Consider the following 72,089-nt stretch of genomic DNA (forward strand, 5'->3'; position numbering starts at 1 on the left):
CTGGCTTAGAGCTTCCTCCTGTGCCAGTGTCCTGCCTCCCGACTGCGCGGACCTGTGGGGCTCCTTCCCACAGGCAGTAACAACTCGCGCCTCAGGCCAAGGGTCCACCAACCCACAGATCATAACAGTCATTGTTACAACAGCACCTTCCTCTTCCTCCCATTCTCTGTGGTATGAAGGAAATTTGACAGTCACCACTGTGTTTCTTATGAAAATCAGTACTACATGTCTATCATTGTAAAGTGTCAATATCAGGAAGAGCTCATCCTTCCACTTTTGACATGTTCACCCTGCTGTACAAGCTTCAACAATTCACAAATATTTTCTTCTATGTATCTCAAAACAATCTGATTAAATCCAGGTTTGTGAAGTCCCAAATGACGCAGGTGATGCGTGATTTGCTTTTAGTATTGCATATAATATTATTGATTGAGTCTCCTGGAAGAGGGTAAGCTTCCATGCATTTTATCCCTTACAAACACATTGTGAATGAGAAAGAAAAGAACTATTATGATAACAGCTAAGCTAGCAGTTTTATTACTAGTGTATTTACCATTGCTTTAGGTAAGGGTGCAGACAAAGTCCAAAATTTAGATTTAACTTTCAGGAAACTTGATTGCCTTTCCTAACTTCCTACTCTGCGATACCAACAATGCAGATATGTCATAGCAGCTTTCAGTGTTCACTAGATATATTAAGGGAAGCTCGTAATGAAATGGACTACTCCCGGATTCACTGAATGCAACCTTTGCTAAGCAGCAGCTTCCTGTATATAAATAGTTTGGAAATTATTCAGGAAATTGCTTGAAAATGACAGTCGAAGAGGATGATTTTAATGTCAAATGACTCTAACAATTATCTCAGAGATAGCTACCAGAATCCGGAGGTCAGTGCCACATTGAGTTGCAGCAGAGCCTCAGGGATTGAGCTTTTACATAAAATTAGGACATGTTAATGAAAGAAAAAATTATGTAGCAACATAGGACTTGGAGAGAATGAGTTGAGATTAGTTACATAGCGCTCTTTAAACCTCTGTCTTATCCTGCTAAGCCATTCCATGAGTGTTTTGTTTAGCTAGCAAGCTTCAAAGTGTCCACAGTGGAGGAGGCAACAGCCTTGGGCTGGACAGCAGGTAATCTCTGAATTTCGGCTCATGGCTGTTCTATTTGTTGCTTATAATCCCTTTTTTGATGCACAGTGTTTGATTTGCTCAGAATCATTTTGATCTCTGGAAGCTAAATAACATGCATTTTTAGGGGGATTTTTCTGAATAGTAACCATCATAAAAGAAGATATTCACAAGATATTTGGATCAGCCTGAAAAAAAAATATTCACTGCATGCAAGTTCACTGCATGCAAGATGAGAAACCACCATAGAAATTGAGATGAAGGCAGCAGTCCAGCAGCAAGAGGGGGGCTTCCCAGTCTTTTGCATCGAGTGTCACATGTATGATTTTTTACCCACCGGTGAGAAGTTGTACATGTGCATGCGATGCAAAGAGCTCCTGGCTCTCAGAGAACGAGTCCGATCTCTGAAGGCTAGAGTGGCAGACCTGGAGAAGCTGAGGCAGAAGGAGAGGTATAGAGATGAGACCTTCAGGGACATAGTAGTCAAGTCCCAACTTCAGACTGGCAGCCCTGGTGCTGCCTTGGAGGAAGAAGGTCTCATGATGGGAGAGCATCAACCAGGTGCAGCAGGAAAGGATCCTGTAGCAAGGACCTGCTCTCCAGGTCATGCATTGTCCTTTCGCACTGAGGATATCTCCCCAAGGCCTACTGCCCAGGAGGGAAGGGTTAGGTCGGCCGTCATAGTTGGTGATTCGATTATTAGGAATATAGATAGCTGGGTGGCTGGTGGGCGTGAGCATCGCCTGGTAACATGCCTACCTGGTACGAAGGTGGCAGACCTCACGCGTCACCTAGATAGGATTTTAGATAGTGCTGGGGAGGAGCCAGCTGTCGTGGTACATGTGGGCACCAACAACATAGGAAAATGTGGGAGGGAGGTTCTGGAAGCCAAATTTAGGCTCTTAGGTAGAAAGCTTAAATCCAGAACCTCCAGGGTAGCATTCTCTGAAATGCTCCCTGTTCCACGCGCAGGTCACCAGAGGCAGGCAGAGCTCCGGAGTCTCAATGCGTGGATGAGACGATGGTGCAAGGAAGAGGGATTCAGTTTTGTTAGGAACTGGGGAACCTTTTGGGGAAGGGGGAGTCTCTTCCGAAGGGATGGGCTCCACCTTAAGCAGGGTGGAACAAGACTGCTGGCTCTAACCTTTAAAAAAGAGATAGAGCAGCTTTTAAACTAGAACAAAGGGGAAAGCCGACAGTCGCTCAGCAGCGCATGGTTCGGAGAGAGGTATCTTCAAAGGATACTAATGATGCATTAGAATTAGGGCATCCTGACAGTGAGGTTCCAATAATTAGAAAAATAGTCCAAGGGCCTGTAACTAAAAATCACCTGAGCTAAAAAATTCTAACTTATCCCTATCGATTAAAAAGCAGAATGAAAATACAAACAAAAAACAAACTTTGAAATGTTTGTATGCTAATGCCAGAAGTCTAAGAAGTAAGATGGGAGAATTAGAATGTATAGCAGTGAATGATGACATAGACTTAATTAGCATCTCAGAGACATGGTGGAAAGAGGATAACCAATGGGACAGTGCTATATCGGGGTACAAATTATATCCCAATGACAGAGAGGAGCACCCGGGAGGAGGTGTGGCGCTTTATGTCCATGATGGCATAGAGTCCAACAGGATAAACATCCTGCATGAGACTAAATACAAAATTGAATCTTTATGGGTAGAAATCCCTTGTATGTCGGGGAAGACTATAGTGATAGGAGTATACTACCGTCCACCTGGTCAAGATGGTGAGACGGACAGTGAAATGCTAAGAGAAATTAGGGAAGCTAACCAAATTGGTAGTGCAGTAATAATGGGAGACTTCAATTACCAATATGATAAAGAAGCTAACCTTGCACATAAGCAGGTACATAAGAACACTGGTGCAAGTAGAACAATACAGTTCCATTCAATTAGTTGATAAACAGTATTTTATTTGTGAATCTTCATGTAAGTCTTCATAATACATTCATTGTGGCAACTCCATTTGTGTAACAGAAGAATTTATTTCAGTCCCCCGACACGGTCCCGTGTTTCGCGGTGGCTGCATCGGGAGGGACAAGATGGTATTCAAATCTAAAATATAATATGAGTAATCAAGAAACGGAACATAAGGCTGCAATATATATCTTCAAAACATACTTCACATACCTGTATACAGGAACATCAGGAGCGCAATCGCCCGCTGATTTCAACCTGAATTTAAAGAACATAAAATGGCGCGAGAAAGAATTCTCGCGAGAGGCTGAAACTGACAGAGGAACACCTGTGATCGAACCAATACCTGAGGCGGAATAACTAATAAAATTGGTACCACTCTATATCTTTATTCAGACCATGAGGGGAGACTGAATTGAGGGTGAAAATCCAACGCTGCTCCCTCCGACCAAGCATGCTGGCGAAATCACCTCCCCGTGGGGAGGGAGAGACCACCTCCAATACCTGGAAGGAGAGATCAGCGATGGAATGTCCGGCATGTGTCCAATGGGCTACTAAGGGCTCGTCAATCCTAGATGATCTAATATTCGAACAATGTTCTATGATCCGTGTCTTAATCATCCGTGAGGTTTTCCCCACATAGACCAGCGGGCAGGGGCATTGAATAACGTAAATAACCCCTTTTGTGCAGCAATCTGACAAAGAATAAAGGCTGAACACACGTCCTGACACAGGATGTTTAAAAACTGTCACGGACTCCGTATGGCTGCACATTATGCAACGACCACAGGGATTGTGCTGGCCACTAGAGCGAGGTAAGTTTAATGGGGGCACTAGTGAGGTATGCACAAGGAGGTCTCTCAAATTAGTGGCTCTCTTAAATGTGAAGCGTGGGGGACCATGCATTACGTCAGTTAGTGACAAGGCCAACCAGTGGCGTTTCATCATGTTAGCAATGGACCTACCTACGGTGGAGAATGGGAGGATGCAGGTAAAGCAAACGTCATCACTCTGTGTGGGGGTGCTAAAAAGCCAATCACGATGCGTGTACAACGCCCGTTTAAAACGCTTTTTTCACAATTCGTGTTGGGTAACCCCTTTCAAGGAATCTGGTAAACATACATTGTGATTGCGCTAAAAATTCCTCTCGTGTTGAACAAAGGCGGCGAAGTCGTAAAAATTGCCCCGTAGGTATATTGTCACGTAGTGCCCGGGGGTGACAGCTGTTGTAGGCCAATAAGGTGTTACGGTCGGTTTTTTTACGGAAGAGGGTGGTCTCAAAACTGTCCCCCTTCCAAGTGATCCACATGTCCAGAAAAGATATACTAGAAGGGTTAATGCTAAAGTCGAATTTTATGTGAGGGCTAAGTGAGTTAACCCAATCAAAAAACAGAAAAAACTGTATGTCAGAGCCTGTCCAGATGATAAAAATGTCATCAATATAGCGTAGCCATACATGGATGAATGAAGACCACGCTGATGGGTAAATGTTTACTGTTTCATATTCATCCATGTATAGGCACGCTAGGCTGGGGGCCATAGTGGCCCCCATAGCAGTTCCTTTAACCTGTTGATACGTAATATCCTGAAATTGAAAAAAAATTTTTGTCAAAGCTATTTCGGCAAGTTGGATCAGGAAACCTGTAGAGACTCTGTGTGGTAATGGACGTGTGTTCAAAGCTTTTTCGATGACAGTGAGCGCCTCACTTTGAGGAATATTAGAATAGAGTGATACCACATCTAGCGTAATAAGAAAAATTGTAGATTGGGGAACCTCAATTTGTGACAAAAGTGTCATAAAATGGGAAGAATCCCGCACATAAGATTTAATCTGGGGTACCAGTGGTTTTAGAAAAACATCTACAAACTGGGACAAGGGTTCGAGTAAAGATCCAATGCCGGACACTATAGGGCGGCCCGGAGGGTGCACTAACGTTTTGTGAATCTTTGGGAGAGTGTAAAACAAGGGCATGACAGGATGGACCGAAATCAAAAACTTGGCTTCTTTATTGGTAATAATATGAGCATCTAGGGCGGACTGGACCACAGATTTAATATCCTGGAGTAGAGGTCCAGTGGGGTCAGAGGGCAGGGGAAGGTAAAAAGACAAATCTCCAAGTTGTCTCAGGGCCTCGGCTTCATAATCAGATCTGTCTTGAATAACAATCCCTCCCCCTTTGTCCGCCGGCTTGATTACGATGGTTAAATCATTGGAAAGATTTTTAATAGCAGTGGCCTCATCCCTTGATACATTGTATCTGATATATTGATGTTGAGAACAAATGAGTGCGGCATCTTTACATACTAAACGCTCGAAAGCTCCCAGGGAGACGTCCCCCACCCCCGGTGGGGTCCATTTAGATCTAGTATGAACGACCGATGGATCACTGGATGGCGGAAAATCCTCAAAAAACAATTTAAGCTTAAGAGTCCTGAAGAAGCGATGTAGATGCACCTGCAGATCAAATAAGTCCCCTCTTTTAGTGGGAACAAATGAAAGTCCCCGATGTAATACACTTCGCTCCGCAGGTGATAAAATGCGTGAGGATAAATTAAAGACCGTCTCATATTTCACTGCCAGAGGTCTGCCTGAGTCCGATTCGACCGGGGCGGGCGGTTCTGAAGAGACATGGCTCCTCGTTGTCGAGTCTGACGAGGGTCCTGCTGCGGTAGTGGTCGGGGCTGGCCCGAGTCTAAAAAAGCGGCAGCAATTGAAGAGTAACGTGATGCAGAGTAGGCTGCTGATGTGGCAGAGGAGTCGCCCTGAGCCGGAGCGGGTACTTCCAAAGTGCGCGTAGAGTGTCCTAGGTTTGTCGGCCCAGCGGTTCCGCGAGCCCGGCGTGTCTGACCACGAGTCCGTGGTGGACGAGTCTCCTCTCCTGCTGAGTCTCCTGAAGAGGAGCTGTCTGCAAACGTGACTTTCCTGGATGGTTTCTGGGCCATCCATTTGTACACGTACCCGGTCTGATAGTCCGCTGTATCTCTTTGAAATTTACTGAACTTAACCGCTTTAAGATCAGATTTAAATTTTTGCAAATTGTCCCGAAATTCCTCAAGCTGCTGATCAAATGAGTCAGCCGGACAGGATTGTTTGATAAGGTCCAATTTCTGTGTCACCTCGTCCTGGAGTAGACCATGAAGTTCCTTATTAGTCTCGATGATCAGGACCATAAGGTCCAGGGAACACTTATTTAGTATTTGATTCCACCGGCCCAGGAACGAGGCGTTATCAGCATGTAATCTCGGCGCTTTTTGTATCCGTAGTCCCCTTGGTATGCGTCGAACCCGGCAGTACTCGATCAGTGTGGCAGAGTGTAGCTCCGCCCGAGTGAGACGCTTCTGGGTGTTAATGAGCTCCGACCATGATACCGGAGGTACAGAGTCTGAAGGGCTATCCGCAAAAAACAAGGTATCAGTGAGAACTGCATTAACAGCATCCTCTGTATAACTGAAAGTATAATCCTCAGAAGCAGCCATTTAAAGCTTCAGTCGTGCGGAAAATCCAATATGATAAAGAAGCTAACCTTGCACATAAGCAGGTACATAAGAACACTGGTGCAAGTAGAACAATACAGTTCCATTCAATTAGTTGATAAACAGTATTTTATTTGTGAATCTTCATGTAAGTCTTCATAATACATTCATTGTGGCAACTCCATTTGTGTAACAGAAGAATTTATTTCAGTCCCCCGACACGGTCCCGTGTTTCGCGGTGGCTGCATCGGGAGGGACAAGATGGTATTCAAATCTAAAATATAATATGAGTAATCAAGAAACGGAACATAAGGCTGCAATATATATCTTCAAAACATACTTCACATACCTGTATACAGGAACATCAGGAGCGCAATCGCCCGCTGATTTCAACCTGAATTTAAAGAACATAAAATGGCGCGAGAAAGAATTCTCGCGAGAGGCTGAAACTGACAGAGGAACACCTGTGATCGAACCAATACCTGAGGCGGAATAACTAATAAAATTGGTACCACTCTATATCTTTATTCAGACCATGAGGGGAGACTGAATTGAGGGTGAAAATCCAACGCTGCTCCCTCCGACCAAGCATGCTGGCGAAATCACCTCCCCGTGGGGAGGGAGAGACCACCTCCAATACCTGGAAGGAGAGATCAGCGATGGAATGTCCGGCATGTGTCCAATGGGCTACTAAGGGCTCGTCAATCCTAGATGATCTAATATTCGAACAATGTTCTATGATCCTTGTCTTAATCATCCGTGAGGTTTTCCCCACATAGACCAGCGGGCAGGGGCATTGAATAACGTAAATAACCCCTTTTGTGCAGCAATCTGACAAAGAATAAAGGCTGAACACACGTCCTGACACAGGATGTTTAAAAACTGTCACGGACTCCGTATGGCTGCACATTATGCAACGACCACAGGGATTGTGCTGGCCACTAGAGCGAGGTAAGTTTAATGGGGGCACTAGTGAGGTATGCACAAGGAGGTCTCTCAAATTAGTGGCTCTCTTAAATGTGAAGCGTGGGGGACCATGCATTACGTCAGTTAGTGACAAGGCCAACCAGTGGCGTTTCATCATGTTAGCAATGGACCTACCTACGGTGGAGAATGGGAGGATGCAGGTAAAGCAAACGTCATCACTCTGTGTGGGGGTGCTAAAAAGCCAATCACGATGCGTGTACAACGCCCGTTTAAACGCTTTTTTCACAATTCGTGTTGGGTAACCCCTTTCAAGGAATCTGGTAAACATACATTGTGATTGCGCTAAAAATTCCTCTCGTGTTGAACAAAGGCGGCGAAGTCGTAAAAATTGCCCCGTAGGTATATTGTCACGTAGTGCCCGGGGGTGACAGCTGTTGTAGGCCAATAAGGTGTTACGGTCGGTTTTTTTACGGAAGAGGGTGGTCTCAAAACTGTCCCCCTTCCAAGTGATCCACATGTCCAGAAAAGATATACTAGAAGGGTTAATGCTAAAGTCGAATTTTATGTGAGGGCTAAGTGAGTTAACCCAATCAAAAAACAGAAAAAACTGTATGTCAGAGCCTGTCCAGATGATAAAAATGTCATCAATATAGCGTAGCCATACATGGATGAATGAAGACCACGCTGATGGGTAAATGTTTACTGTTTCATATTCATCCATGTATAGGCACGCTAGGCTGGGGGCCATAGTGGCCCCCATAGCAGTTCCTTTAACCTGTTGATACGTAATATCCTGAAATTGAAAAAAAATTTTTGTCAAAGCTATTTCGGCAAGTTGGATCAGGAAACCTGTAGAGACTCTGTGTGGTAATGGACGTGTGTTCAAAGCTTTTTCGATGACAGTGAGCGCCTCACTTTGAGGAATATTAGAATAGAGTGATACCACATCTAGCGTAATAAGAAAAATTGTAGATTGGGGAACCTCAATTTGTGACAAAAGTGTCATAAAATGGGAAGAATCCCGCACATAAGATTTAATCTGGGGTACCAGTGGTTTTAGAAAAACATCTACAAACTGGGACAAGGGTTCGAGTAAAGATCCAATGCCGGACACTATAGGGCGGCCCGGAGGGTGCACTAACGTTTTGTGAATCTTTGGGAGAGTGTAAAACAAGGGCATGACAGGATGGACCCAATATTGACTGGGTAAATGTATCATCAGGACACGCTAGAGAGATAACGTTCCTGGATGGAATAAATGATAGCTTTATGGAGCAATTGGTTCAGGAACCAATGAGAGCGGGAGCAATTTTAGATCTAATTCTCAGTGGAGCACAGGACTTGGTGAGAGAGGTAACGGTGGTGGGGCCGCTTGGCAATAGTGATCATAATATGATCAAATTTGATTTAATGACTGGAAGAGGAACAGTGTGCAAATCCACGGCTCTCATGCTAAACTTTCAAAAGGGAAACTTTGATAAAATGAGAAAAATTGTTAGAAAAAAACTGAAAGGAGCAGCTACAAAAGTAAAAAATGTCCAAGAGGCGTGGTCATTGTTAAAAAATACCATTCTAGAAGCACAGTCTAGATGTATTCCACACATTAAGAAAGGTGGAAAGAAGGCAAAGCGATTACCGGCATGGTTAAAAGGGGAGGTGAAAGAAGCTATTTTAGCCAAAAGATCTTCATTCAAAAATTGGAAGAAGGATCCAACAGAAGAAAATAGGATAAAGCATAAACATTGGCAAGTTAAATGTAAGACATTGATAAGACAGACTAAGAGAGAATTTGAAAATAAGTTGGCTGTAGAGGCAAAAACTCACAGTAAAAACTTTTTTAACTATATTCGAAGCAGAAGCCTGGACCGTTAGATGATCGAGGGGTTAAAGGGGCACTTAGAGAAGATAAGGCCATCGCGGAAAGATTAAATGATTTCTTTGCTTTGGTGTTTACTGAAGAGGATGTTGGGGAGGTACCCGTAATGGAGAAGGTTTTCATGGGTAATGATTCAGATGGACTGAACCTAGAAGATGTGGTGGCCATCCAGTGCTCCCTCCATGTGACAGGGGCCGGCCAATGGCACGGATACCCTGTCACATGGTAAGGGCAAAGGCCATTGGCGCCATTTTGATTAGTGGCAGCTGAAGGCCCGAGAGCGGGAGATCGCTCCCGGGACCCCCACTGGACCACCAGGTACCTGTAAAATGTTTTTGGGGGGGTCGGGAGGGTGGAGGAAGCAAAGGGATTCATTTTAAAGGGTCGGGGTGGGTTTTTTGTTTATCGGCTCAGGCGCAGCCAATAAACAAAACCGCGATCAGGCGCGATGAAAAAAACCCCACATGTGAATTGGAACCGGAATCCGAATCGATTCCGGTTCCGATTCACATCTCTATTAGGTGCTACAACCCAAGAAAGAGATCTAGGCATCATAGTGGATAACACATTGAAATTGTCGGTTGAGTGTGCTGCGGCTGTCAAAAAAGCAAACAGAATGTTGGGAATTATTAGAAAGGGAATGGTGAATAAAACGGAAAATATCATAATGTCTCTGTATCGCTCCATGGTGAGACCGCACTTTGAATACTGTGTACAATTCTGGTTGCCGCATCTCAAAAAAGATATAATTGCGATAGAGAAGGTACAGAGAAGGGCTACCAAAATGATAAGGGGAATGGAACAGCTCCCCTATGAGGAAAGACTAAAGAGGTTAGGACATTTCAGCTTGGAGAAGAGACGGCTGAGGGGAGATATGATAGAGATGTTTAAAATCATGAGAGGTCTAGAATGAGTAGATGTGAATCGGTTATTTACTCTTTCGGATAATAGAAAGACTAGGGGGCACTCCATGAAGTTAGCATGGGGTATATTTAAAAGTAATTGGAGAAAGTTCTTTTTTACTCAACGCACAATTAAACTCTGGAATTTGTTGCCAGAGGATGTGGTTAGTGCAGTTAGTATAGCTGTGTTTAAAAAAGGATTGGATAAATTCTTGGAGGAGAAGTCCATTACCTGCTATTAAGTTCACTTAGAGAATAGCCACTGCCATTAGCGATGGTAACATGGAATAGACTTAGTTTTTGGGTACTTGCCAGGTTCTTATGGCCTGGATTGGCCACTGTTGGAAACAGGATGCTGGGCTTGACGGACCCTTGGTCTGACCCAGTATGGCATTTTCTTATGTTCTTATGAAATTTCTTTAATACCTTCCATTTTACCCACATAAAGGCCCACAAATATGATTTCTCCAACTAAATAGACAGGTAGAGAGGTAACGGTGGTGGGGCCGCTTGGCAATAGTGATCATAATGTGATCAAATTTGATTTAATGACTGGAAGAGGAACAGTGTGCAAATCCACGGCTCTCGTGCTAAACTTTCAAAAGGCAAACTTTGATAAAATGAGAAAAATTGTTAGAAAAAAACTGAAAGGAGCAGCTACAAAAGTAAACAATGTCCAAGAGGCGTGGTCATTGTTAAAAAATACCATTCTAGAAGCACAGTCCAGATGTATTCCACACATTAAGAAAGGTGGAAAGAAGGCAAAACGATTACCGGCATGGTTAAAAGGGGAGGTGAAAGAAGCTATTTTAGCCAAAAGATCTTCATTCAAAAATTTGAAGAAGGATCCAACAGAAGAAAATAGGATAAAGCATAAACGTTGGCAAGTTAAATGTACGACATTGATAAGACAGGCTAAGAGAGAATTTGAAAATATGTTGGCTGTAGAGGCAAAAACTCACAGTAAACACTTTTTTAACTATATCCGAAGCAGAAAGCCTGTGAGGGAGTCAGTTGGACCTTTAGATGATCGAGGGGTTAAAGGGGCACTTAGAGAACATAAGGCCATCGCGAAAAGATTAAATGATTTCTTTGCTTCAGTGTTTACTGAAGAGGATGTTGGGGAGGTACCCGTAACGGAGAAGGTTTTCATGGGTAATGATTCAGATGGACTGAATCAAATCACGGTGAATCTAGAAGATGTGGTAGGCCTGACTGACAAACTGAAGAGTAGTCAATCACCCGGAGCAGATGGTATACACCCCAGAGTTCTGAAGGAACTAAAAAATGAAATTTCAGACCTATTAGTAAAAATTTGTAACTTATCATTAAAATCATCCATTGTACCTGAAGACTGGAGGATAGCAAATGTAACCCCAATATTTAAAAAGGGCTCCAGGGGCGATCTGGGAAACTACAGACCGGTTATCCTGACTTCAGTGCCAGGAAAAATAGTGGAAAGTGTTCTAAACATCAAAATCACAGAACATATAGAAAGACATGGTTTAATGGAACAAAGTCAGCATGGCTTTACCCAGGGCAAGTCTTGCCTCACAAATCTGTTTCACTTTTTTGAAGGAGTTAATAAACATGTGGATAAAGGTGAACCGGTAGATATAGTATACTTGGATTTTCAGAAGGCGTTTGACAAAGTTCCTCATGAGAGGCTTCTAGGAAAAGTAAAAAGTCATGGGATTGGTGGCGATGTCCTTTCATGGATTGCAAACTGGCTAAAAGACAGGAAACAGAGAGTAGGATTAAATGGACAATTTTCTCAGTGGAAGGGAGTGGACAGTGGAGTGCCTCAGGGATCTGTATTGGGACCCTTACTTTTCAATATATTTATAAACGATCTGGAAAGAAATACGACAAGTGAGATAATCAAATTTGCAGATGACACAAAATTGTTCAGAGTAGTTAAATCACAAGCAGATTGTGATAAATTGCAGGAAGACCTTGTGAGACTGGAAAATTGGGCATCCAAATGGCAGATGAAATTTAATGTGGATAAGTGCAAGGTGATGCATATAGGGAAAAATAACCCATGCTATAATTACACAATGTTGGGTTCCATATTAGGTGCTACAACCCAAGAAAGAGATCTAGGTGTCATAGTGGATAACACATTGAAATCATCGGTTCAGTGTGCTGCGGCAGTCAAAAAAGCAAACAGAATGTTGGGAATTATTAGAAAGGGAATGGTGAATAAAACGGAAAATGTCATAATGCTTCTGTATCGCTCCATAGTGAGACCACACCTTGAATACTGTGTACAATTCTGGTCGCCGCATCTCAAAAAAGATATAATTGCAATGGAGAAGGTACAGAGAAGTAGAGGTATGCAGGCAAAAAGTTTTCATTGCGTACGCGATCCGTATTCGTGGGGGGTCAATTCCGTTTCATGTGGAAGTATGGAGAATTCAATAAGTTGTTGATCTGTAAATACATTACTACTAAATTAACTACAACCCCCCACCCTCCTGACACCCCCAAGACTTACCAAAACTCCCTGGTGGTCCAGCGGTGGGGTCCGGGAACTCACTCACACCCTCGGTGCTAGTTTCATCATGGCGCCGATAGCCTTTGTCACAGGGGCTACCGGTGCCATTGGTCAGCTCCTGTCACATGGCCATCGGCGCCATCTTGTGCTCCTACCATGTGACAGGGGCTGACCAATGGCACCGGTAGCCCCTGTGACAGAGTATGGGCAAAGGCTATTGGCGCCATTTTGAGTCCTGGCCTGGCGTCGGACGGCAGGTCACTCCGGGACCCCCGTTGGACCCACAGGGACTTTTGGCCAGCTTGGGGAGGCCTCCTGACCCCCACAAGACTTGCCAAAAGTCCAGCGGGGGTCCGGGAGCGACCACCTTTCACGCCGGCCGCCCGATCCCAATACTCAAAATGGCGCTGATCGCCACCATTTTGTGACTCAAAATCGCCGTCCCGCCAATACTCAAAATGGCGTCGATCGCCGTCATAGTGAGGGCAAAGGCGATCGGCGCCATTTTGAGACTCAAAATCTCCGTCCCATCATACTCAAAATGGCGCCGATCGCCTTTGCCCTCACTATGACGGCGATCGGCGCCATTTTGAGTATTGATGGGACGGAGATTTTGAGTATTGGCCAATTAAAAAAAAAAATCCAGAAATGAACGTCCCTAAATATAAATAAAAAAAATATCTCTGAAAATGTGTTATGTAATTTAAGATTTGTTCAGTAATTGTTTATAATATGTTGTACATCGCTTAGAAAGATTTTTATGAGTTAGGCGCTTAATAAATAAATAATAAATAATAAATAAATAAAGGTTACCCGCGATGTTTCCACCAGTTTTCAAAGCAAGAGTAAGTTTGTACTTTGCCTTTGAAAATTATTCCCCCAAAACTACCCACATACGTTTACACCTGGTAATGAGTGTGTATAGTTATTTTCATAGCCACTTTACCTGAGGATGCGAGTTTATGCCAGTATGTTGACGATTTATTGCTCACTGCACCTACGGAGGATTTTTGTATTCAGCTGTCCATTGATCTCCTGACCACATTGTATCACCTTGGCTACAAGGTTAACCGTAAGAAATTTCTGTTAGCACAAACTTCTGTTTCCTTTCTGGGCATTTATTTGTGAAACAGTGTTCGTTCCATCAACGATGATTTAGTATGATCCTTGAGAGCCCTCCCTGTTCCACCCTCTACAGTGACCCAGACCCGCACGGTTTTGGGTTTGCTCAACTTCTGCTGTCTATGGATCCCGGCTTTCAGTGAGAAGGCCCTCTTCTTGTATGCTCATACTCAAGGCCCGGTCAAAGGCTCTCACCCCGTTTCTTTCACGGATCTTGAGACATCCCGTTTGAAAGCTCTCATTGCGGAAGCCCTGCAGGCCAACACCTTGCTTTCTTACCAGCATACACAGCCCTTTCATCTGTGGGTGGTTGCGGGCACCCACACCTGGTCAGCTGTCGGCACACAGGATCAGTTGGAGGTTGTCATTTTCCTTTCTGGCAAATTTTCCCCAGTCGAGCTGGGTATGACTACTTGTGAAAGGGGAGTTGTCGCTTGCGCTACTGCACGCGAGAAAGGAAACCATTACATCCCCTTTGCTACGGTGGTTCTTCACACCCGTCACGACGTCCATTTTCTCCTTTCCCCTTCCCAAATGTCTTTAACGGCTTCTCATATTGGTAAATACCAAGCCATTCTCACATCCTCAGCCACTTCGTTGCAACCATGGGGCAAATCTGTACCCGCCCCTACTGTTTCCTTGGACAACATTCTGTCCGCCATCGGGCCCACAGACGCCTTGTCACATAATTGCACTCACCAGCTTCCCGAAACTGATGACCTACCTTTGTCTGCTATTCCCCTGGATGAGGGTGAATTTTGGTTCACTGACGTCGGTGGTACTCTTCTTACCTCCACTGGCTTTGCTGCCCTTTGGCTACTACCATTTACAAACACTGTTGTCGAAAAATACGTGTTCTCTCTGCCCCCTGACACAGGTGTACAGGAAGGTGAACTCATTGCCGTCACATGGGTTCTAGACTTCGTGCTAGAACACCACTATCCCCTTGTTCCTTTGACCATTTATACTGATTCCCATTACATGTTCTCATCGGTACATCAACATCGTCATAAATGGAAAAAGAGAGGGATGACTACAAGTACAGGAGCCACTCTCAACAGTATACACATTTGGCAGAAATTGTTTACGTCCCTCGAAGAATTTGGTGACAGAGGTGAACAAGTCGCCATCACTTGGGTGAAAGGCCATCAGAATCCCACATCATCTTGGGAAGCCTATGGCAACCACCTGATTGACAACGAACTTCAGGATCTCAAACCACAATGATGTAACGAGTTGCCCGGCTCAGATCGCATAATGGTGACGACTCGCTCCAAGACTAAGGCACAAAACACCCTGCGGGAGGAGGAAGAAACTCCTCTATGGCACCAGGAGAAAGATGTCCCATCACCCATTCAGACTGCCTATAGGCTCCAACAAGACGCCACAAGAGCCAAAATACAGGAATGGTTGTGTGTGCTGGTGCCACACCCATTAGTCACCCCGGCGAGGATTGCTTTTTGAATACCCACCCCTTGGGGAAACCCTGATTGCCCTTAACCGCTGCCAGACATATGGCCACCAGCTTACATCTACGTGCTCACAGGCCAGCCACCCAGCTTATTGAGGAACTTCTATCTGCATGGTGGAACCCCAAAATTTGGACCATATACCACGAAACTGTCCAGATGTGCCACATTTGTACTGGCAACATCCCCCGCAGAGCCCCCTGGTTACCCCTGGTCATATCCCGAGACCCCAAGGTCTCGGTATTGAGTGGCATTGCGACTTTACTGATATGGGAACCAGAGAGCAATGCCTGAGATATCTTTTGGTCTGTGTGACAGATACTCCCATTGGATTGAGGCCTTCCCCTGCAAAAGTGAGTCCAGTGACGTAATGGCATGTGCGTTGTGTCAAAAACTCATACCTAGACATAGATTTCCTCACTGCATCATCACCGATAATGATACCCACTTCATCAATCGATTGGTAGACACTATTATGCAAATGCTAGGATGCCATCACCGTCATGTAGCTGTCTATAGGTCCCAGAGCAACGGTCTCGTCGAACGTTACAATGGTCTGTCCCCCTCCCTCTCCCTCATTCCACCCTTTTTCACTCCTTCCTCTCTTTCCACCTCCCTTGTCCCATCCCTCCCCCTCCTCCCTCCCTTACCCCTCTCCTACCCTACCTTCTACTCAAGATGTAAAGTAGAAAATGTTACCAATTCAAAACGATATAGTACCATTATATTTATATTTATATTTATGTTATAGAACTATTATATTTATATTTATATGCTACCAATGTTCAAACCACTCATTATAGTTTACCGCATCACAATGTTCCCAATGCTCAAGATGCCTGTTATAGTTTACTGCAGTGGTTCTCAACCTTTTTTCTGTCGGGACACACCTGACAGATGGTTCTCACATGCATGACACACTGACCCATGATCATCATGGAGCTAGATGTAAAAGTACAGTTTGCACCCATGGGAAACCCCCCCCCCCCCAGACCCACAATAATGGATGTAAAGCAGAATTATGACATTCCCCATACAACTCACTCTACAAAAAAGATATTCTGGTTCTGGAGTCATCTCAGTAACAGCAACTCAAACTCCTTCTACTTCCATGCTCAATAGCCCTAATTATGAAAAGACAGCAGTTTACCACCAATGCATGTCCTCTTGAGAAAACACAACAAATAAGACTGATACAAACGCTTACATGCTAGTAAAATATCTCATCTCGGTAACAGACACAGAACCGACCTAACATACTCCCAGGATCTGCAGTTATGTACATAAACTAATCCGCACACTGTTACACCTGTATTATGGAATACACTCAAACAGGAGCAACCCTATCTATGAAAAGGCAACACTACAAATATTAAATCAGGTCCTAAAAACCAATACACCTCTTATTAGGAAAACAGAACTAGCAAGCAGCTATAGATCCCCACACAGAAATAATTGTAAAACTATACTAATAAGCAGAATAAATGTTTCAAAACAGCTATGAACAGAATAACATCCAACAGTTAAAAATTCTCCAAACACCAATAAAATATTTCAAAAAAGCAGACACATCACATAATATTAAATAATTAAAATTGCAGTCAGTCGAGAAAGATAAACTTAAAAAGCCACCTTTACTTACCCCCTCCAGCAGCTCTCCTACTCCTGTCCTCTTCCATGCAGGCCGTAGCACACCCCAGAAGCAGCAATAGTGACTAAGCTCTATACTCATGGTCCTCTTCCTTAGGGCCCATGACCAGTCTCTCTGTCTCTCTCACACACACATACCATTTACATCCCCATGACCAGTTTCTGCCTTTCATACACCAATCATCTCCCAACCAGTCTTTGACACACACACACCAGTCACCTTCCTGAACAGTTCCTCTCATGCCATACACACACACAGGCTTCCCACTCCCGTGTTCTGTCTTACATATACGGGTTTCTCACTCCCATACTGTGTCTCACACATACCCACACACCCAGGTTTCTCACTCCCATGCTCACTCTCTCCACAGGCACAGGCTTCTCATTCCCATAATCACTTTCTCTCTCTTACACACACACGCACCAGTCTCTCATTCCCATGCTCGCTCTCTCCACATGCACAGGCTTCTCATTCCCTTAATCACTTTATTTCACATACACACACCCCAGTCTCTCTCTCTCACACACCGTCACCTTACCAACCAGTTTCTCTCTCATGCATGCACACACACACAGGATTCTCACTCCCATGCTCTCTCTCACATATACAGCTTCTCAGTCCCATGCTTTCTTTCACACACACCCCCACAACACCAGGCTTCTTACTCCCATGCTTTCTCACATACCCAGATTTCTCACTTCCATGCTTTCTCTCTCTCTCTCTCTCTCTCTCTCACACACACACACACACACACACACCAGTCATCTCCCTGACCAGTCACCTTTATTGTCTCTCACATATACACACACATCACCTCTCTGCCAGTTTCTCTCAATCGCACACATGCTCTCTCTCACACACTTACATACATGCTCTTAATCACACACATGCTCTCAATCACACACATGCTCTCAATCAAATACATGCTCTCAATCACACACACATTCCCTCATTTACAGGCTGGCTGTCTTCTCTCTCTCTCTCTCACTTCCTCCCCCGCCTCCAGAGACAAATGGAAGCTGCAGCAGCCTCCTCCAGCCCCTGCAGGCCAAGAAAGAAGAATCCCATTGGCGAGAGAGGCTTATACTGCTGACTCCTTTGCCGATTGCCGGCTGCTTCAATTGCTCCAGGTCATGCTACTGCTCGGGGGCCGATACTGCTGCCGCCGCTACTTTTCCACGCGGCAAGGCTCTTTCTCCTTCCCGAGCACTGCATTGCATATCACTTCCTGTTCCGGGGCAGGCGCGGGAAGAAGAAAAGGCCAGTCGCAGGTGCCACAGCTTTCTCTAACAACGCTGCCGTTCCCATTGGGCTTGAACGTGCTGTTAGCCCGGCGGCAATGGCAGCAGGGAAGGAAGAGCAGCTACACACCTGCCGGTGCTTGGCGACACACTGGTGTGTCGCAACACACCAGTTGAGAAGCGCTGGTTTACTGTATTACCTTTCCAATACTCAATATGCCTGTTATTGTTTACTGTATTACGTTGTTATAACTGTAAACTGGAGTGAAGGACTGCTCCAAACTTCGGTATATAAAAGCACACAAATATACATTAAATCGAGATTGCAACCCAGCATACTCGGCTTATGAATGAGGTTCATTCCTGCCATGGTATGTGCAAAACAAAGGTACTTGGAGATGCTACCCCCTGAAAGAATTAAGAAATAAATCAGTAAAGGAAGGAAGACTCCAAGAGGCTACAAATGATGGCATTTTATCACCAATTGGGGTATGGCCCTGCTTATGCTGGAGGCTTAAAGGAGCAAGAGGAAGTTGCCAAGGGCAAGAAAAAGAAGTTACGTCATAATTTGTATTAATTTAACAGAACAAAAAAACCAAACAAACAGAATAGAAAGGGTACACATTATCCAAAAGTATCTGCCACTTAAATATAGGAAATCAATTCTTGTCCTAGTGTGAAAGGTCTCCTGAAAATGGGGATAAAAATAGTGCACAAAGACTACAATTTTAGACCCTTGGAGGTGATCCATTTAAAGCCAAGGTGAGAGCTCCAGCTGAAGAAGAGGATAAGTATCAAAATGAGGTTTGTGGTAGAGAAGGCTTAACCCTCTGTAGCTGGGCTTTCTTTATTACTAAACTTCAAGGAGACAACTAAAGAGAGAGGAAGAGTAGAGAAGAGAATGAAAGAGATGCTTTCGGTCTGCGCATGGCACGTCTGAATGGGGTTGAATGTCCCCATCCATATTTGCCCATCTGGAACATAAAAACAGGAGAAAGAAATACAATTAACTGGAGTTAAGATATAATTTCTTTGGTAATGGTTTTCTGGGGGGGATCCAATTATTGTGTATTAGGTGGACGGCCTGGATTGTACTATTTTAGGTTGTGAGGGAAACCATCACTGGATGGAAGGGACTTCAGTTTACAATAAAGCAAGTGAGTGCGCGATCCGGACCGCCATAGAATTTAATTTCAGATCTCCTGTGCACAAAGACTGTGCATCCAAGACAGTTTGCTCAAATGTAATTGCTTGCAAAGACGCTTTGTTCGTTTTAGAGCAGAACTGTTTGCAGCTGCCTCCCAAGCTCTCCCATTGTGCCATTTCACAATAAACTGAATAAAAGGTGGAATTTATACAATTCAAGGTAAATTTAGTGCAGAAGCTAAAAGCATTAGCTGTCTCGGTGAAATATTTCTGGTAAGAAAGACTAGATACTTCATACAAAAAAAGATTTCTAGAATGCTGCAAGTGGCTTTCTGTTTTATAAAGAAATATATGATCAATTTTCAGGGCAAACTGTGGAACCTAGTTACAGTTAAAGTACATTATTGCAAAATGTAACCTACCAACATTTTTTATATTTTGTTTTTATTAAACACAGTATGGCCCATACTCTTATAGACTACGTGACTGATTGATCAAGGGGATTTTTCCGCATTAGATACCTATAGGAAAAAAAAATCTTTCTTAAATTGGGTCTACGTGCCTATTTTCTTCTTACTTAGAAAATAAATGCAGCATTTTTCTGAAATCTACAACTTTATCTACCATATCATTGCATGTACTACATATTCAACCCCGGGGTGTGCTGGAGCTTTTTAAATGTCATTCTTAATCCTCCTGGCAATCAAAAACAATTCCAACTATTTCCATCTATTCCAGTCTTGAGCGCACATGGAAGCGAATATAAACAGGAGGGGGTCCCTTATCATAAATACAGGGATCTCCCCTCACCAGCAGCACCACCACCACCACAATAGCCCACTAAGATATCACTTTAGAACACAGTAATGGCAGAAAAAGACCAAAATGGTTCATCCAGTAGCTATTCGATATCTTATGCTGCTTGAGATCCATTATATGAAAAGAAACAATCTAATTTATACCTAACCCAATAGTTTACTATTTAATAAAATTAAACTCCATTGATTAAAATATAATTTTAAAGTAGCAATCACTAATGCAGCATCTGATACAATTTTGTTTCACTGTAGACATCGATTGTATAACTGTTACAGCAGACATCAAGCATTTACAGAATAATAAATTGAACTATGTTGTAAGTTGCTGTTAACATTTAATATCACTGCGGTTAAAGAAAATCTAACGTGCATGCATGTGCATTAATCTGTGGAACTCCCTTTCCTTAGAAGTAGGGATGTGAATCGTTTTTTGATGATTTAAAATATCGTCCGATATATTTTAAATCGTCAAAAATCGTTAGGGCAACGATACAATACCAATTCCCCCGATTTATCGTCAAAAAATCGTAAATCGGGGGAAGGGGAGGGCAGGAAAACCGGCACACTAAAACCCCCTAAAACCCACCCCCGACCCTTTAAATTAAATCCCCCACCCTCCCGAACCCCCCCCCCAAATGCCTTAAATTGCCTGGGGGTCCAGCGGCACACTAAAACACCCTAAAACCCACCGCCGGCACACTAAAACCCCCTAAAACCCACCCCGACCCTTTAAATTAAATCCCCCACCCCAAATGCCTTAAATTACCTGGGGGTCCGTAGCGGCGGTCCGTAGCTTAAATTACCCCCGGGTCCGTAGCTAAATCGGGGGAAGGGGGAGAGCAGGAAATCCGGCACACTAAAACCCCCTAAAACCCACCCCCGACCCTTTAAATTAAATCCCCCACCCTCCCGAACCCCCCCCAAATGCCTTAAATTACCTGGGGGTCCAGCGGCGGTCCGGAACGGCAGCGGTCCGGAACGGCCTCCTGCAATTGAATCGTGGTGTCTTCAGCCGGCGCCATTTTGCAAAATGGCGGCCGCAAAATGGCGGCGGCCATAGACCAATACGATTCGACGCAGGAGGTCGTTCTGGACCCCCGCTGGACTTTTGGCAAGTCTTGTGGGGGTCAGGAGGCCCCCCCAAGCTGGCCAAAAGTTCCTGGGGGTCCAGCGGGGGCCCTGGAGTGATCTCCTGCCGCGAATCGTTTCCATACGGAAAATGGCACCGGCAGGAGATCGACTGCAGGAGGTCGTTCAGCAGCGGTCCGGAACCCCCGCTGAACGACCTCCTGCAGTCGATCTCCTGCCGGCGCCATTTTCCGTACGGAAAATGATTCGCGGCAGGAGATCGTTTTCCAGACCCCCACTGGACCCCCAGGGACTTTTGGCCAGCTTGGGGGGGCCTCCTGACCCCCACAAGACTTGCCAAAAGTCCAGCGGGGGTCCGGAATGACCTCCTGCAGTCGAATCATGTTGGTCTATGGCCGCCGCCATTTTGCGCCGCCATTTTGAAAAATGGCGCCGGCTGAAGACAACACGATTCAATTGCAGGAGGCCGTTCCGGACCGCTGCCGTTCCGGACCGCCGCTGGACCCCCAGGTAATTTAAGGCATTTGGGGGGGGTTCGGGAGGGTGGGGGATTTAATTTAAAGGGTCGGGGGTGGGTTTTAGGGGGTTTTAGTGTGCCGGTTTTCCTGCCCTCCCCCTTCCCCCGATTTACGATTTTTTGACGATAAATCGGGGGAATTGGTATTATATCGTGGCCCTAACGATTTTTGACGATTTAAAATATATCGGACGATATTTTAAATCGTCAAAAAACGATTCACATCCCTACTGGGTATGAGTGGAGGAGTATGTTTGCATGTCTAGAAGGTAGGTATGGATACTCTACTCTGGGCTTCTGATCTCAAGTGGGAAACCTAGCTTGGGTTTTGCCAGTCTCCTCAGAAGTGCCTTGAGAAACCAGGGCTATTAAATACCATCCACAAATTTTGGGTTGTGATGCCTGTTGTACCTCTTCCCACCCACATGATGACTGAGCTGGAGGAATTGGAGGAGAACAGTGGCAGCATGTCAGGCCGTGTTGTCTCTTCTGCCACCTGGGCCCGTTTGTAGTTTTTAAACAATGCTGAAGAGGCAGCCGTGTGATTCAAAACTGCAGCTAGATCTGGGCAACAGAAGAGGGGGATGTGGCCCAATGGGCTGCCGCTGCTCTTCTTTTCCTCCCACCGATCAATAGGGGGAGAGGGCGGGAAGTGAGGAGTGCTTGGGAAGGGGACTGGGGGATTGGATTATAAAGGTTGTGGAAGTGGGTTGAACAGAGGTGAGTGAAGGGATGGGTAGTGGGGACAAGAATTAATGAGTGAGGGGATCAGGGGGGGTTGTGGGGGAGGCTGGAGAGTGAATGAAGGATGGGGCTGGAGTTGAAACCATTCTTTTCATGGCACAAAATGCAAGCATGCAAACTAGCAACACTTGAGACGCAACAATTGTAATTCCAGCTACCCTGCAGCTCCTCACATTTTTTAAAATTAAGATCTATGAATACCTTCCTTCTCACTCTCCAGATCTACTATCCACAATTGAATGACAGTTTGAAAATATTTCATCCCATGCAAGAAATTGAAGGCAAACTGCAAGGAAGTTGTCCAGACAAGATAGGGCCCCGCTGGCATAGATGAACCATAAATTGTCTTTAGCAGCAAACACCGGGTTTATAATAAACTCACTTTTCTGGTGATTTACAGGTACTTGCATGGGATGCAGAACACATTTGTATTAGGAAGGCAAAAAGTAAGTGTTATCAAGTCTGCACTGCAAATGTAGGAAACGGAGAAAGAGGGAGTGGGTGCATATATGAGCTAAGGTTAAAAGGGATTGAGAGGCAGGGAACGTGAATGGCCCAGGGACTGAAAAGGATCTGCTCCCATCCCAACCACAAATTCCTGAACCTCTGTTTGAATCCTTAGCTGTTGAAGTTGGTCAGCCAGAAGCTTTGTAACTTTAACTTCGAGGGCAGATGTAAATCCATAAGGAAAGAGGAGGCAAAGAACAAGCTCCAGCAGCTGCCCGGTATAAACATCTGAAACCTTGCGAATAGCAGAGCTCCGCTGATATGGATCGCATGCAAATTCTCAGCTGATGCTCTGAAGGATTTTATTCTGATTCCGGATTTCGGGTGAATTGAACTCTGAGACAATGGAATATTCATTCTCTAATGTGTTCTGCTAAATATCTGAAACCCCTCTGATCTTTATATTCCTGAACCGACACAAAAGGATTTTTAGCTAGTAAACCGAGGCGATAGGAGCTGAAGCAGCGCAGTTAATCTGAAGCTTTCGGTAAGGTTTCATGTAATAAAAGAAAACGTCCATTCACAACACTGACCTCTGAGGGCAATTTTCAAACAGCACACGTAGCTGCAAACCACATGTGAGTGATTTTAAGTAGCAGACGTTTAGCATGGGCAACCAGTACTTTGCACCTATTTGGGCGGGTAACAGGAAAGGAGGAAAATTTGGCTGTGTGCTCTTGGTAATTGAATATATGCGTGCTTCTTTCTTCTCCTCCCCCAATGTAAACGCCCCCTCCCTAAAGCCACCCGTGCACCTGGTATGGAACCTGCACATATGTTAAGCCGCATTTGAGGAGCGGGGTTCTCAGTCGGGCCATTTTAACTCGTTAACTGCCTTTTTCCTCGGGTAAAATGCCTTTCAAATATCCCTCAGCCATGTAGTTTTATTTTCTAAAACTGTTTCATCGCCTTACCAGTTCAGAGTCCACTGCAAGTCAAAGCTGATGTTCCCATGACTGACTGTGAATGGCAGGAATCTGCCCTCATTGAATTTAAAATTGGCCTTTATTAATCCAGAATAGCACATATAGGGCCTGATTTTCAAAAGCATTTCCACCTGTAAAACTGGGTTTTACAGCTATAAATGCACTTTACTCACGTAAGTGGGCTTTTAAAAATTGCTGCAGTATATGACATGGACTTGTCCAAAGGATTTTTACCTGTGTAAGTGCAATTTATTATGCATGAAAATGACTTTTGAAAATTCACCTGATACTATATGTGCATAAAAAGAGCAGTGGGACATATATGAAAGAATCAAACTTATTTCAAAATAGGTAGAAATCATTTCAACAACTCTAAATTCCATTTGCAATTACATCTTTTTTTTTATTTTATCGATTCATGTAAAATCCCAAGGCAGTAATAAATCTCTAACCCAGAGCGATGACTTTATGGTTAGCTCTGTGAATACGGATTATTAAAATATCACAAATAATGGCAGGCAAAAAATAAAGTATTAAAAGCATATTGCAAAATGACTGTACTTGATAAGTAATTAAAATCTTTAAGGATTTTAATTAAAAACACATGCAAAATGGGAGCTTTCTACATTCTGTTCCCGCTGTTTTACAGCTTTTTAAAATGACGCTGATCCCTTCACTCTGTGGATTCCAATCAGTCCAACTATAGGACAGGGTAATACTGATCCAAGGCTTCATTCCTGCTTCCTATTTTTCATATCCTTAATTTGCTATGTATAATTCTATAAACTGTTAATTAGCCAATTGTATAATCCTATTACCATACCAAGACTAAAGAGTTTCATCTCTCCAGTTCAGCCAGGGAGATGAGAGGGCAGTTAAATGTGTCTCATGCTTAGGCAGCTTCAGAATCACAATTTACCCATAACATTACAAGTAATTCATATACTGGCCAGAAGCAAAACGGAAGCATTCTGGCTATATTTGCCTGTACAGCTTTATTTTGGAGCCTTTTTTCTCGATTCAATAAAATGTATTATAAGCTGCAAACATTTCGTGGCAGATGATGGCACGAAAGGCTAATTGGCCCCTGCCAGTCTGACCCATTATTCCTGTTCACATCTGGAAGAATATATCCCTGTTGCCAGGCACAGGCCATGACAAATTATAAAATATAATTTCTCACCAGGACACTTTTTTGCTGTGTTCCTCCATTTGTAGTTCACCTGAGTAGCGGAGCATGCAATATATCCTTTTTAGTTCATACCTAGCACCCCTCCAGCCACAAGGTCTCATGATAACCCAAACAAACAGCAGCACAAGTGCGGCTTTTGCCTGAATATTCATCTTCTTATATCCCCGTGGCACCCGCTATCACCAACTCACTACACTGACCCAGTCAATATGTGTAGCCTGCCACACCAATCCGGCTATGCGAGCACCTTGGTTTCCATCGTAGTTTGCCAGATCTAGCTATGGACGCCCTGAATGTCTGCTATAATTTATTATTTTCCTATTACTGTACTTGCAGGCTGCCAGACAGACAAGACACTGGTTAATTCTTTTCCTATCTTTGGATCCTCTGTGCTTATCTATTGTATTCTCTTGTCATTTTAGCCTCCACCATCTGCTCTCTGGAAGGCTATTCCCCATCCTTTCTCTGGAAAAAAATGCCCTGACATTTTTCCTGAGCTGATCTATTCAGAAACTCGTGACCCTTTAACTCTAGAGCTTTCTTTCCAATGAGAAGGTTTTGCTTCTTGTTCACTTTTAATACCGTTCAGATATTTGAAACTCTCTATCATATCCTCCCTGTGTCACTTCTTGTCTAGTTTTTCATCTCATTTGTTTTCGTAGCTCTTCTCTGGATTACTTCAATCCTGTCTATACTCTTCAGGACGTTTGGACTCCAGAGCTGGATATCAATAACTTGTAGCATGGTATAATGACAGAGGCATCTCTAGACAGAAGTATTATTTGGGGGGAGGGATGACACTCAGGTGAGCAAACTAGTTATATAAAGAGGCAAACCAAAGCGACATTACCACATGACTCCCACTCTCCTGGCGTGACACTGCAAGAAAAAAATATCCCAAGTGCCTTTTATACAATATTCAATAGCATCATTCAACCAATTCTATATGGGAATAAAGTCTATACAGTATAGGTCAGAAGACCAATATAAAACTTGAAAAAAATAAGAACTCCCCCAACAGTGGGTACAGAGCAGAATTAGGAATTTTCCCTTTAACTCACCATGCAAAAATTATCTACATTCTGGTGCCATTTTCTTAACAGCAACACAAACCGTCTCCATACAAAGGACATTTCAGTGCAACACAACACCAGGGCTGGGACTGGAGGGGGAGGCTTCCTCTTGTATCAAGCCCAAGGGGACATCAGCAGCTTTACCTGTGAGCTTAAGCCCAAAAGGCTCTGTGCCCATGGCTGCATTGCTTATGGCTAGTGCCCTGAATCTGAGGCACTCGGCTTCCTGCTCCGGCCCCCTCCCCTGCAAGATCAGGAAGAGGGTGTGGGGGGGGGGGGGTGAGCCTGGAGCAGACAGACGGAGCATAGTGAAAAGCAATGGAGCCCTCTGCTTCTTAATCTAGCCCCCCTCTCCTCATGTTCTCCCCCCCCCCCCCCCCCCCCCCATCTGCAGGGAACGGGAAGGTAGGAGGCCATTGAAACTGGAGTGGATAGTTAAACAAAGAAGAATTCAGTTTTTATCTGCATAGTTCTATTTCTAATTTGTGATCCCTTGTTTTGTATTCGGCCAGGGTCTGTATTCTGTATGTGTGAATAAGGTAAGGCATTCTGCTTGCATGTATGTTCTCTGTAAGGATCTGTAGTAGTCCAGCTTATTCTGTTTTCCCATTAGAAGGCGTATTGGTGTTTTAGGGTCAGGTGGGATATTTGCAGTGTTATATTTCCTTGCAGGGTTGTTGCCGTTTGAGTTCTGGTAATTAATGCTGTTTTTGGGTATGGCTAGTTTGCTATATAGGTTGCAAATGATTTTTTTCTGGATTTTATGTTACTGCACAAACTGCCTGGTAATGGAGGGGAATTAGTGTTATCTTACACAACATAATTTGAATGTTTTTCCTATGGTGAGTACTAGTAAGGGGAAACATTCTAGTTTAGCCTAGCCAGCTATTTCAAAAATCACTTCAACCAATGTAGTATGAAATTGTTTTAATTGGCAAATATAGGCATGTGTAAGCCGGTCGGATAATCACAAACATTTTTAAAACTCACAGAGCACAATATGAACACATCGACCCTATGTTTGAATATACTTGGCAGTGATAGCTATGATTGTCTTGGACACCGGTGTCCCCCTCCTCTCAACTCAGTTTCTTCGTCTTCGGCCAACAGGATTTGCTCCATCGGTCATCATATCTCAGTCTCCTCTTTGGCTCCTCTGAGTCCATACAGCTCACACTATTGATCCCCCTGGTAACAGAAAGCATGTGCAGAAAGTGGGGATGAAGTAGCAATTGGGTTTGTAAATGCTCAGGCTGCGAAGCCCCACCTTGCTCAGTTTACTGTGATCTTGGGCTCGGTAAATAACATATTCAATACCTGGTCCTAGGAGGTGTTAAGCAGTATCCAGTTAGCATACTCTTGCTGAATTGCATAGACAGTTGCTGTACCATGGTATTTAGTATGAGCTTATTAACCCCTTATTTGCATTGCATGTTACTTCATTTGCATGCACATTTTTGCATGCTTGTACAATTCTCTTTTCAGGTCTCTTTTTAACCATGGGATTGATGTTTGAGGAAAAAAATCCTTGACACAATATGTTGACAGAAATGATATTATTCAGGAACAAATATAGTTTTACAAGAACTCGAATTTTATTTGATTAATGTATTCTTTTATCAATTGTATTATTTAAAAAAAAGTGTTCCTTGTTCACTTAATTGAAATTTGTAACAAATAGGAGGAATTAAAGGTTCAAAGGAAAAGTTATTGAAAATTATTTCTTGATCTGAGAGAATAAAAAGAACATAACATAAGGCTTGCCATACTGGGCCAGACCAAGGGTCCATCAAGCCCAGTGTCCTGTTTCCCACAGTGGCCAAGCCAGGTCATAAGTACCTGGCAGGATCCCAAGGATAGATACATTTCAAGCTGCTTATCCCAAGAATAAGCAGTGGATTTCTGCATCTCTGCCTTAATAATGGTTAATGGACTTTTCCTCCTGAAATTTGTCCAAACCCTTTTGAACGCAGGTATACTAATAGCTTTCACCACATCCTCTGGCAAAGAATTCCAGACCTTAATTATGCATTAAGTAAAACAATATTTTCTCTTATTAGTTTTAAATGTATTACCTAGTAACTTCATTGTGTGTCCCCTGGTCTTTGTACTTTTCAAAAGAGTAAACAACTGATTAACATTTACTCGTTCCATTCCACTTATTATTTATATACCTCTATCATATCTCCCCTCAGCCATCTTTTATCCAAGTTGAAGAGTACTATCCTCTTTAGCCTTTCTTCATAGGGGAAGTGTTCCATTTCCTTTATCATCTTGGTTGCCCTTCTCTGTACCTTTTCTAATTCTGCTGTATCTTTCTTGAGATGTGGTGACAAGAACTGAACACAATACTCTAGATCAGTGATGGCGAACTCCAGTCCTCAAGTGCCATAAACAGGTCAGGTTTTCAGGAAATCTACAATGAATATGCATGAGAAAGATTTGCATGCACTGCCTCCATTGTATGCAAATCTTTCTCATGCATATTCATTGTGGATATCCTGAAAACCTGGCCTGTTTGTGGCACTCGAGGACTGGAGTTCGCCATCACTGCTCTAGATGATGTAGCACCATGGAGTGATACAGAGGCATTATGATATTCTCTTGTTTTATTCTCCATTCCTTTCCTGATAGCATTCTATTTGCTTTCTTGGCTGCTGCTGTACACTGAGCAGAAGATTTCAACGTATTTTCAATGATGATACCTAGATCCTTTTCTTGAGTGGTGACTCCTAATGTGGAACCTTGCATTTTGCCATGTGCATGCCCAGTCTCCCAGTTTTGCAATGTCATCTTGCAATTTCTCACAATCCTCTTGTGATTTGACAACGTTGAATAACTTTGTGTCACTGGAAAATCTGATCATCTCACTTGTTCCCATTTCCAGGTCATTTATAAATAAATTAAAAAGCAACGGTCCCAGAACAGATCCCTGGGGCACTCCATTCACCCTTTTCCAGTAGGAAAATTTACCATTTAGTCCTACACTCTGTTTTCTATCTTTTAACCAGATGGCAATCCACAATAGGACACTGCCACCTATCTCAATGCTTTCTAATTTCCTAAGAAGTCTCTCAGGAGCGACTTTGTGAAATGCTTTCTGGAAATCCAGAAACAATATATCAACTGGCTCACCTTTATCCACATGTTTATTTCACCCTCAAAAAAATGTAGCAAATTTGTGAGGCAAGACTTCCCTTGGCTAAACCATGTTGGCTTTGTCCCATTAAACTTTGCTTATCTATATGTTCTACAATTTTGTTCTTTATGATAGTTTCTCCACTTTGCCTGGCACAGATGTTAGACTCACTGATCTGTAATTTCCTGGATCACCCCTTGATCCTTTTTTAAAAATTGGCATTACATTGGGAACCCTCCAGTCTTCAGGTACCATAGATGATGTTATTCATAGTTTACAAATTTCCAATAGCAAATCTGCAATTTCATCTTTCGGCTCTTTCAGCACTCTGGGATATATATCCCATCTGGGATTACTACTCTATAGTTGTCAATTTGCTCTAGCACATCTTCTAGGTTCACTGAGATTTCAGTTCCTCTGAATTATCACCTTTGAATATCATTTTATTTATTTATTTATTTCTGACATGGGTATGTGTCTTACATATTCATCAGTGAACACTGAAGCAAAAAATTCACTCTCTGCTATGGCTTTTTCATCCCTAAATGTTCCTTTTACTCCATGATCATCTAATGGTCCAACTGACTCCCTTGCAGGATTTTTACCTCAAAGGTACCACAGTAAGCGTCTTTTCAAATTCTTTCTTTGCCTTCCGTATCAATGCTTTGCATCTGACTTGCCAATGCTTATGCTGTTTCCTGTTTTCTTCATTTGGATCCCTTTTCCATTTCTTGAAAAATGTTCTATTACATATTATAGCCTCTCTCCGCCTCATCTTTCAACCATTTAGCCTTCTTTCCACCTTCTCTAATGATGGAATACATCTGTTCTGGGTTTCCAAGATGGTATTTTTAAATAACATCCATGTCTAAGCTAAACTCTTAACCTTTGATGTTTCTCCTTTCAGTTTTTTCTGAACCATTTTCCTCATTTTACCATAGTCACCATTTTGAAAGTTAAATGCTGTCATAATAGTGTTGCGAGCGCGGGGGTGCAGTCACTTGTTCTAGAGGGATGTGAGCCCTTGGACCATGGCATGGCTCAGGGAGGAGCCCCCAAGACAACATCATGGGAGGTGAGAGTGTCCAAGCACAGGCAGGGGCTGGAACAAGGCTGGACAAGGATCGAGATGGAACATCGAGGAACTGGAACAAGGCAGGCTCAGACTTCTACTGGACCTACACACACAGATGAGACCCAGCAATGCAATGCTGGTCTCAAAAGTAGCCCTCCAGCCATTCAGTAGCCCTTCCAGACCCACCACTTGGGAAGGACGAGTGCGTGAGGCCAGATGGAGGCTGAGGGCAGGAACATGATGAGAAATGGAACTGAGGAACTTGGAAGACTCAGATGAAAACTCTAGGAACTTGGAAGACTCAGACGAGGACTCAAGGAACTTGGGAGACTCAGATGATGATTCAGGATTCAGGCACTAGTACAGGGTGAGTACTTCACTGTAGCGTGCCCTACACAGCCGCCCATGGCTGTTTGCGGACCATGCCGAAAGTGAGGCAGACTCCAGGTGAGAAGATGAAGACTTGGAACTGGAAACATGATGAAGATTCAGGAGAGGCCTGCATCGAGGTGTACCCTACACAGCCGCCTGTGGCTGGTCACGGACCACACTGAAGCAGAGCAGGCTCTGGCTTGAGTCTAGGGCATGGACGGAAGCAGGAACAAGGAACTCTGACTGGGAACAGGATTCACAGATTCAAGGCTCAGGTTCAAGACTTGGATTCAGGAACAGACCGCGGGATTAAAAGCAAGGGCTTTCCAGAGACTTGCACTGCAGACATGAAGACAGGCCATGAAGCGCCCTACACAGCCCTCATGGGCTGGTCATGGACCATGACGGTGGCATGCCAGGAAAGGTGGACAATCAGGAAACCTGGAAGCAGAAGGAAGAGCAGGAGATGGGGACACCAAGACTAGGACTGGAACATCGGGAACATGGAACATCAGGAACATGGAACATCAGGACATCGAAGAGATGAAGAAGGAGCTCCAATGAAGACAGGAACATCAATGAAGACCAGGAACATGGAACATGGAACCATCTAGACAAAGGCAGACCATGGAAACCTTGACTGGACAGAGGAAGCATGGACGACCAAGAAGATCCGATGCGAAGGCCCTGAGGAAGTGGAAGAGAGCCCTTTTATAGGGCTATGGGGCGATGAGGTGGTGACATCATCAGTTGGGGCCGCAGGGCATTTCCCACCACTGGCCCTTTAAATATTATACTGAGGCACATGTGTGTGCCTAAAGGAGCCGGATACAGGACTGAGGCAGCGGCATTGGCGGTGACCCTGCCACGTGAAGAAGTCAGTAGTGGCACTGCTGCCATGTGAAAAGGTGTCCTAGCAGCGGCTTCTGTTCCACGAAGAAACAGCGGTGGCCCCTCCTTCTGTATACAGTGGTGTTGGGCCACGAGGAGCAGCAGCGGCAGTCCAGGGCGGCCTAGGCAGCAAGAAGAAAGAGACCTGTGGTGGCATCAGGCCGGGAAGGTGAAGAAGGCGGTCGGGCACCTGCCCAACCAGCACGAAGGTGAGAGGCTGCTCGCGGGTTGGGCTCTGCGAGCAGCATCATAACAAGTAGATTTTGTTTTTCCACTCCCTCCAGTTATTAAGTCAACTTTGATAATTTTGTGATCATTAACGCTATTAATCAAGTTTACTTAGGGAATAGCCACTGCTATTAATTGCATTAGTAGCATGGGATCTTCTTATTGTTTGGGTAATTGCCAGGCTCTTGTGGCCTGGTTTGGACTCTGTTGGAAACAGGATGCTGGGCTTGATTGACCCTTGGTCTGACCCAGCATGGCAATTTATTTTGTTCTTATGTTCTCTTAGCAGCTAAGAAAGATCTTAGATTCACTCATCACCCAATCAAATCTGACTCGAAATTAGAAACAGGTCTCTTCAAATCAGACTCACTACAAATCCTAATATATGCCCCTCCAGGACTTCTAGAAACGGACCCATCACCCTTCCTAGAAATCCTAGCATCTTATCTAAAACCAGACTTCCCAACGATAATCCTAGGAGATTTCAACTTGCACGTTGATAACCCCACACTCTCAACCAGCTGCGAAACCATTCTTACAGCCATGTCTGCAATGGGATTCAAACAAATAATCAATGAACCTACCCACAAGGCAGGTCACACACTGGACCTTATCTTTGTGAACTCAGGTATAACACATTCAGTACATCCCACTTACAAAAAAGTTCCCTGGTCAGACCACTCTTTAATCTCCACCACCCTCTCAATGACCCAAATGAACAATAATCACGCCCCACAACACTCATTTCTCTACAGAAAAGTATGCGCCTCTGATGAACTCAGCAATCAATCTAATCACGGAACTTTCACACATGGACTTCACATCACCCAATGCAGCCGTTAACTCCTGGTCCTCCATAACAGAAACCGTGGCAAACAAACTATGTCCGTGGATAACAAAAAAAGTCAAACAAGGTGCGTCAAAAAGGCAGCCATGGTTTACAAATGAACTTAAAAACCTCAAACTCGACCTGCGTCAAAAAGAAAGTAAATGGCGTAAAGCCCCTTCCCCCTCCACACTCTCTACATACAAACTCGCCCTCCAATCATACAAGAGCTCCACTTTAAAAACAAAAAGGGACTTCTATGCACACAAGATTCATAACATTATATTCGATTCCAAAGCGCTATACACATTTGTCTCCAATCTAACTCAGGCAAACCCTCCTGACATACCACCTAACCAAGCTCAAACAAAAGCTGATGAGCTGGCACTCTTCTTCAGTAATAAAATCACCAACCTACTAACACAAATAAAGCATAATACCGGCACACCAACCAGCAATTACATTCTGCATAATAAAGACATCTCCCTCCAATCTCTTGAACTCACCTCCTCCTCAGAGATCCAAACACTTCTTAAGAAAATGAAACCCTCATCGCATCCACTAGACCAGATTCCGTCTAAATTACTACTGCTAATCCCGGACACCATAACCAAAACCCTAGCAGACATTATAAACTGCTCATTCATCCAGGGTTTCTACCCAGACGACCTCAAAATAGCATCCATCAAAACCGCTACTTAAGAAGCCTAACTTGGACCCCAAAGATCCTAACAACTTCCGTCCAATCTCAAATCTGCCTTTCATTGCCAAGGTGATGGAGAAACTAGTTAACACACAACTAGCAGATTACATAGAAGAACACAAAATTCTCTTCCCCACTCAATTCGGTTTTAGAAAAGCCTCAAGCACCGAATCCCTTCTCATCTCACTGACTGACTACATTATTTTGGGCCTCGATAAAGGACAGGCCTTCCTACTGATCTTATTGGATCTATCGGCAGCGTTCGATACTGTGAACCATGCCATATTACTAAATCAACTAGCGAACATCGGTATTGCAGGATCAGCACTAACATGGTTCAAAACATTCCTAGAAAACAGAGGTTTCAAAGTTAAAATTCACAACAAAGAATCCTCCAGATACCCATCATCACAAGGAGTTCCTCAGGGTTCCTCTCTCTCACCAACACTTTTCAACTTATACCTTCTCCCGCTTTGCCAACTGCTAAACAAATTGAACCTAAAACACTTCATATTTGCCGACGACGTCCAGATTGTGATCCCTATCAAAGAATCCATCACTAAAGCGCTAGAACTTTGGGAAAATTGCTTTCAAGAAATTAACGAGCTCTTATCCAGCTTAAATCTAATCCTAAACCAATCAAAAAGTGAATTCATTCTAATCTCTCCAGATAACTGCAAAATCACTACAAATCCACCAGCCAACTTGCAAACCTCAAAAGTAAGAGATTTAGGAGTCTCCATAGACAACAGGCTAAATTTGAAATCGTTTATCAACCAAACAACCAAAGACTGCTTCCACAAACTGCACGTATTAAAAAGAATAAAACCCCTATTTCACTTCCATGATTATAGAACAGTGCTCCAAGCAATAATATTTGCGAAAATTGATTACTGCAACTCCATCCTACTAGGCATCCCATCATCTCATACTAAACCGCTCCAAATGATACAGAACACCGCAGCAAGAATTCTAACAAACAAAAAAAGAAGAGATCACATTACACCAGTCCTTAAAGACCTACACTGGTTACCAATCCACTACAGAATAATTCATAAATCCCTCACCACAATCTACAAGAATATTCATGGACTGGCTCCACTCCATCTACAAATAGCTCTTAAAAAACACTCCTCCAACAGACCCATCAGAGAAGCATATAGAGAATATCTACAGGTACCACACAACAATACCACCCAACATATAACATTGAGAGATCGGGCCTTCTCCACAGCAGGTCCCCCACTGTGGAACTCCATCCCCCTAGAACTAAGACAGGAACCATGTCTTCAAACCTTCAGGAAAAGACTGAAAACATGGCTGTTCATGAAAGCATTTCCGGACCCTTAAAGATTCACTACCATCAAATGCAGCATTACTGATCATTTCCTATTAAACTGAAACAGTCTCTATCTACCAATCATTACAATGTTTTACTTCTCGTTAAACTGTTTATCTTTCCTCTAACTCTAATCCCAGTTAGAATGACCCCGTTTTATTGTAACTTTTTTCTTCCATGCACTTGTTTTACTTTTTAATGTATACTCTTATGTTATTAGTTATTTACGTTATAATGTATTTCTCACCCCTTGTTTTATGTAAACCGACATGATACGAACTCCGTGAATGCCGGTATAGAAAAATACAAATAAATAAATAAATAAAATAAATACTATTGCCAAGTAGGTCCAACACTGTTATCTCTTGCACCAAATCCTGTGTTCCACTAAGGACTAGGTCTAAAATAGTTTCCCCTCTTGTTGGTTCTTGTACCAGCTGCTCCATAAAGCACTCATTTATTTCATCTAGGAACTTTACTTCCCTAGAATATACTGATGTAACATTCACCCAGTCAGTACTGGGGTAATTGAATTCACCCGTTATTACTATGCTGCTGATTTAGTTAGCTTTCCTAATTTCTTTTAGCATTTCATTGTCTGTTAGTGCATTCTGGCCAGATGGATAGTAATACAGTCCCATTATTATTTTATTTTATTCCCTTTTTTGCATGGAATTTATGTCCATAAATATTCAACGGGCTGATACTGGATGGCAGCATAATACAGTAAATAGTACAGAACAAGCTCACGTGCATGAAAACCTGCACACATTATTTATTTTTATATATCGACATTCAATCTGAGATATCACATCTGTTTACATTCAGATACTGTAGGTATTTCCCTATCCCCAGAGGGCTTACAATAAATTTTGTACCTGAGGCAATAAAGAGTAAAGTGACTTGCCCAAGGTCACAAGGAGTGAGAGGGGACTCAAACCCAGGTCTCCTGCTTTGTAGCCCGCTGCTCTAACCACTAGGCTATTCCTCCCAGTATGTTATAAGTGGCTCAAAGTGGCTCAAAAATGCAATGACAATAAAAAAAAAGATCTGTCTAGGTAGCAGAGGTTATAAGCCATGAGATACAACAGGCCAACATTGACTGTCGGCCTAATATAGTAAATATTATAGTACAAGCTAATGTACATGTAAACCTGCATGCGGTACTTGACAAGTTGCTCAAAATGACTCAAAAAACACAACAAACAAAAAAACTGATCTGCATATGTAGCAGAGACTCTAAGGCATGAGATACCACAAGCTGACACTGAAAGTCAGCCTAATATAGGAAATATGTACAGAACATATACATGTGCATGAAACGTGCACTTGATTGTTCTAGGAAATCCAAAGGGGGGGGGGGGGGTGTCAAATGATCAGAAATTGAACATCAGTATAAATGTTTAAAAGTCATGAAGTTTTAACCTGCTGCAATATTTTTACTAATTGTGCAAGAATTTAATGTTCGCTAATGCATGAAAATGTGCACTTGGTGGTTCTAGTGGGGATCTTTCTCCTTCATGGACATGCAGTCTTGGAAGTAAGATAAACAATATGATGAATTGATTGATATGGAAAATAGTGACAACCTCTGGTAGAAAATTTGAGTGAGTGGGAAAGACTACCCAATCATGGAAATATTGTGGGGGTAGATATTCAAAGCTGGCCGCGTAAGTAACTTGCAGGATCATTCATCTAAATGTGTTATGGCATTAACACATGTGATAACGTGTTAATGCGTGTGTTAATGCCATAATGCATGCGATTATAATGCTATTTCATGGTGTGAATGCAAATTTCGATAAGGGGAGGGATGAGGGAGGAGTTTGGGTGGGAATTATTAAAATGAGGGATACTATCACTCGGTTTCAATGCCAGAAATAACTACACCATTTTTCCTAGCATTAAGCTGTGCAATATGCCCGAAATGACCATAATACAATTCGCAATAAATTTTTAGAAGTACATTTCAGCCATTTCTGGGCTTGGGAGGAGAAGAGCAGTGTGTGTGTGTGTGTGTGTGGGGGGGGGGGGGGGAGAGAGAGAAAGAGAGAGAGAGAGAGAGAGTGCCTTTGGGGAGGCCTTCACAGTATGCAAGTATTTATATGCCTATAAGAGGGTCATTTAATAGGTCAAGGTGAGGTGCTGTTGGTGGTTTAGGGTTTAGGGGCCAGTTTATCATCATGTAGAGTGAGACATACGAACAGCACAGTACACCTCATTGAAGATTAGACTTCATTTGGAGTGAGGAAAGTCTCACAAAGATGAAATTTTGTACCATGTGATCTCGCCCTAGCTTGATGGTACCCTGTTATAGAATCCATCAAGCTAGGGTGAATATATGCATGTATATACACACTTAGCCAGATAAATCTACCAAATATCATAGTTAGCTATATAACTTACATGGCTCACTCATTCCACCCCAATCTGCCCAGTATATATCTACTTTCCTGAACATAGTAGGACACCAAGGCATTGAGATGTTCTTTCACTAGCGACGTGGCAAGGCCTGAGTCAGAAAGGAGGAGCAAGCAAGTTAGCAAATGCTTGGGCTCACAAGAAAATGGATCCATGGTTTTTTCGGTACCATCTGGAATATCCAATCCATTTAAAGGCATAGCACTCTCTAATGGATGGCGTGCTAGCTGGATTCAAAACATTCTTGATCACTTTAGACAAAGAGAGATAAAGAAGCACTGAGTGTGCAACATCCAAACCATTGGATTTAGGTATGGAAAGCCTGGATGATGAAGTTTCCTTTGTCCTGTTTTAACAATGTAGGATCAATCCCAAGATATATGGGGGCACTGCTTGAAAGTTGTACTAGATATGCAAACTATGTCTGTACAGGCCACGCTGGAACTATAAGAAGGAAGCAACCATGGTCTTGCAGCAGCTTTTACATTGCCCTGACAGTCAGTGGTGGAACAGTGTCCATGAGGCTTGACCCCCAATCAAGGAGAAAAGTGCCCTGAGCCAGTGTGAGTACACTGGATAGAAATGAGGCAGAAGAGATCTAATTTTTCGTTCTGTTCCACACAAGCAGGTGAATTGACAGCAAACCCCCTAAAATGAATAGTAGGTAGGTTGTTGATTGTTGCAAAGACTACTTGTGTGGTCAGAATAGTCTGCTGATGTGATCCATCATAATGTTGAAGGCTCCTGGAAAATATGTAGCTTGTAGGACAGGCCAGAGTCTGGTTGTGCACTCCCCAATCTTTAACGCTTCCTTGCAGAGAGGCCATGATTCTGCATCTTTCTATTTGCTGATATAAAAACAAAGCAACCTGGTAGGCTCTTTGAATTATGATATTCATTCCTCAAAGAAGATGCATGAACTTTGATAGAGTGTATTTGATTACCCTTAATTTGAGCAGATTGTTCTGATAATGGTTCTGCTCACAAAGGAGGCGCACCAAGATGGTGCATCTGTGCGTTCTGTATACTATACAGGGAGACGATGTTAATAAGTTTGTAAAATAATAAATAAAATAAATAATAATGAAGTAGCTCCTTATGTACTCTTTATAGGAAAGAAGGAAATGTGGTTATATATATATATAAACATTCACATATCTAGCAGGCTTCAATCAAGTATCAAACTGTAGCGTTTTCTGTTGAAAGAAAAATTGAAGCACAAGGATTCATCATACGAAGTGAAAAAGGGGGAAGTTAAAAATTTAATGTAGAGAAATATTTTTTTACTGAGAGTGTGGCGGGCCCCTGGAATAAGCTTTCACCAAAGGTTATAGAAGCCAAACTAGTGGCAGAATTAAAACACGCATAAGACAGGCACAAAGGGACTTAGTGGCTGAGGAAAGGAGAATACTGCAAATCAGGTAAGACCCGTAACAATAAAGCAGGCAGAATATGCAAACCTGGGAACTCTCCGGATTTGGTCCAGAGGCTCTGGAATTCTGGACAAATTGCCAGGTCTCCCGGCCAACCCTGCTGCAGAAGGCCAGAAGAGAAAGGGCCTGGAGCAGCATGGGCTCGAAGGAGGAGGGGTTTCAGCACCCGTGACCCCGGAAGACAATGTGAAGCCCGGTGCTGTGTGCGGAAAGAATGAAACGAGCAGGAGCGTCGCCCTCCCCTGGCGGGAAACAAGAAACTGAATACGCAGGAGGAGGAGCAGCGGTGTCGGTCCGCGCACCGAAAATAAAACAAGGGCAGCGTGGACCTGACGCTGCAGGAGGAGGAGGAGGAAGTGGAGTGCATGTCCCGCGGGCCTGGAGAAAGAGGAGGCTCCTGTGCCTAATGAGAATCAAGGTGAGACGAGAGAATGAGAGGGAGAGGGAGAGACGTGAACGAGTGTATATGTGTGTATGCATGTATTAGTGTGTTTGTGGGAAAGGGAGAGGACTGAGTGTGCATGTATGTATGTGGAAAGGGATTGTGTGTGTAAAAAAAAGGAGAGGAGTGCATGTGTGTCTGGGTGCATGTATGTGTGTGGAAGGAGAAAAGTGAGTGTGCATGTATGTGTGTGGACAAGGGAGAGAAGTGAGTGAGTGTGTGAGAATGAGCATGTATGTGTGTGAGTGAACGTGTGAGAATGAGCATGCATGTGTGTGAGGGAACATGTGAGTGTGCTATTGTGTGCGAGAGAGAATGCTTCTACAGCCCTCCCCTCCCCACCCCCCGCAACAATCTCACAGTAACGGGAAATCAAACGTTCCCAGATATGAGAATATGTGAAAGCAAATGTCTCATTTCAGGTATCATTTTATAGAATTTTATATTGTCCACCTTGGAATTATTGACAAGGACCCTGAAAATATATTTAGAAAGAAAAGATGAATGGAACCCAGGGGGTCACTAATAAAGTGAGTGCAAATCCTGCCAGTAGTTACAAATGAATGCGCTTAGTCCAATAGAAAATATTGTCTTAACTTGATTGCTGACCTTCAGTTCTTACAATATTGAGAAACACTGTAAAATATCACAATGTCCTGTAGGAAAATGAATAATTATTTACATTCTTTACAGCATCTACACATTATTAGGTGCTATAAAATTAAGTACAACACCGAACATCAATAATTTCGAAAGGAAATTTTGCAACACTTTTTAACTGTAACAGGGCTTAATTTGTAGCAAATAGGAAGTGAAACTATGGAGGGGGGGGGTGAGATGGGTGAGGACAAAGCAAGGTGCAGAGGGGCAAGATCAGGGCCAAGCATGAACTCTCTTTCTCTCTCTCACCTACCCACTCACCCACCCAAACACATTCTTCACACACTTAATACGATTGATGAGCACTAGTAGGCAAAGGATGGCTGAGGGTTGGGAATGCAGGATCACTGGGGTAAGGGGGAGAACGGGACTCTCGCTCTCTAATGCCCCCTCCTCCTTTCTGCCTTGGTGATCCTGATCCTATAAATTCTCCAGTGGTCCTAAAGCCTCTAAATCCAACCCCCTATCCTTGATGATCCTCGAGCCCTTCCTCTCCTCAGAAAATTACCCTCTCCAGCAAGGCTCCTCCTCTCCCTCCTCGGCCAGTAAATTACAGGCCTCTTCTTCAATCCAGAATCAGCTGCCTCACCTCTGTCTTGGGGAGGGGTTGGGGGCAGCAGATTCCTGTGCACCGTGTGCTGTCCTCAGTCTCCTTGGATAATGGTATGGGGGCCGGGAATTCACAGCCATGGCCTTCTCTTTGCCTTCTTGGGGGTGGAAAAAAAAAGAGCAATGCCATATGCTCTCCTCACTCACTCTCTTCCCTCTTCCTCCCCCCCCCACCAGATGCAACCCTATCTCCTCCTCTCTTTCTCCATCGTCTCCGATCGCTCACAGACTGTTCCCCCACTCTGATCATCTTCTCACATCCCATAGTCCCTCCGATCCCCTCACTTACATCCCTCAGCACCTTTGATCCCCTGGCTCCACTTTCCCCCCTCTCCTACACAAAACCCACAACCTCTGCCAACCCTCCATTCACTCTTTTGTCCTCCCACATCTCATCATCCAATGTCCTTTCCCCCCGTCCGATCACTTCACTCACTCCCCTCCACCCCTCCCTGACATCAGGGCCGGCACGTCCATTAGGGAAAACTAGGAAGTCATCTATGGCGCTGACTCTTAGGGGGATGCCGAAGAGCAGCCATGTGATGCCACGAGTGGGATACCTCTCGCAGCAAAGAGGAGTCGAGCCCTGAGAAGCAAGCAAACGAGGTAGAAGTCGGGGGCAAGGCGGAGGGGTCACAAGACTGAAGTTGCCTAGGGTGCCTACTACCCTTGCACCGGGCCTGCCTGACCGTCTCATTCACTCTCATGGCCTCTTCACCCTCGGCAGAGTGGTCACCGGCAGCAGAGCCTGGGGTTATGGTGTGAGAAGCAGGAAACCAACACATCCAGGAGTGGCAGAAGCAATGGGGCTGACAGGTGTTTACAAGGGGGCGGATTCTGGGGTAAAGATCGACCCGGCCCAGAAGATACCCCGTGGCCTGCCGAGCGCGGCTCTGTCGCGGCCGCGCTCAGCATACCACGTGACCAGAGCGACCGGCCCACCGGGGGGATGCCCGATGCCCCGATAGGCCAATCCGCCCCGGGTGTTTACCTCATGTCTTTTTTTTTAACCTTGGTTGTTGTCCCTCACAGCCTCTTAAATTGTGCTGGGAAACTGCAGGAAAATCAAAGCTATGTAGCTGCCCTTGTCTCAGGGTAATCAGCTCCAATACTCTGTTCTTCTCTGCTTCCTCCATGGGCTGGTGGAGAGGGCATAAATAATCCATGCAACTGCTGGCTTTGTTTCGTCTCCTCGGGGGAACCAGAACTGATAAGCACTGCCGGCTCTGCTCTGCTTTCTCAGGTCCCAGAAAAAAAAGGCGCCGGAACGCCATGCTGGCGTTGTTCTGCCAGAAAATTAAGCCCTCGGTAATGGACACAAAAATCGGGCTGAAGTAGAACAAGTTTGAAAGTCGTGAGCAGTAAGGCCAGGCTCACGAGCTTCAGACTTGTGCTACTTCAGATTCTTTTTGCTGTCTGTTCTTTGCTCTGCGGTGTTTGCTTCAGTACAGGAGGAGAGGCTGGGGGAGGGGGGAGCTGAGTGGCTTTCCTGTGTGTGTGCTACCCCCCTCTTCTTCTCTTCCCTGCAGGCTTCCTGGAGGGGAGACGGCTGGATCAGAATACACCCCTGCTGTTTTGCTTCTGAAGCCTGAAAAGACGTGCTGCAACTGCATTCCTGGCTGTTCCCTCACAAACAGTTGTGGTTGGACGTGGGTTTCGGATGCCCGTAGACAACCTCTTATTCTATAAGGGGATTAGCGTGTCCAAAATACGCGTCCACCCCCCCCCCCCCCCGTGAAGCTAATAGCGCTCATCAGATGCAAATGCATCTATTAGCTATTCTCCCCTGATTGAAAAAAAAAATTGTGCACTCCACCCACATATTTTTATGCTCGGAAATTAACGCCTGCCCAGAGCAGCGCAAAATGTATACAGAAAAGCAGAAAATGCTACTTTTCTGTACTTCCTCCAACTTAATATCATGGCGATGTTAAGTGGGAGGAAGCACAAGGAGAAGAATGGTTTTAAATAAATAAATAAGTGTGTGTGCCGGTGGTCGGGTTAGGAAAAGGGAGGCTCAATTAACGAGCGTCCATGTTCCTAACCCGCCGACAGCCACCTCTCCTGGGCGCCCGCTGCCTGGGAGGTGCGAGAGGGCACACATTGGTCCCTGACGCCTCCTTTTCAGTGCGACCCCTCATTTAGATATTCAATTGCACGCCCAGGAGAGGCGGCCGGGCGTGCCGTAGGAAAGCGGACGCTCAACACCGAGCGGCCGTGTTCCACACAACCTTATTGCATCGGCCCCTGTGCCTTGAACTGTGACGGTGACGAACATTTTCTGCTCCGGATGAGGTGTAAATCTGCATGAATCTCTGCTTAGGCCTAAATCGACTGGAGTCTAGATGACCTCGAGAGACTGGGCAGATTGGTAAAACTGGGAAAAGCCTTACCACGAGCATGTTTTAAAATCTGCTTACCAACGTGTGTTAAAGCCGACAAAGTCCTAAGGAAGCGATGCAAAATAGCTCGAGCAACCGTTTAAACTTAAGAGCACACATGCATGAGGTAGGCGTATTTTAAATCATGCGCATGTAATTGCATGCATGATTTAAAATTCCTGCATATCCTTTTAAAGCTACCCTCCCTGGGTATTTTTAGGATGTTAGTTGTTTATAAGGTTTTAAAAGCATATCTTTATAAATATGTGTGTGTGAGAGTCTGAGCAGGCTTCAAATCCTAATTTATTTTTAACGCCAGAGATTTTTTTCCTTAGGAATTGAAAGAACTAGGAAATTATGAGGGGGGGTTGAATAATCTTTCTTTTACCATAAGCCTCTGCATTCTCCTGTCTCCTTTTATGAACTAAACCAAGGTGAACCGCTGTTTCCTTTTTCTTGTCCTACTCGCTTTGACAGAGTTGTGGATTTGAAGATGCAATTGCAGTGCTGATGAGAAATTATTTAGTCACGCAAAATGTGACTGAAAATGTGAACACATTTTATAATGAGTAAAATTAAATTTAAAAATGTGTCAGAACTGGAGAACTATGGCAATTTATGACTTTCAAGTGGGTGGACATCCTCTAAATCTAGGGAGACTATATTTTTAGTTTTGTGGAAATATTCACTAAAATTAAATCTTGCTTTTTGCACCTTCTAGTACTATTTTTTGCAGCCTCTGTCATGTTTTATTTGGTATCTGAGAGCAGATTTTCCTGTTTCATATACTGTTGGCAGAGGCCAGATCTAGGCAGCCTCAGCATTTTATTTAAATGGATAAAAAAATAATAGCACCTGCAACATTTAGTTTACCTGCTTGATACATGATCTGTCTTTTTATGATGTAAATCAAAATGAATTTGTTTAAATGGATAAACTACTGAAAACACATTTCCACTGTGGAAAATAAAACCATGAACCTCTCTTGTTCGATATCTACATGTGGTAGCTGTCAGTTTTCATATCTGAATAGGATTGTACTCGTTCACTGATACTATGTAATAATTCATAATCTCAAAGAATGGCAGCGAGTGCAAACCCCAGGGTTTTTTTTAGTAAAGGCCAAGAGTGCAGGATCAGAGTCTGAGGCCCTTCTTCAAATAAAGGGCATTCTGCTTGTGGACAAAAGCAATAGTGATTGGGTACAAAATATTAGTTTAAACCCTGAGTATCTGTAGGTTTCAGTCTGGTCTCATATGTTCAAGTGCATCATTAATAATTGAAGGGAAGGAATAATAGCGGGAGACATCTGTGGTGGCTGGCAAAAATACAATTTAATGTAAACAGTTTAATGAAAATGGAAAAATATTACTGAGCCCATATAAACTGACCTAGATAGATGTAGAAATTGTCACAGATTTTTCTTAAGATGGCAAACTATTCATTGTTATGTAATCTCTTTTGTTGAGGGTTAAAAAAATAACTTGCACACACACACACACACACATATATATATATATGTATGTATACATGGCTATTTAAGAAAATCACCAAAATAAAGTACAGAAAATTCCAGTGATATATTTTTTTTGATTGACTTTCCTGGTCCAACACAAATGGGTTGATCGCCATTTAAAAACTATATTTATCTTTAGGCATTTGATATTCCATTGTTACCCAAGTTAGTCACAAGGCAGATTACTCTGAAAAATATGGAGTAGATTTTCAAAGGCTACGCACATAAGATATGCGCGTAACCCGAGAAAATCCGCCCCTGCGAGCGCCGAGCCTATTTTGCATAGGCTCGGCGGCGCACGCAAGCCCTGGGACGCGCGTATGACCTGGGGCTTCGAAAAAAGGGGTGAGAAGGGGGCGGGTCTGGTGGCGTGGCGGTGTCCCGGGGCGGGTCCAGGGGTCAGGGGGCGGGCCGGGGGCATGGTGGCAGTCCGGGGGCGATCCCGAGTCCTCCAGCACAGCAGCCTGTGCCAGGGGATGGTGCGCCGGCGCGCTCAAGTTGCACAATTGTGCGCCCCCTTGCACGCGCCGACCCTGGATTTTATAACGCGCGCGCGTTATAAAATCAGGCATAGATTTGTTTGCGCTGGGCTGCCCAAACAAATCTGCACCTGCGCGCAGGTTTTATAATCTGCCCCTATATGAACATTGAGCACGTAGATAATGCATAGACACAGATATGACCTAATGATACGAGGTAGACTGAAGTAAGTATCTGGGGTGACATCATCTGAATAGAAAAGAAGGGGATATGTTTGGTGCGCTGGATAGCAAGAAAAGAAATTACAATGCATAACAGCAAATAAATGGGCACTAAGAGTGCAAACTGCATAAGTAGGTTAAGCACTGGTGCAGAGCCAGACCCAATTAAGCAGAATTAGCCCACGGTGGAAGGATGATGTGGGCTCAAGGGACAAGAAGGAGTTCTGGTAGTTAAGTAGAAGGAGGGGCTTCTGCTGTGGGACCTAGGGGAAGGCTTCATGGAATAGCTTTGTTTTGATCTTTCTTTGGAAGATAAGGTGTATCTCCACATGACACAGAGGGCGTTATCGCCCTAGAGGAGTAGAGAGAGTGAGAGAGAGAGAGAGAGAGGCAGCAAATGTGCTGGCCCGCTCTGCAGGGAGGTTTCACCAACTTCACCCTTTTTTGGTGGTAAGGCCGGCTTGTCTTTTCGCAGAGCCAGTGGTGAGCCGGCTTCCCAATAAATTTCCCTGTGTTTTGAGGGAGCAGGAGGGTTTCCCCTTTTTTTTTTTGTTTAACCAAAGGAGGAAAGATCAACCCTCTGCAAAGTTTTATGCATCCAAGGAATCCCTAGTGAGGTGCTAGAAATCCACAGCGGTCAGCAGCTTTATAGTTTTGTGCAAGAGAAGTTGGTGAGAACTCTGTGGATGCAACGTTTGGAGGGTGTTCAGCTCAATCAGAAGAGAGAGGAAGGACTGCAGCTCTTACAGCTCGCCCAGGTTATCTGGCACTGGTACAGCAGAGCCTGCATTTATTCTGGGAGGCAAAGGAGGCCAGAAGGCACCCCTGGGATTTATTCTAATGCTCTTTATTTTTATCTTTTTTTTTTTGTTTATTTTTGACTGTGATCTGTAACTTTTGGGAGAGTCTAAAAGTCTGAGCTGGATTTATTTATTGATATATTATTTATTCCACCTTTCAGCATGTCAAAGCAGTTTACATTCAGGTACTATAAATTATTTTTTTTTTCTGCCAGTTTAATGTTCTTCAGTATTTTGTTTTGGAATGACGCATTTTTGTGAAAAGTCTCCTTGTTATTAACTTCTTGGGCCTTAAAGAAGTGAAGGCCCACTGGAAGAATTGTGATCTGGGTCTGCACTCAGTTTTGCCCTACTCTGCAGTACTTAGAGATGGTCTCTTGTCTTCTACAGGGAGTGTCCTGAGATAAGGGGTTACGAAGATATCATGTCTTCCTCTGTGTGTGTGTGTATATATCTATATCTATATCTATATCTCTAGCCACCTATCTGGTTTAGGGGCCAGGAGGGCAGGGGCACACAGATAGAGTCCAGGGACCCCAGGACAGGGTTGTTTGTCCAATGGGGAGGGGGGGGAAGGACTAATCTTCCAGGGCCCAAGGGGCCGATGCAATAATTTTCACGGAAAGCGAGCTCTGACATTTCAGCGCCCGCTTTCTTAACGCACGCATGATGCCCGCAAGGGGGGGGTGCCATGCAATATCCAAATTAGGGGGTCGCGCTAGGAAGGAAGCGCTAGGGTCGCTTGCATGACTTTAGCGCCCCCTTGCTAACGCGACCCCCGCGGCGGCTGCCGGTTATGAAGACCGACGCCGGTGAACTCGGCATCGGTTTTCATAACCGGCCCTCTGCCAGGAATGAAAATGGACGCCGATTGGCGGGCGTTAATAACTGAGCGATAAATGTGCGTCTGAGACGCACATTTATTTTATTGCAGGCGGAGTGAATGAGTAATAGCCTCCTTCACATGCATTTGCATGAGATGAGCGCTATCTCATTCACTGAGCACACTGTATTGCATCGGCCCCCAAGATGGCTGGACTGACTCTCAGGTATCAGGTCTCTATATACGTCAAGGGATGTAAGTGCCACAAAAGACTCAGGTTGAATGTCAAATTGTATCTTTACTGTCATAGTTCTTAAATGGTCGGAATGGCACTTTCACAACGGCTCTTGATGAAATTTACAGTAATCCAATGTATCTGTGCAAGCATCTCTCAATATCAAGCAGGGGAACTCTCACCTTCTCTGCTTTAGATAAGCAAAGTTCCCAGTCGGGCAGAGTATCCTTAGATGGGATGGAGAACCCCTTCTAAAAATACTGATAGGCCAACATAAAGAATTACAGTCTCTGCACAGTGTCCCCCATGTGCTCTCTCTCAGGGTGAAAACTCCTTTAGGTATCCTCAGAATAGAAATGTAGGTCTTCCAGTTTTCTTCTTTAGTTGACTCAATAGGATTTTTCTTAGGAAAAGTCCAATAGTAGGGCACACAGCATCTCTAAACAGATATTTCCTCACCAGGCAGGAAGGGTGGCCAAAAACCTCCACCTGGGAACTCAGGAAAAATCTGGAATCCCCCTGCAGCGAGTCACCATTCGAAATCTCCCCTACCTCCTGATCCAACCTAGCTGGTGGATTCTCTGACTTAAGAACATAAGAAATTGCCATGCTGGGTCAGACCAAGGGTCCATCAAGCCCAGCATCCTGTTTCCAACAGAGGCCAAACCAGGCCACAAGAACCTGGCAAGTACCCAAAAACTCCAGCCAAGGGTACCAGGGCGCTCACAGACAAAAAACCCAAAAGGCAAAAAACAACCAAAAATCTTAATCAAAAACAGAACCAGCACCCCATTGGGCACTGATCCCCTTTCCACTAGGGTATTGGCCCAGACTGAGAGAACCCAACCAGGGGAACAACTTGGTGGGGGGGGGGGGGGGAGAGAAAACACTCCCACTCTCTTTAACTCTTAACCAAAATACGACACCTAGAATTGCTGCAGGCTGCTTTCATAATCAGCAGGGGGCTGACCATTCCAGCAACCTCGGCGGAGGAGTCGTTCAGACTCGGAACACCCCTCCCTCTCCACTACCTTTCCCATTCTATCTCACAAGGTTCAAGACTGGGGCCGTCTCGTGATGATCCAAAAGGGTCATCACAAATATATATGTGGCAGACCCTCCTGGTCTGGCCACTAGATGCCACTGTCCCTGACTTATACACTTAGAAAGGGAGCCCTGCATACCCTGCAGTTGCTCCCATCTGGAGGCTCTGATTGGATGGCTCAGTGCTATTTAGCCGAGCCATTTTAAGACACCGTGGGATTCAGTTAGAGAGAAGTCAGAGAGCAAGATGTATTTTTTCCACAATCTGGTGAGGCCTCCCAGTCTCACCAAAGGAGTTTCTCTTAGAAGTGACACCTCCCTGCCTGAGGGTCCTTCTGGTATTTTACAGAGAGGTAGATTTTAAGCCTGATACCCCTTTGGGGTGAAGAGGCTCTCTTCAGGAGACCAAAGACCTGTGCGCCTACTCTACTCACTAGGTAGGCAAGCACCAGTGATGGATCCTGCTGCCAGAGACATTGAGGGCAGAGAAGATATCCATTTTAATTTTGGAAAGTAGGATTTGGACCTTTGAGGTAAGTGGGGAGGTTTTTGGTTCACCCTTCCCCATTGGTATGGCAGTGCCAGGAAATAGCCTGATCCCCTGATTTTGCCACAAGAAAAATCCCCAAAGTAGCAGCTTAAGGAAAATGAACAAGCGAGTCAAAGGAAGAAAGAGCAAGGGGAGGAGACACATACGGATCTCTGAACCAGGACCGGCTGGGTGTCTATGGGGAGGAAGACGTCTAAAGGTAAGAGTTTTGCAATGCACGTGGGACCCTTTCCATAGAAATCCCTTACAGCCGCTGGGAGAGTGGGCACATTTAAAATCACCATAGGCTCCACCCAGATGTCTGTAACAAAAGGGCACCTACTTACTCAAAAGCCATTTCTGTACCGTCATCTCACACTTCCGCACAATGGATTTTAATTTTGCCTTAAACTAATGGGTAAGCTATTATTTTACACCCAGTTCCTGGTCCTGCCTGTTCTTTTTCGGCACCTCCCTCCTGGGGATGCCGCACAGCTACAGCAACACATAAGGGTCACACAAAAGTTCTTTCTCCCTATCTGGCCCAGGGATGAGAATCCCCCTCAGGGATGAAGAGTCAAGCTGGGAAGGAGTCAGGAGCCGGAGCAGCCCCAGAGGTTATAAACGAGATTGTGTTCCCTTGGCACTAAACCCCTCAGGTAAGGGTTACATAAATATATATATATATATTTATATACACAGACACACTCCTTTTCACATGAAAAGAAAGTGAACTGGACCTTGGCATAATCTTTATCTTCTTCCTTCTATCGGGCCTGCACTGAGACACTTCACTTCTCTTTCTCCCGCTCTCTGGGTCTCCTCAGTCTTCTTAGCAGCCACAGTAATGGAGGCTCCATCTCAAGCTGAAATGGGTGCTTTATATCTAAGTATAACCAGCTCTTTTCACCTGCCTCACAGGGGACTGTTATTTCAAACCTAACCCGGGCCCCTGAAACATTGTCAATCATCAGACCTTACTGAATTTACATTAAATGCCTAGTTTCACTAAAACTACTGATTTGCATAGAAATTACAGGGCAACGTAGTAAATGGTAGCTGAGAAAGACCAAATTGTTCTCACCAGTTGCAGTCCATCCGCTTTGGGTCGATAAGACAAATTCTCCCACTCAATCCAAAACCAGCCCCCACCCCCATGTCTTGTACCTGAACCTTCAACCTCCCATATCAGTCCCAAGCACGCCTAGAATTTGTTAAAATACTGGCCTCTGCCACCTGCGCTGGTGGATCAGAGAAGGCCTTATCTTTCTCTAGGAGACTCACAAGATTAGGGATGTGCATTCATTTGAAACAACATTGTCTATGTCATCTAGACCATCTCTTGTTGTTTTCCAAACAAAAATGATAGAAAACACCCAAATAATTTCATGTTTTCTTCTTCTGTCCTTCTTAGTCTGCACTGTTCAGAAATAAATGTGGACTCTTTCCGAAACTTAAAGAAACAAAAAAAAATTGGGGGAAAAAACATTAACAATGAAAATTGATCCCCAAACAACAAGGGCCTTCTGCCTTGCTTTGTGGCCTCCTTGCCTTGCCTTGCGGCCTCCCTTGGCCTCTTGCTTTGCTCTCTAGCCTCCAGGCCTGCTAGGTTCTTCTACCTGCCTTGTTCCCTGTTGGGCTTTCCTGCTTATTGTTGCCTATCCAGTCCTGTCCTTGTTCTGTCTTGCGCCACCCTGTCCGGTCCCTTGTCTGTTTCTCAGTCCTTGCCCTTGTCCCTGGTCCAGTCTGCATTCTGTATCCAGCCCCAGCCTCTTCCCTATATCCAGCCCCAGCCAGAAAATGTATCCAGCTCTCAGCCTGTGCCTGTTCTCGGCTTCCAGTCCGTACCATGACGTTCCACAAGAGACAAGCCCTACCAACCCCCAAAACCCAAGGGCTCAACCTGTGGGGGGGGGGGGGGGGGGTTGGATAGGATTAAGGCCAGCTCTAGTCCTGTCCTGCAGCCCTGTGCTGCTTTCTGCAGGGCTGCTCCCTGACTCCAGCCTGCCTGACCATGGCACGCATGTTACACCAGTGCCCTTTTGGAAGGCAAATTCTCCTGGCCCCTGCTATTAGGCTCTTTGCATGATTCTCCAATGGGTCCTCGGAAGCCCGCTGCAGTCTTGCCACTAGTGCTTGGATTTTAACCATTGCTCCATAGAGGTTACCTCGCTGCCTTCTTGGAAGTCTCTTGCAATCCTACCACTGGTCATAACTGCCATTCTGCCACATTAAATTAGCCATGTTAAACTAAAAGCAGCCATTTTCACGTGGTAGTGCTCTGTGTGGTCCTTTTAAATCTGTGTTAACCACACCAGCGATATGGATCCAATTTGCATTTTTCACATGGGATCTGGCATGGGTGGAGGGCAATCAACATGGGAACTCTCTACCCCCAAAGGATCCAACCCCATGCACCAATGTCATCACCTTTAAAGTGTGCAGGGGATCACTAGCAGCTTTCTCCCCACAAGGTGTGCTCTGTTTCATGGTTTGAAGAGATAAGGGTTCTATAGCCTGGTGGAGCTGCCAGCTCCTTGCAATTCAACCCACAAAAAGCTTGCAACACACCTGGTGGGGAGATAGATGTCAGTGATTCCCTGCACTAATCATTTAAAGTATTACTTACTGTATGCAATGAGCACATAAAAACTTACATTCTTGCAAGCCGATGCACCTCACCCGGGCACCCAATATATACCCACAATGCACACGGCCTGGACCATGTATATTGTGGGTATATATTGGGTGCCCAGAAATTTTGTTTTCCACGAATATTTTTTTTTAACTGATACCGTGTTGAGCCGTGCGCGCTGGCTGCAGCGCACAGTATTGCAATGGCCTGCAAGGATTTAAGTTATTACGTGCTCATTGCATACAGTAAGTAACACTTAAAGTGAGCTGGGCAGGTGTTTTAGTGAAGGTAGCCTGGCCATGTAGTTGTGAATGTGTTCTAGGCAAATGTTTGTTGGGTTGCTGGCCTATGAGTTGTGAGTCAATCCTTCAGCATTTTAGGGTGATTTTCATTCTGAGCAGAAAAAAAGAGGTACCAAAAATAAAAAAAGACACTTTAAATATACTTTAGAAAACCTTGAATTTTATATTTTGTGGTTAAGCTTTCTGTAGAATTATTCAGAATTCATACATTCTGACTCAAAGAATGGCTGGGTTCTGCAGTGGACATGACTGAGTGGAATACAGGGCTTTGCTGTTGATAAAACATTGAGAAAAGTAAAAATAAAAGGTTTGATGAGTTTTCCAAGCTATTGTTAAACATATGTTTTAAATTGGTTCTTGCACAATAATGATGATGCCCTTTAGAAAAAGGATATATTGAAGTTCTGACTCATAGAATGAGTCATAGTTGCACTGGATTTTATTAGCTTTATTCATTTTTTTCAGGGCTAAAAGAATAACAATCCAGAAGGTATAGGAAGAAAGGGGCTGTTTACACATGCATTTATATCTATTACCTTTTCAGCAGATAAATATGAATATAGATTTTCATACAAATGTATTGTGTGTATTGTGGTGTATTGTGTGCTGAACTGTTTATATCTTTGGTTCTAAAAGTAATCAGAGTAAGATACTAATTTTTCTAAAATAGTTTAAATAAAGTATACTGGCTTAAAAGAAAATGTTGTACATGATAATATAATACATTGTTTGGTTTGGCAAAAGATTAGTGTTCGTAGTAAAAGCAAACCAAAACATCAACACTCCCTGTTGATGATCGATGATGAGAGAGGCACACAATGCAGTTACTGTAAATGCAGCAAAGCAAATATGATTTTGCAATACATTAAATGCTCTGTCAGATATATCTTGTGCTGTGTTCTTCACAGAAAATGAATCTGGAACTGCTAATAAAGGAGAGCTGGTTCTCAAGAATGTTGGAAGCCCTTTGAGGGCCAGAGATGAGAGAAGACGGCAGGTGGGTGCTGGCCCAGCAGAGTTCAGAGCTGTCGCATCCTGCCCCTATGACATCCCAAGTGCCACCTCAAAACCTTCTTTTAAAGCTGGCACACTGTCTGAGAACATTTGATCCACACACCAGTAAAGACAGGATCCCCCTCCTTCTGCCTTTAATATTGTCATTGTGCCAGCTTTCTGAACTAAGCTCGTCATCATTCCGGCCTACTGAAGCCCTGAGGCCATGTAACGCACGTGCTGAAACTCTCTGTGTCAGCCAATAGAAAAATCAAGCCATAAAAAAGTTGTCAGAAACCTTGGAAGGACTTTTTGGAGTACAAAATCTTAATATAATAATTCAGATTTAAAACTTTATTGGCATAACAATTTGTACAATTTGTACATGTAGAAAACATATTTGTACCCGATTGTGCTCCACTAGCCACATAAATCCCTAGTTTGGTGGATAAAATTACTCGACTAGACCTACTCCAGCATGACCAGACTTAGCCGGTTAAATTATCCAGCTAACTTAACTGTGCCCCTGGAATTCTTCCACAACTTATCTGGATAACTTTTATTTGGCTAAACATCAAGTAGCCAAAAAAGTCAATTGCATTCAGAGTGGTGGAAAATTTAAAGCATGCAGTTTGCCTGGAGGAGTGTCCTGAACTTAGTCAGTCAAACCCTTTCAATATTGATCTCACTGTGTTCAGTCATAGCAAGATAATGATATGGGGCGTAAAAAGTAATCCAGTGAAAATGGTAAAAATATTCTTCTATTTATTTATTTATTTATTTATTTATTGGCATTTATGTCCCACTCCCAGGCTGGTAAATATAAAAACATTTGTAGCCCCTATGGCGGTAGTGGCCCTTGAATAGAGCAGTAGTCTCAAGGCTAACTTCTCTCTCCCTCTCTCTCTCATATATAGAAACATAGAAGTGACGGCAGAAGAAGACCAAACGGCCCATCCAGTCTGCCCAGCAAGCTTTCACACCTATTTGTTTTCATAATCTGTTATTCTGACCGCTGAGGTCAGGGCCCTTATTGGTAACTTTTTGGTTCCAATTCCTTTCCACCCCCACCATCGATGCAGCATAGTGCTGGAGCTACATCTAAGTGAAGTATCTAGCTAATTGGTTTGGGGTAGTAAGCGCCGTAATAAGCAAGCTACTCCCACGCTTGTTTACCCTGCCTGTGCAATTCAGTCCTTGTTGGTTGTTTGAATAAAAATCCTCTTTACTTAATTCCCTCTGTTGCTGAAGCAGTGAGCTGCGCTGGATACTTATTCCAAGTCAAGTATCATGCTTAATTGATTCGGGGTAGTAGCCACCGTAACAAGCAAGCTACACCCATGCTTATTTGTTTACCCAGACTATGTAATTCATTCCTTGTTGGTTGATGCTGATATAAATCATCTTTCCTTCATTCTCTCTGCCGTTGAAGCAGAGAGCTATGCTGGATGTGCATTGAAAGTGAAGTATCAGGCTTATTTGATTTGGGGAAGTAACCGCCGTAACAAGCCAGCTACTCCCTTGCTTATTTGTTTACCCAGACTATGTAATTCATTCCTTGTTGGTTGATGCTGAATATAAATCATCTTTTCTTCATTTTCCCTGCCATTGAAAGAGAGAGCTATGCTGGATGTGCATTGAAAGTGAAGTATCAGGCTTATTTGATTTGGGGTAGTAACCGCTGTAACAAGCCAGCTACTCCCATGCTTATTTGTTTACCCAGACTATGTAATTCATTCCTTGTTGGTTGATGCTGAATATAAATCATCCTTTCTTCATTTTCCCTGCCGTTGAAGGAGAGAGCTATGCTGGATGTGCATTGAAAGTGAAGTATCAGGCTTATTTGATTTAGGGTAGTAACCGCCGTAACAAGCAAGCTACTCCCCTGCTTTTTTGTGGCTGCAAATCTTTTTTTCCACATTTCGTCTTGCCGTTGAAGCATAGAGCAATTTTGGAGTCGCATTAAATGTGTGTATGTTTATTGAATAAGGATATTAATCTCCAGGTAGTGGCCGTCATTCCCGCAAGCAAGCCACCCCTTGCCTCTTCTCTTCATTCACATCCTCTAGACTTTATGGATCCACAGTGTTTATCCCACGCCCCTTTGAAATCCTTCACAGTTTTGGTCTTCACCACTTCCTCCGGAAGGGCATTCCAGGCATCCACCACCCTCTCCGTGAAGAAATACTTCCTGACATTGGTTCTAAGTCTTCCTCCCTGGAGTTTTAAATCGTGACCCCTGGTTCTGCTGATTTTTTTGCAACGGAAAAGGTTTGTCATTGTCTTTGGATCATTAAAACCTTTCAAGTATCTGAAAGTTTGAATCATATCACCCCTGCTCCTCCTTTCCTCCAGGGTGTACATATTTAGATTCTTCAATCTCTCCTCATAAGTCATTCTATGAAGACCTTCCACCTTTTTGGTCGCCCTTCTCTGGACCGCCTCCATCCTGTCTCTGTCCCTTCGGAGATACGGTCTCCAGAACTGAAAACAGTACTCCAGGTGAGGCCTCACCAAGGACCTGTACAAGGGGATTATCACTTCCCTTTTCTTACTCGATATTCCTTTCTCTATGCAGCCCAGCATTCTTCTGGCTTTAGCTATTATTATTATTATTATTATTTTTAATTTTTATATACCGAAGTTCTTGTAAGGACTACAAATCACTCCGGTTTACATAAAACGATGATATGCCCAAAATAGAGAAAGGGGCTTTGTTTTGCCGACTTCAGATCATTAGAGACTATCACCCCAAGGTCTCTCTCCTACTCCATACATATCAGCCCTACTCCCCCCATCGAATAAGTTCTTTCGGATTTCCACATCCCATGTGCATGACTCTGCACTTCTTGGCATTGAATTTCAGCTGCCATATCTTCAACCATTCTTCCAGCTTCCTTAAATCCCATCTCATTCTCTCCACTCCTTCCGGCGTGTCCACTCTGTTGCAGATCTTAGTGTCATCCGCAAAAAGACAATCCTTACCTTCTATCCCGTCCGCAATGTCGCTCACAAAGATATTGAACAGGACCGGTCCCAACACCGATCCCTGCGGCACTCCGCTCAACACCGCTCTCTCTTCAGAGTAAGTTCCATTTACCATCACACATTGTTTTCTGTCCGTCAACCAGTTTGCAATCCGGTCACCACCTCGGCACTCACTCCTAAGCTTCTTATTTTATTCACCAGTCTCCTGTGCGGGACCGTATTAAAAGCCTTGCTGAAATCTAAGTAGATGACATCGAGCGCTCTTCCTTGATCCAATTCCTTAGTTACCCAGTCAAAAAAGTCAATCAGATTTGTCTGACAGGATCTTCCCCTGGTGAATCCATTCTGCCTCTGGTCCAGCAATTCTCGCGACTGTAGATAGTTCACTATTCTTTCTTGTAGATAGTTCACTATTTTTGTCACACAGCACTGGGGGTGTCGGGTTCTTTCCTCCAGTGGGGTGCGGAACAATTATTCTTCCAAGGCCCAAGGTATAGGAGTGAATCTCTTTTTCTCCTGGGGATGTCTCTCTTCAGGTGGGAGGGATATGAGTGCCAAAAAATACTCTGGTCTTGCAGGAAAGGTGTCCAAGTGAAAAAAACTTTAATGAACAATTTCTTAAAAAAAAAAACAAAACAACTTTGTGTGGCACCATACACATCAGTTCTTGGCACAACACCCCCCAGGATGAAGACTTCGGATGGGGGATCTCCCAATGAATCACAAAGGTCTTACTCACAATAACCAGAGGACACATGAGATCTTTTGGATGAAAGATCCAGGAAGCAGGGAGCAATTTGCTTTTCTAATTTTCAATACTCTAGGACAGAAAGGTTGGCAGGAAAATCGTCCTCCCAGATCCTCAGAATGAATTTGTCACTCCAATGTCCAAAAAAAACTCTGAAATTCTTTTGCACTAGATCACAACTGATTGCCAACAGTGGACTGCAGACTGAAGCGGCAGACCTTTCTCTACCTCGGTCGCTCCAGAAAGGGAATGCCCTGCTCAGCTGAGCGGTGTTCCTGGCGCGGTGCGTCAGGCCTGCGTGGCAGCCAGCCATGTCTTCATCATCGGTGGGCCCCCTTCGACCCCGGGCTGGAGGTAAAAGAGGCCGGTCGTGGGATAGACCCACAACAGAGAAAGTCCCCAGGAACAGGCTACCTTCTTCCTCAGGAAATCCTAGCTCCCCCTCTCTTAAGTCAGGTCTGGGGGGAATGTTCTCCATCTCTCACTGTCTCTCTCTCTCTCTCTATCCTGCTTCCTGTAAATCAAACACAAAATGTTGCTTCTTAGTAGCAGTGTAAAGAATAAGAAATAATACCACTTCTCAGTTAACAACATATGAAGGATGGTAACAGTTTAACAGAGTACAGGGTTTTATACTCCTTGAGAAAAAGCTTCTGACTCTGGCTATCAGAAACTGCTGCCTCCTCTCTTGGCTAGAACTGTCAGATTTCCCTGGTTATGGGTGTGCGTCTGAACCCGGGCAGCCTGTTCCCTAAAAACCTGCTGTTTCACTCCAAATCTCTCTCCTGAGCAGCAGGAAAGAACCAAACCCTGGCTTGAAATACACTCATTCAGTGAGTCTATAACTGTGGGTGTCCCCTCCCTTGTTACTGGGACCCATCATCGTCAGAACAAATTTACGTTTACAAAAAAGGAATAAGGGGCCTCGTGTTGGGATCCTCTGGTTGCCCACCAGATGAGCCTAAATCCCTGCCCTGGTAGATGATAGGAGAGGGACAGAGCATTCTCTGCAGCACCTCTGCTACATGTTTTCGAGGGCATAATAAAGGAGCATGTGGATAAAGGTGAGCCAGATGATATAGTTGATCAGGATTTTCAGAATTAATTTGGCAAAGACCCTTATGAGAGACTTCTCAGGAAATTAGAAAGTCGTGGGATAGGGGGCAGTGTCCTACTGTGGATTTGCCAACTGGTTAAAAGATAGAAAACAGAGAGTAGGGCTAAATGGTAAATTTTCTGCATGGAAAAAGGTGAATATGATAGTCATGCCTTTTCCTTTTAGATAAAAGAATATAAAAAAAAAAAAAATATATATATATATATATATATATATATTGCCTTTTGATTAATACAGATATTTTGGGGGGCAGGTTCTCATTATTTTGATTAAATAAACTAATATATTCCCTCTTTATTTTGGTAAAATAAAAATATATTTAATTTCAACCAACCAGGTTATGAGTATAGGAGCTAAAGATATTTTGGTGAAATTAATTTTGTAAAAAACATTAAATGAATGTTTTGTTTTTTTTAAAGGGCTCTGACTTCAGGAAAGTAAAATATATTTTTCCTTAAAACACAATCAACTCATTCATGCTCTATTCACAATATTCCTCTAGCATTCATTCTCATGAGAACCCCTCAGAAATCCCCTTTAGTCTCATGTTTAAAATTAAAAATATTTTAGATCAAATTTAAAAACAAACACGGGCTCCTGAGAACGTTAGATGTTTATTAATCCAGAATACCTTTTTATACATGACTAAAATCTTTTATATGTTTTCTAGGGCTTGCTTTAGACACCTGTGAAGATAATTTTTAAAATAAAATACTTTCAAAGTCTTAACTTTTACATGAATCATGTTATTAAGCTCTCCCCTTCTTGACCACCACCAGCAAAACTATTGATTTTTAAAGTTTCGATGTATTGTGTGTTTCCCTTTAAAACCTTTAAGGGAGCCTCTTGGCTATCTGCCCACAAAAGTCACAAGGGTGTTTGAAACATAAATTTTGCTTAAAAACAGTTTTTAACTTAACAACTGCTTTTGGGCACTGCTGTAGGCAGCCGCTGATGTCATCTGTGACAAGAGTGGGGGCCTTCACTTTTGCAGGAACATCCCCATGGCTCCCAGCACTCTGTGCACCTCCCCCTGCCTAATTAATCACAGCCACAGTTTTCTCAGGGTTGCCACTGTCATTCATTGCGGTGACGCAATGTTCATTTTATTATTTTTTTTTTTGTTTGGCAGGACCAGCGGTTACATGAGAGGCTCAGAGCGGTGACACACGGGGCTGGGTTTTTTTTTTTTTGTCCTTGTGCTGGCGGGAGCCCCCACTCTCCCGCGGCACTTCAGTCGCTGTCTAGCAGCTCTGGCACGCATCAGGAGCCTCAGAGCAGTCACAGCTCTTGCCAGCCACCAGCTCTGACCTCCCAATGCGTCTCTCTGCCTCTCCATGTGGCCTCTATTTACACGGGAGCCGATCCCCCTTCACTTGCAGCACTTGCCGCCTCTCATTTGAATCGCGGCGCTCATGCTGCCTCTACTTCAAACGCAGCCTGAGTCGCTATAGGCACCCTCCTCTCACTCCTCTTGGCCCCCTCCAAACCACAAAATAAACAAAAAAAAACACGGTGATTCAAGTTGCTGAGGCCACCCCTGCCTGCCCGGCCCCAGAGCTACAAAAACAAAGCAAAAAAAAAAACACGCGGCCATGACCCCACGTGGCCCAGGACAATAGGGCCTCCTGTCATGCAAATTTTTTTTTTAATTGGGGCAACATTGGGCCAGCATTCCCAAGGGGTCCAGTCCTCAAGGCCCAGGTAATTATTTTATTTATTTTTTTATACCCTATCTAAAATGAGCCTCCCAGGAACCTGAGAGAAAGGACACTTTTTCTCAGAGAAAGAGAGATCCCTGCCAGAAAGACAGCTGTAATCTCACGACTTTTGGATTGATTTTTGGACCTTGATTTCACTTTGAATAATCAGTAAATATTTATTTGAATACCCAATCTGTGTCCAGCTTGTCTGTCCCTAAAACACAGCATCACAGCATGAAGAAGTCACACCACTGCCTGAGTCAAGGCGGTCTACCTTCACACCCACAGAAAGAACGCACATGGGCTGGACGGGAGTGAGGCTGGACTGAAGACTGGAAATAGTGACCCTCCTCCGGACCTGCACGCTTCGGAAGACCAACAACGCAATGATGGCCTTATGAACAGTCCTCCGACCGTTCCAAGCCCTTTCGGACCTGCCGCAGGGTATGGCAAGAAGCAGCAGGCCGGATGGAGGCCAGGGCAGTGAAGACCGGAACATGGAGATTCAGACGAGACTCAGGGACGAGGTACTTGGATGCACAGATGTAGACTTCAGGAACGAGGTACTAGGATGCACAGACGGAGACTCAGAAATAGACATAGACTCAGGAACGAGGTACTTGGATTCACAGACGTAGATTCAGGAACAGACGTAGACTCAGGAACAGACGTAGACTCAGAAACAAGGTACTAGGCTTTCAGAAGACTCAGGAACGAGGTACAAGCTTTCAGAAGACTCAGGAACAAGATACAAGGCTTGCATCATGAAGCACCCTACTCAGCCCGCCCGTGGGGCTGGTCGCGGACCACGACATGGCATGCCGCAGGGTACCAGGCTTTCAGAAGACTCAGGAACGAGGTACAAGGATTTCAGAAGACTCAAGAATGAGGTACATGGCTTGCATCATGAAGCTCCCTACTCAGCTCGCCCATGGGCTGGTTGTGGACCACGACATGGCTTGCCAGGGGTTCAGGACAACTGAAGAGGAACACGGACAACAGGATCAGGAGAAACCACATCTGGACTGGAACACGGATACTGGATCAGGAGACAGACCTTAGACTTGGAACACGAACAACAGGCGGACATCTGGACTGGAACATAGCTTACAGGAACAGCAGGTGGACACCTGGACAAGACATGGAGCTCCAACGAAGAACAGGAAACACAGGACCTTGAAAGAAGTGCTGGAACAAGGACGACTCCTGGAGCGAAGGACAGCAGGATCCCAGGGGTGACCAACTCCTTGCGAAGGCAAAGCTGGAATGAACGCTGAGCCCTTTTGTAGGGCTAAAGAGGACAATGCGCAGGGAGGGGCCAGCAGAGGGCCACACCTGGCTGGCCCTTGAAAAACAGACGAGAGGCGCGAACCCGCGCCTAAGGAAAGCTGGATGAGGAGAGGCAGGATCGATGGTGGCATTCCCAGCCACGTGGAAGGCCCAAGGAGAAGCAGGCAGGAAGCTGGAGCAGCCCTGCCATGGAGCTGAAGAGGTGGCAGGCTGCAGGAGCGGCTCCCAGCCGCGAAGACAGAAGCAGGAAGCAGAAGAAGGACTCCTCCCTGCTGGCCAAGGACCCGGGCTGAAGCAGGCACCAGCAGGGACGGCCTCCCTGCCGGCTGAAGACCCCGGCATCGGCAGCAGCAGGTTGGAGGAAGGCAGGAGCAGCAGCGGAGGAGCCGGCCTCATGGAGAGCTCCCGGCGGCCCCACCTTGCCGCGCAGAACCGGAGGCAGCTGGGGAGGAGCCCGGCGACGGCGGCAGGCCCGCCGCGAAGGAGATAGTGTCAGCGGCCCGACTGGCCGCGAGAAGGTAAGAGCCTGCCCGCGCTCCTCGCGGGCAGGATCACAACACTGGGAACCAAATCGCCATAGGAAAACAGGCACTGAAGCTCCCTGTGGATCCGCCTCCAGCACAAGCTTCCTGAACAGGTCCCACTTCAAAACGAGAGAGAGAATTGGCCAAAGTGTTAGAAACACTTTGCGCCCACACAGTCATATCAATTCCATGCAGCGCAGGATAAACCTGCGCAACAACTCGGAAACTAGCAAACATTTTGCCGCCCTCTTGTTGATAACCTCAACAATGCCCAAATTATCACACCAAAAGATCGCTTTTTTATTCCAAATACACTCACCCCAGAGAACGACAGCTACTACGATAGGGAACAGCTCAAGGAATGTAATATTCTTGATAATGCCAGATTGCTTCCACTCCTCTAGCCACTGAGCAGCAAACCATTATCCCTGATAATAAGCACTAAATCCAATAGAACCAGCCGCATCAGTAAACAATTCTAAATCATAACTTCAGCCCCTGTCTGCCACAGCAATGTGCTATTAAAATTGGACAAAAACCTATTCCAAATAAGCAAATCATCTCAAATTCCCCAAGATATCCTGATATGATGGAAACTCTTCTTGACTCTGGACATTGCAGATGATGACGCAAAAAAGCTCTACCCATAGGAATAACCCTATAAGCAAAGTTCAGGCTGCCTACCAACGACTGGACCTACTGCAAAGTCAGCTTCTTTGCTCCCAGTGCCTGAAACACAAACCTTTTAAGCTCACAACCTTTCTCCACCAGTAAGCGCAACATCATGGCTATTGAATCTAATTCAATGACTAGAAAAATCAAGAATGTAGAAGGCCTGACCATTTTGCCTTCGGCAATAGGCAATAGCAATGCTCAAATTGCCTGCTACGTGATAAAACAACGCAGAAGGTCCGCACAAGCACTCGAATCTCAGTGGCCAACGAATAGGAAATCATCTAAATAATGTATCACATTAGATGACCCAGATTCCTGCTCAATTACCCAGTGAACAAACGAACTGAATGCTTCGAAAAATGCACAAGTGATAGAGCAACCCATCTGTAGACATTTGTCCACAAAGTAACAACTCTGAAAGTAAAATCCCAAGAAAGGAAAACTCTCCGGATGAATTTCCAGAAGCACGGGAGAGCTGAATGAAGTGTATTGGATCACGCAAAGCTTTTGAGGGATGAAGTCATTGACTGATCTGCCCTCTGGAAAAGACAAATTGTGAATAAGCCTAAACTTTCCTGAATCTTTTTTAGGAATCACTGATAGCAGTGATAAAACCAAATCGGCAAAAGGTGGCTCAATGAACGGCCTTACGATATGACCCAGAGACCAATTTCAGTCTCTAATTTATCCCTAACAATCTTACACAAGCTGTGCACTGAGAAACAATTGTCTCCACTCCCAACTCCATAGGCCCCATAAATGGAATAACAAAACCTTCTGAAAATCCCCACAACAAGAACAAGGACACCTCCGCATTCGAATGCCCTGAACAACCAAGGCCTCAAAGCCTCAACTTGTACAGGCGTAGGAGCTAAGCCAAGATCATCATTTCTGGGCCCCTTTTGTGCCCCTCCGGTGACGGACCCGATGCCCATGCTCCCTTCTCCCATGCTCTTTCCGCATTTGGAAACTGGATGCCGTGCTCCGCAATTGAACAGATGTGGCTAAATTTACAATCGGGGAGAGTTGCACGCCGAATGGTTGAAATCCCAACAGACATTCAACAAACCTGGTCCCACTCGCCTTGCACCTCCTGATCCGGAGCAGGCGTGAAAGGACCCTGCGGATGAACAAGGCCCTCCAGACCCTGCAGTTGAACAAGGTGCACTGCCCGATGCAGAGGAAGAAATCTTTGCATTCATCTGTGTAAGCCACAATCCGACATCCCACGTGCCCCAGGATATAAATGTATTCTCTTCCAGATGGTCCCAGAAACGCTCATCATAATTTAACCACGACCAGCCTTTGTATTCCTTGCTGGCTGCCAAAATCGCGTCTGTGTAAGTAAGCATTGGACTATACTGGGCACTATCATGATGCCCTATCATGCTCGCGAGTCGCAGGAAGGCACAAATCCAATTCAATACATTCCGTGCGACCTTCTTTTGTGTGCCAGGGAAGCGCTCAATCCCTCTCTTCTCTGGCCTCTCCTACCTTCTAGCAACTGAAAGATGTCAATATATTTCCTCTGTCGGATTTTCTTTTGCAGAGCCCTAGGCACATCCTCCCAAAGCTCAGAAAATGTAACTAACCCCGGTGCATCTCTATCTTAACTTTTGTCCCCTTTTCCTGCCCCATCGATAGAAGATGATCTGGAAAAGGTAGAAGAGGAAGATGAAGAATCCGAAGAACTAGATTTATTGCGCTTATGCTTAGCCTTGTCCTGACTCTTAACTTTCCCACTCTCCTCTGCTCTGGCTACCGGCTCGACCTGCTCTGACGTCCCCGATCTCCCCTCGGGTTCTACACTGTCTGGCCGCACTGAATTAACACTACTGTTATCATCCCCCGATCCTGCTCCAGGCTCACCTGTATTCGCAGCACTGACGTCTCTGACTCCAGATGACAGAGTCGATGGTCTGGTGACTCCTGCTGCAGCCGTACAAGGATCATTGCGCCAGTCTTCAGCACGAGAGGGACCTGGGCCCTTCTGCAGGAGCGTGAATCCTGGCATCTGCAAAGAAAAGAGACGGCCAAAGCAGAAAAGACCCAGCACACCTGTATTGCCAGCATTGCCCCATGCGGACTGAGCTGCATCTGCTGAGGCGCCCCAACCTAGTACTGGGCCCGGAGATCTCCACACCCCAGGGATCGGACACCCAAAAGGGATGCCTCCTTCTAACCCCGAAGGCCAATAACTTGTAGGGCCACCCCAACTACACAGCGGGGACGGCAACTTGCCCTGCAGGCCAGAACCAGCCCACAATCCTGTCCCGAGCCATGGCCCAGGTTGACCCTCACCTGGAAAACATGGACCCCAATCACCAAGGCTCCTTCATGGGAACACAGCTTATGCTTAGGCTGGTAGGTCTACTCTGCAGGATCAGAAACACTTAGTATAAAGCCAATGGGTAAAGCGTGTATGTGGTATAGACAGGTTCTGCTGACTCGATTCTGGTAGTGCTACATGTTATCTGGGGCCTGTGGTCTCTAGCCCATAACTGTTCTCAGCTGGGATTTGTGATATTCAGCAAGTCTGATTCTTTCCATAACGTGCGGGAGAGCCGGCGCTCCAAGTTGTGCACCCGCTCTCCCAACGTGCGCCCAGGCACCTCTCCTGGGCACGCGATTTTGTATTCAAATTAGGCTGCACACTAATAAGGAGGTGGCAGCTGTCAGTGACAACCGATGCTTAATTTACTGGCATCAGTTTTCAAACCTGCTGACAGCCATGGGTTCGGAAAGCGGTCACCGGAAAATTGAGCGTCCATTTTCGAACCCGTCAACCAGCGGGCAGAGGGGTTTTTTTTTGTGTATTTTTGGTGCCTCCGACTTAATATCGCCTTGGCCAGACATTAATTCTGGGGAATAACTAATAGGCTCATCAACATGCATTTGCATGTGATGAGCGCAATTAGTTTTGGGGGGGGGGGTGGGGGTTGGTCGCACGTTTTCCATGCGCTATTACCCCTTTCCCCTTAAGGGATAATAGCGGGATAAAACGCACGGCCAAACGGGGGCTACACGGTGCGCTCGGCCGAGCACACTGTTCTGTATTGGCCTGATAGTCAATAGGACTTATTCCAGATCTTTTGTGTGTTCATAGAACTAATGGTATTCAAATGCACAGACAATTTTTCACAGCCTCCCAATACTTATAACAATTGCCTCTAAACTCTCAGGAGCACCACTGGAAGCAGGAGTTCTGTATCTGTGCTGCTTGACAATGTTTGTAATAGCAGCCTTTAGAGCCTGAGCGGCAATGCAGGATTTGTAATAACCATGATTTAAATGTGCAAATTCAGCAGTGCTTAACAGTTTTTAAATCCCCTTTAGCAGTAGTTGCAATGGCGATGCTTTAAATCCCTCATCTCAGCAGGACATGAAGTAACAGTCTTTTAAATCCACAGTACCCGTGTTTGTTAAACTGACAAATTCACAGCACCGTAATACATGGGAATAAATTATCACTGCCTGGGATGCTCCATCCTTCTTCCCACTGAAACACAGTCCATAGAATCTTTCTTCCCAAATTAACAGTCTTTTATATTCAGAGAGAAGTGTCACTTTCAGGGCCCACCTTGAACCCATCTCCATGCCTAGCTCTGGCACTCTCTGGAGTACATAGGCAAGGCATATCCTGCTCCTCACTCTGCAGCTTTCTCTATTTCCATGGGCTCCTCATCTGACAACCAGTCCCCTTCTGACTGCAAGCCTTCCCAAATCTATTTCACCTGGGCACCTACAGGGGCCGGAGGGCTGGCACCACTCTCTTCCAGATATTCCCCTCTCAGAGACCCAGAGTTCCCAGTTGGTGATAGAGAACTTGGGAAATGAAGTCCAAGGCACCTTTTTCTGTTCTAGGCTTCAGACATGCCTTGTTTAGGCTTTTGGAGGGTTTATTGTGTAGCATAGGAACTGGGGAAACCTCTGTGTCCCTCATCACAAATGCTACAGAGAGGAGTTCCCTAAAATTCCTCTAAATACTTAGCCTATTTGCTTCTGTTTGGGCTCCGAACCAAGGGTATGTTCTTGTCTTGATTTGGTTGGCAAAGCGTTTTACATGATAGATCGTGATATCTTGATTACAAGATTGGAAGAGATTGGTCTTATAAATAAGACTCTTGGATGGATTTCTTCATTTTTAAAGCAATGATCCTTTCAAGTTAAAATAGGTAATACCCTCTCGGAAAAAAATTGAGCTCCAAACTGGGGTCCCACAGGGTTCAGCCTTGTCGGCAACGCTGTTTTGTTTAATGTTTATTTACTGCAGTTGTCACCTTCTAGCAGGCTTAGGCCTGAATTTCTATATTTATGCTGATGATATCCAGCTCTTGATTCCTGTATCTGATACAATTGAACAAACTTTCAAATTAATAACTGTCTACCTTGCTGCCATTAATCAATTATTATGTCATACGAACTTAGCTTTAAATATGGAAAAAACCGAAATGATTCTTCTTGACCGAAAACCTAAAAATAATGGGGCGGATTTTAAATGCCCTGTGCGCGTAAATCCGGCCGGATTTACACGCGCAGGGCCCTCGCGTGCCAGCGCACCTATTTTGCATAGGCCGCCGGCGCGCGCAGAGTCCCGGGGCTTTCTAAAAGGGGTATGTCTAAAATGACGCGGCGTTTCGGAGGCGTGACGCGGCGTTGCGGGGGCGTGATGCGGCGTTGCGGGGGCGGGCCCAGGGACGTTGCGCCGGCCTGGGGGCGTGGTCGAGGCCTCCGGACCAGCCCCCGGGTCGGGTGATGGCGTGCCAGCAGCCCGCTGGCGCGCGCAGATTTACATCTGCTTTTAGCAGGCATAAATCATGCAACAAAGGTAAGGAGGGGTTTAGATAGGGCCGGGGGGTGGGTTAGGTAGGGGAAGGGAGGGGAAGGTGGGGGGAGGGCGAAGGAAAGTTCCTTCCGAGGCCGTTCCGAAATCGGAGTGGCCTCGGAGGGAACAGGCAGCATGCGCTGGGCTCGGCGTGCGCAGGTTGCACAAATGTGCACCCCCTTGCGCGCGCCGACCCCGGATTTTATAAGATACGCGCGTATCTTATAAAATCCAGTGTACTTTTGTTTGCGCTTGGTGCACGAACAAAAGTACGCGATCGCGCAAATTTAGAAAATCTACCCCAATATGATTAATACCAATAATACCCTTACCTTACCAAATAGCATTAAATTAATACTCTCTGACTCAGTTAAAGACCTTGGAATAACCATTGATTGTCAACTGAATTTCAAAAAACATATTTCTGTGAAATTAAGGGAAGGTTATTATAAGTTGTTGGTCATGAGAAAATTGAAGCCATTGCTGGATGTTAATGATTTTCGTTTAGTGTTACAGGCCCTAATTTTTTCATCACTGGACTATTGTAACTCGCTTCCTCTGGGTCTTCCACAAACCACATTGCACCCTTTACAGGTCCTTCAAAACTCAGCGGCGAGAGTGCTAACAAACTGTAAAAAACGAGATCATATTACTCCTGTTCTGATTAATTTACACTGGTTAGCGATCTTACAGAGAATACAGTATAAGACATGCCGCATTGTACACAAAGCGATACATGGTCAAAAAACAGATTGCCTGAATTTTTTAATTCGGTTTCACACCCCACAAAGATCATTAAGATCAGCCAATAAGGGACTATTGCAAATCCCGTCAGTAAATTCAGCCCACCTCATACTAGTAAGGGACAGATCCATCTCTATTGCTGGTCCCTGTATTTGGAATACAATGCCCGTTGAACTACGTCTGGAATCTGAGTTTAAGGCATTTAAGAAAGCACTGAAGACTTGGTTCTTCAAGCAGGCCTACGCAGACCATTTAGAGGAAAGAAGTAGTTAGAACGAATAAGCGATTATTCTTAAGTTGTTTTTTACCCGTCCTTTTATTAATAATTTTACTTTGTTTAAAATCTTATTGTATTTTAACTACCAGAATTTATTGTTGCTTTTATGATTTTATGATTCTATGATGTGAACCGTTGTGATGTTTCTTGAGAATGACAGTATACAAAATTTTCAAATAAATAAACAAATAAAAATATATGATTTCCACCCTCCTAAATATTCACTACAGACTCCTTTCTGGCCTCTGGGTGAATCACTCTGAACTATTCAATGTTCTTACTTTAACATTGAATAGTTGATGGATGCTATAGAAGTGTGTAATATGTTTTATTCAGCCACTGAAAACTTTTCCTCTAGTTAATTCATTTCCCACTGTATCCTTAAGGGGTTCAAAATTCAATTATAAACTATATGAGAAAATGGCCTCAATTACTAGATTAATTACAATTCCTGGGGGACTTTCATCATTTTTGTTATGATTTTGCTGCAAAATGTTCATGTTTCTGTAGACTTCATGTCAGAGTTTCAACACAGACTAGGAATGATAGATTATATTGTACTTACGAGCCTCCATTCTGGGGAAGATTAAAGACACAGGACTCGTACAAGGGAAACCTGAAAAAGTATAATTAAGGAATATGCCATGATTTCTATCTGCGTGCTGGGGTTCTTTATACCAGTGTTTTACAGACCTCTCCTGGAGGCACTCCTAGTCCTAACCAGTCAGGTTTTCAACATGTCCATAATGATTATGCATGAGAAAGATTTGCATACATTGGAGACCTAGTGTATGCAGTGCTGTCTCATGTCCATTCATTGTGGCAATCTCGAAAATCCAACTGGATATGGGTGACTCCAGGAGAGGGTTGGGAAGCACTGGTTTATACCCAATGAAGTGTTTGCATCTAAAATTAATTGCCATAATTCTTTTATCTGAATATCTTATTTATCTACTTTTTGTGGGACCTGTTTCAGTTAAATATAATAATATAATACCATGGCAAAATCTGGGAGTGAAAAAATAGAAAGAAACTTGCATTTGCATGGACTGAATGTACAGTGGTGACCAAAATTGAATCTTCTTCAGCTAAATGTTTATTACTTTTGCAAAGCAGGTGCAAAATAATGTAAACATGTATTGGTAAAGAGTATTATGAGGGCTTACATAATAGAAATGAATAAAGACAATTATTTCAAATATTAGTTCATTGCTTTGCAAAAGTGATAGATGTATTTTGGTAATACATCATTATCATTCTGTCATGAAATTGTATCCTTAGCCCTTCCCTATAAACCCAGCACAATACATTGTTGTATAATTAAACATATTTCAGATATTATTATTCTTGGATTTATTCTGTTGCCTAAAGGCCATCTTTTTATCAAGAAGACAGGGTAGAATAATAAGTGGATGGAGATGAGCACATGGATAGGGTTCAGCTACCAACTCAGATACAAAGGTGCTTCTTTAGCTGAAGCTTTGAGGCTGAGTCCCTAGTTCAGGGTTGGAAGGATGCAATTCAAAATCCAAAATAACTAGCTAGAAAAACAGGCTGTGGTACCTCTGTGTGGACAGTGAAGGGGATTGCACCAGGAGTAGGCAACTCTGATAACTGGCTGTCACAATCAGGTCTGATTTTCAGGATGAATATGTATACGGTATATTTGTAGAATCAAAGGGAGGTGACTACCCTAACCAAAGTCTATACACAAGAAACATTTTAAAATTACCTGGTGGTCCAGCGGGACCCCAGGTAATTTTAAATTTTTTGGGGGGTCGGGAGGGTGGTGGAGGCTAAGGGAGCGGTTTTAAAGGGTTGGGGTGGGTTTTTAGGTTGTGTCCTAACTCCCGTTAGTGTGCACTAACCCGATTAACGATTTTTTTCACGATAAATCGGTGGAATTTCTATTGTATCGCTCTCTTTAATGATTAATGATGATTTAAAAAATATCAGATGATATTTTAAATCGTCAAAAAACGATTCACATCCCTAGTTGGTGTGTCATGAAGTACATCTTGTCAGTGCAGAGTCTCAACATTTGCTGAAACCATTGGTCTACGTCTGGCGTAGCCATTTGTTGAGCCATTTGGTGAGAATAGCTTTCTTCCCAATCCCTGCCGCCTTAGCAAGAAATCTCGCCATGCTAGCCTTTCTAGGCACCATCAGTGGTAGAGTAGACCCAAACAACCATAGTTGGGGGTCTAAGGGGATGGCACATTGCCAAAGAGAAGCACATAGTCTCAGCATCCCCCGCCAGAACGTTTGTATGTTAGGACAGTCCCAAAACACATGGAAATAAGAGCCTAACATTTGACTACAATTTCTACAATCCGAGGAATCAGTAAGGAAAGCTTGCTCAGGTGTAATGTACCCCTACCATAAGAATGTAAATTGGGTTTCTCATAAGTCTTCGTTGACTGTAAGTAAGGGTATCCGAGAGAAAGCCTTTAAAAAATCCTGATAGGGCATGGTGAATGCTGGTCATAGACTCCATTTCATAAATAGTGCCAGCAAGGGCTTATTGTCGCAGTCTTTGGTCCGTAACCCAACATAGTATGTGGAAATAGATGGGGGGGGTTTAATAGTCCTGGAAAAGAAGTCTTTGAGCGAGCTAGTTCTTTGAGTGTCCTGCCAATGGGTGGTGTGCTTCTGCATAAAATGTCTGATTTGTAAAAAGGCTCAGAAATCTTCCCTAGGTAGTGCGTATTGAAGCTGGAGATCAGAGAATGTGTATAACACCCCTGTATTGGGTGGATTAATTGATGAAGGTATCTAAGGCCCACCCTGTGCCATTTAAGAAATGGGTTATGCTGGTACCTGGAAGAAACAACGGATTATTAAACATATTTGACATGGGAGTGACTCCTGATGGCTGCCAAAGTAAGCGGCATATAGGGGACCACCAGGAGATGGCTCTTTAGGGATAATGGGAGCTGCTTCGATGGTATATGGAGAAGGCCTTTATAGACAGAGCCCCATACCACACAGTGAAACTTGGGAGGGTAAATAGTCCGAAGTGTGGAAAATCCAGTCCCTGATGAGGCGTAGATTACATGCCATGTTATAATAAACTCAATTAGGGCACTCCACACCCCCCACGGCCAGTGGTTGGGTGTAGCATCTGTAAAGGAATCTGAGCCCTGCGACCATCCCCATAAGAAGTGCCTGAAGGCCTTGTGGAGAATCTGGGCATCTAATGTGGATATGCAAACTGGCAGAATTTGCAAAATATATAGCCATTTCGGTAGGATTACCATTTGAATCAGGTAGCTCCTGCCTTTCAATGAGAGCGGCAAGTAGTGCCAGCACTGCAACGTGTCCTGAGTGTATTGAAGCTTAGGTGTTATATTTAGGCGGTGTATGTCGTCCAAGAGTGCCGGTTTCCGGACCCCTAAATATTTAAAATCTTTAGAAGCCCATCTTAGCGGAAAGTCCCCCTGCCAGCACCGTTGGACCATGTTCGTAACATCTAGGGCCTCAGATTTGTCCCTATTTATTTTCAGCCCCGCAAAAGCTCCCAACCTCTCCTGCAGAAACAGTATGGGGGCAGGAGATAAGTGGATGGGTCAGGAACACCATAACATCATCGGCAAATGCCGCTATTTTGAACGAGTGTCCAGCTTTCTCAAACCCGTGAATATCCTCGTCAGCCTGAACCTCCTAAGGAGTGGGTCAATCGTGAGTATATAAAGAAGTGGAGACATAGGGCATCCCTGGCGCACCCCTCTCTGAATAGAAATGTTCTTGGAACAGGTGTTGTTAACAATGATACGTGAAATAGGCGTATCATATAAGTCGAATATATTGCAGGAATTCAACCCTCAAAACCATATATGGACAGTACAGAAAACATATATGACCATGATACCCTGTCGAAGGCTTTCTCAGAATCAAAGCCTACGGCAATCAATGGCCTATCCTATTGTTGACAAATATTTCATAGCAGTAAGTAATTCAAAATATGGCTCGTGGCCGTTTCGGCCTTTGACAAACCCCACCTGTTGTGGTGAAATCAGTTGGGGAAGGACCAGATTTAGCCTCTCCGCCATTACAACTTAGCAAGAATTTTTAAATCGCTATTTAAAAGGGATATCAACCTGTGGGACTCCGGTTTTTCCATATCTTTCCCAGCTTAGGGAGAACTATGATATGGGCGCTGTTTACATTCATTCGGGAATGAATTCATAGCCAAACCCATAGTATAGAAATCAGTCAATGGGACAGCTACATGAACTCGCAGCATCTTATAAAAATTATAAGAGAATCCATCGGGTCCCAGAGATTTGCTAGAGGGCATAGAGTTTATGATTTAGGTTACCTCGTATGATTGAACAGGGTGGTTAAAAAAATATCGTTGAGCCGTGGTAAGACTTGGTAAAGAAATATCAGAGAAAAAGTCTTGCTCACTACCTCTAGGCGGCTCTGAGTCAGCCTTGTACAGGCTATCATAAAAAACGCGGAATGCTTCACAGATAACAGAAACATTAGACACCAATTTTCCTTGACAGGTACGCATGTGAGCCACTAGTGCCTGGGGTTTCTGTGTTCTGACTAAATTTGCCAGGGGTCATCCCACTTTATTACCAAATTTAAAATAATTATGTTGAGACACTTGTAACGCTTTACTCGCCCGGACATGCAATGCCGTGTTCAATTGATTAAGGACACTAAAATATAGTGCCCTTAATCAATGTCCTTATATCACCTTATGTCACAGGTACCGACGGTTGGCCCCTGTGACATAGTGAGGGCAAAGGCGATCGGCGCATTTTGAGTACTGGCATCGGACGGCCAGCGTGCAGGAGGTCGCTCCCGGACCCCCGCTGGACTTTTGGCAAGTCTTGTGGGGGTCAGGATG

Source organism: Rhinatrema bivittatum, chromosome 3, assembly GCF_901001135.1.
Source record: "Rhinatrema bivittatum chromosome 3, aRhiBiv1.1, whole genome shotgun sequence".
NCBI classification, from domain to species: domain Eukaryota; kingdom Metazoa; phylum Chordata; class Amphibia; order Gymnophiona; family Rhinatrematidae; genus Rhinatrema; species Rhinatrema bivittatum.